The following is a 72,089-nucleotide window of genomic DNA, read 5'->3' on the forward strand; positions in this document are numbered from 1 at the left end:
GATTTGTTCCCGACGGCTGCAGACAGGCTCAGCTCATGCTAGAGCTCCATCTCACATAAAAACCATGCACCCAGCCTCCAGGATTGGTGAGGCCTGTCTATAGGAGTGGCTCACAGGTTTACATGTGTCCAGATATAGGTTTAGACATAGGTATACTATATCTAAGCAAGGGGTGTGTACACCACCTTACCCCAGCTGAGTGATCAGCCAGTTGTGTCAATTTAAGAACCAGCCAGGGGTGGCAAAAGATATGCTGCAGCCCCTGGTAGGCCTTAGTGGCTCCTGTGCCCTGTGCACCTATAGTGCATTCTACAGGGGCTGACAAGGAGTCCATTTCCAATTGGTATGTACCTAGGGTACATGGAATCCATTTTACAGAGAGAGCAGATGGCCTGGGGCCCTGATTAGCAGGGAACCAGGTCAACTAAGTCAAAAAACCAGCTAAACACAGGCAAAAAATCTGGGGTAACCATAGTCAGGTAGCCACCTTCCTACATAACCCCCCCCCAAACGAAAGGAGATAAGGCTATCCTTGGCCAGGTAAGCCTATATTGCCTGAGTGGCCATATAAGGAAGTACCTGCACTAGCATGGGTACCCCCTGTCTCATGGTCCACTAAGCAGTCCCTCACCCTTTGGGTATTAGAGGGTCTCCACCATAGGGAATCACTACCTTGGGTGTGTTTATGCAAAGTTAAAGGCTGGTTTGGATATGGAGTAGTGAAGTTAGGCTCTACTAAGTTAGGGCTTGGCTTCCTCCAATTATCTTCCACCAGGTGTGCCTTTCTTTCTTTAACTGAGTTGCACTGTGCTCTCAGGGTCAGCCTCTGGCTACCTAAAGCTGGAGGCTGGGTCCCTCTGTTTGGCTTGCTGGAGGGACAGTTCAGGTTTGGGCCCCTTGGGTCCCAGGTTTGGCTGTGCCCAACAGAATCCATCTGTGGGAGGTCCCTAACTACTTTTAAGGGGGCTCCCTCAGGAGTTTTTAAAGTTTTCACCTTACTAGGGCTACTAGTTTTGGTGCACCTAATCTTTTGATGGGGGTGCTGTATTTGACAGGGGGCCCTCTGGGTCTCACTGTCCTTCTTGTCCTCTGCAGCCCTGGGCTGGCTAAGGCAAGGTAGAGAGGGGCAGGTTACCTGCTCCAGACTGGGTCCCACCTGAGAAGGGTCCACTGACATCAGAGGTTCTGTCAGGCTAGGCCCAACCACCTCTGGGGCAGTTCCTTCATCAGGGGTAAGCTCAGTTCCCTGAGGAGGCTGATCCTGTCCTAAAGTCTGGTGAGGGGGAGATTTCTCTTCCTCCTCCATGCTCTCAGTTTGTGTGGAGTTATCCATCATTTCAGGTTTCACAACACACGTGTCAGTTTGAGTTTGGGCTGTGGCCATCACAGCCCCACCAACCTTTTCAGGAGGAGACTCAGTTTGGGTTTCTGCTGTTATCATGACAGCTTTGCTATTCTGTTCAGGAAGAGCTTTTGCTAAAGATGGGGCAGGGAGTATCTCCGCCCTACCAACCTTTTCAGGAAGGACATCTTGAATTGGGGCTGTAGCCATTACAGCCCCACTAACCTTTCCATTGGAATTTACCATCCTAGAATGGATTTCCTGTTCAACCCCAGCCCAGGCTGAGATTTCTAAATCATTACCCAGTAGACAGTCTACAGGCAAGTTTGGGGACACTGCCACTCTCTTTGGGCCAGTGACACCTCCCCAGCTGAGACTTACTACTGCCATGGGATGATTTGTTTGGATGCCATCAATGTTTATTACCTGGTATGTGGCACCAGGTAAAAGTTGCTTAGAGGGGACTATGCCATCAGCCACCATGGTGATGCTAGCCCCTGTGTCTCTAAAAGCTTCAACTCTTAAACCATTGATGATGGGTTCTTGTCTATACTTGCTCAAAGTATTTGGGCAAGCAGAGAAGTTGGCAAACCCCATGCCAGCCTCATAAACAAGATCATTGGGTGATGGGGACCTGGATAGGCCAGGGTCCACCTGATTTCCAAAAGTAAACCCACCCAGATTCCTGGGTGTGCTCCCACTTCCTGGGGGATTACTGCTGACAGTAACAGGAGGTGTTGAAGCTGGCTTTGGAGGTATATTTTCTTTATTGTTATTCTTGGGACAACAGCTGTCTGTTTTGTAATGCCCCACCTGTTTACAGGGATAACAATAGGGTTTTTTCTCAGTTGAAGAAGTGTCTTGGGACCCACCCCCATCCTTGGAGTTTTGGGGCCCTGGGGAAGTCTTTTCTTTACTTTTATCCCCACCCTTATCTTGAGGCTTGGTAGACTCCTTCTTCTGGTTACTGTCCTGATTCTTAGGCCTAATCCTGGTTCTGACCCATTTGTCTGCCTTCTTTCCCAATTCTTGGGGAGAGGTCAGATCAGAGTCTACCAGGTGCTGGTGTAAGAGCTGGTTCTGACAATTACTTAGGATCTGCTCCCTCATAATCAAATTATACAATCCTGTAAAGTCATGTACTTTGCTGCCATGTAGCCAACCCTCCAGAGCCTTAGTAGCACAATCTACAAAATCAGTCCAGTCCTGAGTCTGTGTCTTCTGGGTGTCTCTGAACTTGAACCTGTACTGTTCAGTGGTTAAGCCAAACCCATCTATCAGAACACTCTTCAGGACTTTGTAATTGTTTGCATCCTCATGTCTGACAGTGAGGAGCTTGTCCCTCCCTTTCTCTGAAAAGGAGTACCATAAGATTGCTGCCCACTGTTCCTCAGGAACCTGCTGTACCATGCAGGCTCTCTCAAGAGCAGTCATCCATTTGTGGATGTCATCCCCTTCTTTGAAGGGGGGCACAATCTTTGTCAGGTTTCTACTATCATAGGACCTGGGTTTCTCTTTAGGAATATTGCTGCCACCAGTGGCATCTAAGCCACACAATTTCTGCTCTCTTGCCAAGGCAAGTTTAGCTTGAGCCAAGGCTACCTCCTCCCTCTCTATCTGGAGTTTGACAGCCCTCATTCTGGCCCTATGCTCTAACTTTTGAGAAGCATTCATGCCTCTCTGTGATTCCCTGGAGGCACTAGAAAGATGAGAGTCTCCTGAGGGAGATCTCACTCTTCTGTTGCCTGGGGGAATCATATGTTGGGTTCTGGGGAGGTGCTGGCCCTCTCCATTCCCCAGTAGGTCCAAGTTGGCCTGGCTAAGCCTACCAACTGGAACCTGGCTACCCTGATCCTGTACTTCTAAGTCCTCAACTTCTGAGTCCTCATCCAAGTCATCATCATCCTCCTCTTCAGGGGGATCAACTGCAGGGGGGTTCCCTTCAGTTCCTGTATCTAGGGAAGCTGCTTTTGCCCTCTCTAAGTCATCCTGTTCTAGGAGTCCTATCAGGATTAGGCAGGTGGGGCTTCTGCCCCTTTTTAACCCTCTTGCTTTGCACAAGACAATCAAGTCTCTGCGGGTTAGTTTGTCATATCCAGAAGTTGCCTGGGTAGGGTCAACTGTCACAGGACTAGACCCTGAGGCCTTTCCTGTGTCGGACATGGTTACTAGTGAGGTGTAAGTGGTGCACTTACCTACACTAAGTGTTTTCCTACTGGACCTTGCTAGTGAGTTGTAGTCAGGGGTGTGCTACTCCCTTCAACCTACAACTACTAAGTTCAGTAGAACTTAATATGCTAAGCTTTTGATTTTATATGTACCTAGAGGTACTTGATGTGATCTTTCAATTTGATATAAAGATTGCAATGGTAAAACAACAGCAAGCTCAAATCCCACCGCTGCCACCAATGTGAGAAGTTGGCCTGGTAGGGGATGTTTCCAATTCTGGAACCACCTACTACCTGACCAAACAATCCCCTTATGGTGTCTGGTTGTAAGTCAACCTTATTAGACAAGCTATCCTAGGGGTAGCATGGACTAAGCAGCCTAAAGGCTTAACTTAAGAGGTCGTGTTAAGCGAGCTGTTTTACCACATACAATCCTGTAATACCAAATGAAAGGACACCACACAAGTATATATTATAAAAATATATGTGTTTATTACTAAAAACAATCCCCAGTATTCTTTATGAATAAAGGGGCACAAGCGTTAAATCAAAAGCACTGTTTAAACATACAAAGTTGCACAATTATGGATGAGGGCAGGGGGCCACTCAAACCATATACTAAACAAGTGGTATAAGAGAGGCCACTCGAACAGTGGTTAGGCCTAGGGCCTAGGGAATCGCTGGGAGCAGTCAGGACAAGCAATGCTGAAGTCGGGAATGGCCCTCGGGATTCGGGAGATGTGCGGAAAGCGCACGCATGCACCAATGTTAACCAATGGTGCGTAAAAGTCAAATAGTTAAAGTTGAAGGACACTTCCGCTGAACCTAGAGGAACAAAACTTAACACACAGACCCTAGAGGTGTGCACCAGTGTGGGAACACCGGCGGAGCAAAGTTACCTCACCCACAGGAAGTGGGTGCACAGGGTCGAAGTGGCGTCGGGTTTTGACACGCAGGCTCTTGGTGCTTGAAGCTGAAAGGGCTGCAGGCAGGGTGAAGACGAAGTGTCCGGTGGAGTCCAAGGGTGGACTCAAGTTGTAGAGTACCTGAAAGCAGAGGGGACAGAGTCTGGGTCACTCAGCAGTGACCAGGGTGGAACCAGGACGGAACCAGGCAATGTCGGGCGCAATCAGGTGGTCGTCGAGGCGCTTCTCTTCGCTGTCACGTGGGCTCTGGGGCATCTGCGACGTCCAGGAGCAGGTCACGATCTGTCCCACGCAGGCTCTCACCGTCGGTGCAGTCGGCTTCCGGTTTGGAGCAAACAAGCCTTGGTAAGAGCAATCCACGCGGGATTGGAAGATGGCGTCTCACTCGGACCAGGAAGGTCAGAGTCGGAGCTCCCTTTCAGGGGAGCTGGTGTGGATCTGGAGCAACCAGAATCACGAGTCTTCTTTTGTAGTTCGTCGGCACAGGGACCACAAGCCAGCTGGCAAGTGACCGGGCCAACGCGTTGAGCCAAATCGTGCCAAAGGGCCCCACGCAGCACTCGTCGAGTGTGGAGGGCTGAACTTCGGCTCAGGAGTAGCTCAGGGTGGGGGCTTCTCAAACCCCGGTGTACAGCTTCGAGGGTCACTCGTGGGCTGCACGGTCAGCGTCTCGTGGTCACTTCAAGATGGCGTGCCCCACGCTTCCGGTCGCCTCCACGGGTCTCAGCTTTGCAGGGACTGTGGATCGGGCTGTTAGAAGCTGGGCAGGCTTGATCTCGTCGATCTCAGTCGCTCGAGTTCCGGCGGGAACTGCAACCAAGTAGACGTCGAGGGCTGGATGGTGCCTGCTGCTGCAGGGTGGTCACTCCTTGACCACAAGGGAGATTCTTCGGGCTTCCACGTTGAGATGGAGGGCGAAGGGTCCAGAATATCGTTTCAAATGTTTCTTCCAGGAAATCTGATGTGCATTGGCACTGCTCCCACTCTTATTCGAATCTGGTGGGCGTGATTACCTGCTAGGTCCCCTCCTATGGGTGGGACCCAGGAAGTGGGTGGATACACCCCCTTCCTTTGATCCAGGCCGCCCTGGCACGAGGGCTGGAGTGCCCCAGAACCGGTTTGGCCGGATTATGCAAGGGGCAGCCTTGTGCGCCCCAGGCAGTGTCTGGTTTCTTTCAAACCTCCCTGCTACAATACACTATCTCCTGTCTGGAGGGCGGTGACACCCTCCTGTGACAGGAAACCCTTTGTCCAGGACCCCCTTGACTGGGTTTCGGTCAGCTCCAGGGGTCCAGACATTTGTCTGTGGCAGAGGCATCCATTTTGTGGATCTTAAGGCCTTTGGAGAAATCAACCGCATTAAAGTGAAGTAACATGTCTTACCCCTCTAGAGGGGTGGAATGCCATCCCCGTCGCCAGAACTGGCGAGGGGATGGTATTCCAAAGCGTATGACACCTTACACGACATGTTTTGATAAAGCCAAACCAGAGTTGCTAAATAACCGCGAGGATTATAAGGCACTTAATAGTATATGGTATGGCATTATCCTGAAACAGCTTAGGGATTTGTTCCCGACGGCTGCAGACAGGCTCAGCTCATGCTAGAGCTCCATCTCACATAAAAACCATGCACCCAGCCTCCAGGATTGGTGAGGCCTGTCTATAGGAGTGGCTCACAGGTTTACATGTGTCCAGATATAGGTTTAGACATAGGTATACTATATCTAAGCAAGGGGTGTGTACACCACCTTACCCCAGCTGAGTGATCAGCCAGTTGTGTCAATTTAAGAACCAGCCAGGGGTGGCAAAAGATATGCTGCAGCCCCTGGTAGGCCTTAGTGGCTCCTGTGCCCTGTGCACCTATAGTGCATTCTACAGGGGCTGACAAGGAGTCCATTTCCAATTGGTATGTACCTAGGGTACATGGAATCCATTTTACAGAGAGAGCAGATGGCCTGGGGCCCTGATTAGCAGGGAACCAGGTCAACTAAGTCAAAAAACCAGCTAAACACAGGCAAAAAATCTGGGGTAACCATAGTCAGGTAGCCACCTTCCTACATATCCCATGAAGGGACCAGTGCATCAAAGATATCCCATGAAGGGACAGATATCCCATGAAGGGACAGATATCCCATGAAGGGACAGATATCCCATGAAGGGACAGATATCCCATGAAGGGACAGATATCCCATGAAGGGACCGGTGCATCAAAGATATCCCATGAAGGGACAGATATCCCATGAAGGGACAGATATCCCATGAAGGGACCGGTGCATCAAAGATATCCCATGAAGGGACAGATATCCCATGAAGGGACCGGTGCATCAAAGATATCCCATGAAGGGACAGATATCCCATGAAGGGACAGATATCCCATGAAGGGACAGATATCCCATGAAGGGACCAGTGCATCAAAGATATCCCATGAAGGGACCAGTGCATCAAAGATATCCCATGAAGGGACAGATATCCCATGAAGGGACAGATATCCCATGAAGGGACAGATATCCCATGAAGGGACAGATATCCCATGAAGGGACAGATATCCCATGAAGGGACAGATATCCCATGAAGGGACAGATATCCCATGAAGGGACCGGTGCATCAAAGATATCCCATGAAGGGACAGATATCCCATGAAGGGACCAGTGCATCAAAGATATCCCATGAAGGGACAGATATCCCATGAAGGGACCGGTGCATCAAAGATATCCCATGAAGGCACAGATTTCCCATGAAGGGACAGATATCCCATGAAGGGACCAGTGCATCAAAGATATCCCATGAAGGGACCAGTGCATCAAAGATATCCCATGAAGGGACCAGTGCATCAAAGATATCCCATGAAGGGACCAGTGCATCAAAGATATCCCATGATGGGACAGATATCCCATGAAGGGACCGGTGCATCAAAGATATCCCATGAAGGGACCAGTTCATCAAAGATATCCCATGAAGGGACCAGTGCATCAAAGATATCCCATGAAGGGACCAGTGCATCAAAGATATCCCATGAAGGGACAGATATCCCATGAAGGGACCAGTGCATCAAAGATATCCCATGAAGGGACAGATATCCCATGAAGGGACCAGTGCATCAAAGATATCCCATGAAGGGACAGATTTCCGTGAAGGGACCAGTGCATCAAAGATATCCCATGTAGGGTCAGATATCCCGTGAAGGGACCAGTGCATCAAAGATATCCCATGTAGGGTCAGATATCCCATTAAGGGACCAGTGCATCACAGATATCCCATGAAGGGACAGATATCCCATGAAGGGACAGATATATGAAGGGAAGATATCCCATGAAGGGACCAGTGCATCAAAGATATCCCATGAAGGGACAGATACCCCATGAAGGGACCAGTGCATCAAAGATATCCCATGTAGGGTCAGATATCCCATTAAGGGACCAGTGCATCACAGATATCCCATGAAGGGACAGATATCCCATGAAGGGACAGATATCGCATGAAGGGACCAGTGCATCAAAGATATCCCATGAAGGGACCGGTGCATCAAAGATATCCCATGAAGGGACCAGTGCATCAAAGATATCCCATGAAGGGACCGGTGCATCAAAGATATCCCATGAACTGACAGATATCCCATGAAGGGACAGATATCCCATGAAGGGACAGATATCCCATGAAGGGACAGATATCCCATGAAGGGACAGATATCCCATGAAGGGACAGATATCCCATGAAGGGACCAGTGCATCAAAGATATCCCATGAAGGGACAGATATCCCATGAAGGGACCGGTGCATCAAAGATATCCCATGAAGGCACAGATTTCCCATGAAGGGACAGATATCCCATGAAGGGACCAGTGCATCAAAGATATCCCATGAAGGGACCAGTGCATCAAAGATATCCCATGAAGGGACCAGTGCATCAAAGATATCCCATGAAGGGACAGATATCCCATGAAGGGACCCATATCCCATGAAGGGACCGGTGCATCAAAGATATTCCATGAATGGACCAGTGCATCAAAGATATCCCATGAAGGGACAGATATCCCATGAAGGGACCGGTGCATCAAAGATATCCCATGAAGGGACAGATATCCCATGAAGGGACAGATATCCCATGAAGGGACCAGTGCATAAAAGATATCCCATGAAGGGACCAGTGCATCAAAGATATCCCATGAAGGGACAGATATCCCATGAAGGGACAGATATCCCATGAAGGGACCAGTGCATCAAAGATATCCCATGAATGGACAGATATCCCATGAAGGGACCAGTGCATCAAAGATATCCCATGAAGGGACAGATATCCCATGAAGGGAACGGTGCATCAAAAATATCCCATGAAGGGACCAGTGCATCAAAGATATCCCATGAAGGGACAGATATCCCATGAAGGGACCAGTGCATCAAAGATATCCCATGAAGGGACAGATATCCCATGAAGGGACCAGTGCATCAAAGATATCCCATGAAGGGACAGATATCCCATGAAGGGACCAGTGCATCAAAGATATCCCATGAAGGGACAGATATCCCATGAAGGGACCGGTGCATCAAAGATATCCCATGAAGGGACCAGTGCATCAAAGATATCCCATGAAGGGACCAGTGCATCAAAGATATCCCATGAAGGGACCAGTGCATCAAAGATATCCCATGAAGGGACAGATATCCCATGAAGGGACCGGTGCATCAAAGATATCCCATGAAGGGACAGATATCCCATGAAGGGACCGGTGCATCAAAGATATCCCATGAAGGGACAGATATCCCATGAAGGGACCAGTGCATCAAAGATATCCCATGAAGGGACAGATATCCCATGAAGGGACCAGTGCATCAAAGATATCCCATGAAGGGACAGATATCCCATGAAGGGACCGGTGCATCAAAGATATCCCATGAAGGGACCAGTGCATCAAAGATATCCCATGAAGGGACCAGTGCATCAAAGATATCCCATGAAGGGACCAGTGCATCAAAGATATCCCATGAAGGGACAGATATCCCATGAAGGGACCGGTGCATCAAAGATATCCCATGAAGGGACAGATATCCCATGAAGGGACAGATATCCCATGAAGGGACAGATATCCCATGAAGGGACAGATATCCCATGAAGGGACAGATATCCCATGAAGGGACCGGTGCATCAAAGATATCCCATGAAGGGACAGATATCCCATGAAGGGACCAGTGCATCAAAGATATCCCATGAAGGGACAGATATCCCATGAAGGGACCGGTGCATCAAAGATATCCCATGAAGGGACAGATTTCCCATGAAGGGACAGATATCCCATGAAGGGACCAGTGCATCAAAGATATCCCATGAAGGGACAGATATCCCATGAAGGGACCAGTGCATCAAATATATCCCATGAAGGGACCGGTGCATCAAAGATATCCGATGAAGGGACCAGTGCATCAAAGATATCCCATGAAGGGACCAGTGCATCAAAGATATCCCATGAAGGGACCAGTGCATCAAAGATATCCCATGAAGAGACAGATATCCCATGAAGGGACCAGTGCATCAAAGATATCCCATGAAGGGACCAGTGCATCAAAGATATCCCATGAAGGGACAGATATCCCATGAAGGGACCGGTGCATCAAAGATATCCCATGAAGGGACCAGTGCATCAAAGATATCCCATGAAGGGACCAGTGCATCAAAGATATCCCATGAAGGGACCAGTGCATCAAAGATATCCCATGAAGGGACAGATAACACACGAAGGGACCAGTGCATCAAAGATATCCCATGAAGGGACCAGTGCATCAAAGATATCCCCATGAAGGGACAGATATCCCATGAAGGGACCAGTGCATCAAAGATATCCCATGAAGGGACAGATATCCCAAGAAGGGACCAGTGCATCAAAGATATCCCATGAAGGGACAGATATCCCATGAAGGGACCAGTGCATCAAAGATATCCCATGAAGGGACCAGTGCATCAAAGATATCCCATGAAGGGACCAGTGCATCAAAGATTTCCCATGAAGGGACAGATATCCCATGAAGGGACAGATATCCCATGAAGGGACCGGTGCATCAAAGATGTCCCATGAAGGGACAGATATCCCATGAAGGGACAGATATCCCATGAAGGGACCGGTGCATCAAAGATATCCCATGAAGGGACCAGTGCACCAAAGATATCCCATGAAGGGACAGATATCCCATGAAGGGACCAGTGCATCAAAGATATCCCATGAAGGGACAGATATCCCATGAAGGGACCAGTGCATCAAAGATATCCCATGAAGGGACAGATATCCCATGAAGGGACAGATATCCCATGAAGGGACAGATATCCCATGAAGGGACCGGTGCATCAAAGATGTCCCATGAAGGGACAGATATCCCATGAAGGGACCAGTGCATCAAAGATATCCCATGAAGGGACCAGTTCATCAAAGATATCCCATGAAGGGACCAGTGCATCAAAGATATCCCATGAAGGGACAGATATCCCATGAAGGGACCGGTGCATCAAAGATATCCCATGAAGGGACAGGTATCCCATGAAGGGACCAGTGCATCAAAGATATCCCATGAAGGGACAGATCTCCCATGAAGGGACCAGTGCATCAAAGATATCCCATGAAGGGACCAGTGCATCAAAGATATCCCATGAAGGGACAGATATCCCATGAAGGGACCAGTGCATCAAAGATATCCCATGAAGGGACAGATATCCCATGAAGGGACCAGTGCATCAAAGATAGCCGATGAAGGGACCAGTGCATCAAAGATAGCCGATGAAGGGACCAGTGCATCAAAGATATCCCATGAAGGGACAGATATCCCATGAAGGGACCAGTGCATCAAAGATATCCCATGAAGGGACAGATATCCCATGAAGGGACCAGTGCATCAAAAATATCCCATGAAGGGACCAGTGCATCAAAGATATCCCATGAAGGGACAGATATCCCATGAAGGGACCAGTGCATCAAAGATATCCCATGAAGGGACAGATATCCCATGAAGGGACCGGTGCATCAAAGATATCCCATGAAGAACAGATATCCCATGAAGGGACAGATATCCCATGAAGGGACAGATATCCCATGAAGGGACAGATATCCCATGAAGGGACAGATATCCCATGAAGGGACAGATATCCCATGAAGGGACAGATATCCCATGAAGGGACAGATATCCCATGGAGGGACAGATATCCCATGGAGGGACAGATATCCCATGAAGGGACAGATATCCCATGAAGGGACAGATATCCCATGAAGGGACAGATATCCCATGAAGGGACAGATATCCCATGAAGGGACAGATATCCCATGAAGGGACAGATATCCCATGAAGGGACAGATATCCCATGAAGGGACAGGTGCATCAAAGATATCCCATGAAGGGACAGATATCCCATGAAGGGACCAGTGCATCAAAGATATCCCATGAAGGGACCAGTGCATCAAAGATATCCCATGAAGGGACCAGTGCATCAAAGATATCCCATGAAGGGACCAGTGCATCAAAGATATCCCATGAAGGGACCAGTACATCAAAGATATCCCATGAAGGGACAGATATCCCATGAAGGGACGGATATCCCATGAAGGGACCAGTGCATCAAAGATATCCCATGAAGGGACCAGTGCATCAAAGATATCCCATGAAGGGACAGATATCCCATGAAGGGACCAGTGCATCAAAGATATCCCATGAAGGGACAGATATCCCATGAAGGGACCAGTGCATCAAAGATATCCCATGAAGGGACAGATATCCCATGAAGGGGCAGATATCCCATGAAGGGGCAGATATCCCATGAAGGGGCCAGTGCATCAAAGATATCCCATGAAGGGACCAGTGCATCAAAGATATCCCATGAAGGGACCAGTGCATCAAAGATATCCCATGAAGGGACAGATATCCCATGAAGGGACCAGTGCATCAAAGATATCCCATGAAGGGACCAGTGCATCAAAGATATCCCATGAAGGAACAGATATCCCATGAAGGGACCAGTGCATCAAAGATATCCCATGAAGGGACCAGTGCATCAAAGATATCCCATGAAGGGACAGATATCCCATGAAGGGACCAGTACATCAAAGATATCCCATGAAGGGACAGATATCCCATGAAGGGACGGATATCCCATGAAGGGACCAGTGCATCAAAGATATCCCATGAAGGGACCAGTGCATCAAAGATATCCCATGAAGGGACAGATATCCCATGAAGGGACCAGTGCATCAAAGATATCCCATGAAGGGACCGGTGCATCAAAGATATCCCATGAAGGAACCAGGGCATCAAAGATATCCCATTTAGGGACCAGTGCATCAAAGATATCCCATGAAGGGACCAGTGCATCAAAGATATCCCATGAAGGGACCAGTGCATCAAAGATATCGCATGAAGGGACAGATATCCCATGAAGGGACTGGTGCATCAAAGATATCCCATGAAGGGACAGATATCCCATGAAGGGACCAGTGCATCAAAGATATCCCATGAAGGGACAGATATCCCATGAAGGGACCAGTGCATCAAAGATATCCCATGAAGGGACCAGTGCATCAAAGATATCCCATGAAGGGACCAGTGCATCAAAGATATCCCATGAAGGGACAGATATCCCATGAAGGGACCAGTGCATCAAAGTTATCCCATGAAGGGACAGATATCCCATGAAGGGACCAGTGCATCAAAGATATCCCATGAAGGGACCAGTGCATCAAAGATATCCCATGAAGGGACAGATATCCCATGAAGGGACCAGTGCATCAAAGATATCCCATGAAGGGACAGATATCCCATGAAGGGACAGATATCCCATGAAGGGACCAGTGCATCAAAGATATCCCATGAAGGGACAGATATCCCATGAAGGGACCAGTGCATCAAAGATATCCCATGAAGGGACCGGTGCATCAAAGATATCCCATGAAGGGACCAGTGCATCAAAGATATCCCATGAAGGGACCAGTGCATCAAAGATATCCCATGAAGGGACCAGTGCATCAAAGATATCCCATGAAGGGACAGATATCCCATGAAGGGACCAGTGCATCAAAGATATCCCATGAAGGGACCAGTGCATCAAAGATATCCCATGAAGGGACAGATATTCCATGAAGGGACCGGTGCATCAAAGATATCCCATGAAGGGACCAGTGTATCAAAGATATCCCATGAAGGGACAGATATCCCATGAAGGGACCAGTGCATCAATGATATCCCATGAAGGGAAAGATATCCCATGAAGGGACCAGTGCATCAAAGATATCCCATGAAGGGACAAATATCCCATGAAGGGACCAGTGCATCAAAGATATCCCATGAAGGGACAGATATCCCATGAAGGGACCGGTGCATCAAAGATATCCCATGAAGGGACAGATATCCCATGAAGGGACCAGTGCATCAAAGATATCCCATGAAGGGACAGATATCCCATGAAGGGACCAGTGCATCAAAGATATCCCATGAAGGGACCAGTGCATCAAAGATATCCCATGAAGGGACAGATATCCCATGAAGGGACCAGTGCATCAAAGATATCCCATGAAGGGACAGATATCCCATGAAGGGACAGATATCCCATGAAGGGACAGATATCCCATGAAGGGACAGATATCCCATGAAGGGACAGATATCCCATGAAGGGACAGATATCCCATGAAGGGACAGATATCCCATGAAGGGACAGATATCCCATGAAGGGACAGATATCCCATGAAGGGACAGATATCCCATGAAGGGACAGATATCCCATGAAGGGACAGATATCCCATGAAGGGACAGATATCCCATGAAGGGACCAGTGCATCAAAGATATCCCATGAAGGGACAGATATCCCATGAAGGGACCGGTGCATCAAAGATATCCCATGAAGGTACAGATTTCCCATGAAGGGACAGATATCCCATGAAGGGACCAGTGCATCAAAGATATCCCATGAAGGGACCAGTGCATCAAAGATATCCCATGAAGGGACCAGTGCATCAAAGATATCCCATGAAGGGACAGATATCCCATGAAGGGACCGGTGCATCAAAGATATCCCATGAAGGGACAGATATCCCATGAAGGGACCGGTGCATCAAAGATATCCCATGAAGGGACAGATATCCCATGAAGGGACCAGTGCATCAAAGATATCCCATGAAGGGACCAGTGCATCAAAGATATCCCATGAAGGGACAGATATCCCATGAAGGGACAGATATCCCATGAAGGGACAGATATCCCATGAAGGGACAGATATCCCATGAAGGGACAGATATCCCATGAAGGGACCGGTGCATCAAAGATATCCCATGAAGGGACAGATATCCCATGAAGGGACCAGTGCATCAAAGATATCCCATGAAGGGACAGATATCCCATGAAGGGACCGGTGCATCAAAGATATCCCATGAAGGGACAGATTTCCCATGAAGGGACAGATATCCCATGAAGGGACCAGTGCATCAAAGATATCCCATGAAGGGACCAGTGCATCAAAGATATCCCATGAAGGGACCAGTGCATCAAAGATATCCCATGAAGGGACCAGTGCATCAAAGATATCCCATGATGGGACAGATATCCCATGAAGGGACCGGTGCATCAAAGATATCCCATGAAGGGACCAGTTCATCAAAGATATCCCATGAAGGGACCAGTGCATCAAAGATATCCCATGAAGGGACCAGTGCATCAAAGATATCCCATGAAGGGACAGATATCCCATGAAGGGACCAGTGCATCAAAGATATCCCATGAAGGGACAGATATCCCATGAAGGGACCAGTGCATCAAAGATATCCCATGAAGGGACAGATTTCCGTGAAGGGACCAGTGCATCAAAGATATCCCATGTAGGGTCAGATATCCCGTGAAGGGACCAGTGCATCAAAGATATCCCATGTAGGGTCAGATATCCCATTAAGGGACCAGTGCATCACAGATATCCCATGAAGGGACAGATATCCCATGAAGGGACAGATATCTGAAGGGAAGATATCCCATGAAGGGACCAGTGCATCAAAGATATCCCATGAAGGGACAGATACCCCATGAAGGGACCAGTGCATCAAAGATATCCCATGTAGGGTCAGATATCCCATTAAGGGACCAGTGCATCACAGATATCCCATGAAGGGACAGATATCCCATGAAGGGACAGATATCGCATGAAGGGACCAGTGCATCAAAGATATCCCATGAAGGGACCGGTGCATCAAAGATATCCCATGAAGGGACCAGTGCATCAAAGATATCCCATGAAGGGACCGGTGCATCAAAGATATCCCATGAACTGACAGATATCCCATGAAGGTACAGATATCCCATGAAGGGACCAGTGCATCAAAGATATCCCATGAAGGGACAGATATCCCATGAAGGGACCGGTGCATCAAAGATATCCCATGAAGGGACCAGTGCATCAAAGATATCCCATGAAGGGACCAGTGCATCAAAGATATCCCATGAAGGGACCAGTGCATCAAAGATATCCCATGAAGGGACAGATATCCCATGAAGGGACCGGTGCATCAAAGATATCCCATGAAGGGACAGATATCCCATGAAGGGACCGGTGCATCAAAGATATCCCATGAAGGGACAGATATCCCATGAAGGGACAGATATCCCATGAAGGGACCAGTGCATCAAAGATATCCCATGAAGGGACCAGTGCATCAAAGATATCCCATGAAGGGACAGATATCCCATGAAGGGACAGATATCCCATGAAGGGACAGATATCCCATGAAGGGACAGATATCCCATGAAGGGACAGATATCCCATGAAGGGACAGATATCCCATGAAGGGACCGGTGCATCAAAGATATCCCATGAAGGGACAGATATCCCATGAAGGGACCAGTGCATCAAAGATATCCCATGAAGGGACAGATATCCCATGAAGGGACCGGTGCATCAAAGATATCCCATGAAGGGACAGATTTCCCATGAAGGGACAGATATCCCATGAAGGGACCAGTGCATCAAAGATATCCCATGAAGGGACAGATATCCCATGAAGGGACCAGTGCATCAAATATATCCCATGAAGGGACCGGTGCATCAAAGATATCCGATGAAGGGACCAGTGCATCAAAGATATCCCATGAAGGGACCAGTGCATCAAAGATATCCCATGAAGGGACCAGTGCATCAAAGATATCCCATGAAGGGACAGATATCCCATGAAGGGACCAGTGCATCAAAGATATCCCATGAAGGGACCAGTGCATCAAAGATATCCCATGAAGGGACAGATATCCCATGAAGGGACCGGTGCATCAAAGATATCCCATGAAGGGACCAGTGCATCAAAGATATCCCATGAAGGGACCAGTGCATCAAAGATATCCCATGAAGGGACCAGTGCATCAAAGATATCCCATGAAGGGACAGATATCCCACGAAGGGACCAGTGCATCAAAGATATCCCATGAAGGGACCAGTGCATCAAAGATATCCCATGAAGGGACAGATATCCCATGAAGGGACCAGTGCATCAAAGATATCCCATGAAGGGACAGATATCCCAAGAAGGGACCAGTGCATCAAAGATATCCCATGAAGGGACCAGTGCATCAAAGATATCCCATGAAGGGACCAGTGCATCAAAGATATCCCATGAAGGGACCAGTGCATCAAAGATATCCCATGAAGGGACAGATATCCCATGAAGGGACAGATATCCCATGAAGGGACAGATATCCCATGAAGGGACAGATATCCCATGAAGGGACAGATATCCCATGAAGGGACCGGTGCATCAAAGATGTCCCATGAAGGGACAGATATCCCATGAAGGGACAGATATCCCATGAAGGGACCGGTGCATCAAAGATATCCCATGAAGGGACCAGTGCACCAAAGATATCCCATGAAGGGACAGATATCCCATGAAGGGACCAGTGCATCAAAGATATCCCATGAAGGGACAGATATCCCATGAAGGGACCAGTGCATCAAAGATATCCCATGAAGGGACAGATATCCCATGAAGGGACAGATATCCCATGAAGGGACAGATATCCCATGAAGGGACCGGTGCATCAAAGATGTCCCATGAAGGGACAGATATCCCATGAAGGGACAGATATCCCATGAAGGGACAGATATCCCATGAAGGGACCGGTGCATCAAAGATATCCCATGAAGGGACAGGTATCCCATGAAGGGACCAGTGCATCAAAGATATCCCATGAAGGGACAGATCTCCCATGAAGGGACCAGTGCATCAAAGATATCCCATGAAGGGACCAGTGCATCAAAGATATCCCATGAAGGGACAGATATCCCATGAAGGGACCAGTGCATCAAAGATATCCCATGAAGGGACAGATATCCCATGAAGGGACCAGTGCATCAAAGATAGCCGATGAAGGGACCAGTGCATCAAAGATAGCCGATGAAGGGACCAGTGCATCAAAGATATCCCATGAAGGGACAGATATCCCATGAAGGGACCGGTGCATCAAAGATATCCCATGAAGGGACAGATATCCCATGAAGGGACCGGTGCATCAAAGATATCCCATGAAGGGACAGATATCCCATGAAGGGACCGGTGCATCAAAGATATCCCATGAAGAACAGATATCCCATGAAGGGACAGATATCCCATGAAGAACAGATATCCCATGAAGGGACAGATATCCCATGAAGAACAGATATCCCATGAAGGGACAGATATCCCATGAAGAACAGATATCCCATGAAGGGACAGATATCCCATGAAGGGACAGATATCCCATGAAGGGACCAGTGCATCAAAGATATCCCATGAAGGGACAGATATCCCATGAAGGGACCAGTGCATCAAAGATATCCCATGAAGGGACAGATATCCCATGAAGGGACCAGTGCATCAAAGATATCCCATGAAGGGACAGATATCCCATGAAGGGACCAGTGCATCAAAGATATCCCATGAAGGGACAGATATCCCATGAAGGGACCAGTGCATCAAAGATATCCCATGAAGGGACCAGTGCATCAAAGATATCCCATGAAGGGACCAGTTCATCAAAGATATCCCATGAAGGGACCAGTGCATCAAAGATATCCCATGAAGGGACCAGTGCATCAAAGATATCCCATGAAGGGACAGATATCCCATGAAGGGACAGATATCCCATGAAGGGACAGATATCCCATGAAGGGACAGATATCCCATGAAGGGACAGATATCCCATGAAGGGACAGATATCCCATGAAGGGACAGATATCCCATGAAGGGACAGATATCCCATGAAGGGACAGATATCCCATGAAGGGACAGATATCCCATGAAGGGACAGATATCCCATGAAGGGACCGGTGCATCAAAGATATCCCATGAAGGGACAGATATCCCATGAAGGGACCAGTGCATCAAAGATATCCCATGAAGGGACAGATATCCCATGAAGGGACCAGTGCATCAAAGATATCCCATGAAGGGACCAGTGCATCAAAGATATCCCATGAAGGGACAGATATCCCATGAAGGGACAGATATCCCATGAAGGGACAGATATCCCATGAAGGGACAGATATCCCATGAAGGGACAGATATCCCATGAAGGGACAGATATCCCATGAAGGGACAGATATCCCATGAAGGGACAGATATCCCATGAAGAGACCGGTGCATCAAAGATATCCCATGAAGGGACCAGTGCATCAAAGATATCCCATGAAGGGACCAGTGCATCAAAGATATCCCATGAAGGGACCAGTGCATCAAAGACATCCCATGAAGGGACCAGTGCATCAAAGACATCCCATGAAGGGACAGATATCCCATGAAGGGACCACTGCATCAAAGATATCCCATGAAGGGACCAGTGCATCAAAGATATCCCATGAAGGGACCAGTTCATCAAAGATATCCCATGAAGGGACCAGTGCATCAAAGATATCCCATGAAGGGACCAGTGCATCAAAGACATCCCATGAAGAGACCAGTGCATCAAAGATATCCCATGAAGGGACAGATATCCCATGAAGGGACCAGTGCATCAAAGATATCCCATGAAGGGACAGATATCCCATGAAGGGACCAGTGCATCAAAGATATCCCATGAAGGGACAGATATCCCATGAAGGGACAGATATCCCATGAAGGGACCAGTGCATCAAAGATATCCCATGAAGGGACCAGTGCATCAAAGATATCCCATGAAGGGACAGATATCCCATGAAGGGACCAGTGCATCAAAGATATCCCATGAAGGGACAGATATCCCATGAAGGGACAGATATCCCATGAAGGGACAGATATCCCATGAAGGGACCGGTGCATCAAAGATGTCCCATGAAGGGACCAGTGCATCAAAGATATCCCATGAAGGGACAGATATCCCATGAAGGGACCGGTGCATCAAAGATATCCCATGAAGAACAGATATCCCATGAAGGGACAGATATCCCATGAAGGGACCAGTGCATCAAAGATATCCCATGAAGGGACAGATATCCCATGAAGGGACAGATATCCCATGAAGGGACAGATATCCCATGAAGGGACAGATATCCCATGAAGGGACAGATATCCCATGAAGGGACAGATATCCCATGAAGGGACAGATATCCCATGAAGGGACCAGTGCATCAAAGATATCCCATGAAGGGACAGATATCCCATGAAGGGACCAGTGCATCAAAGATATCCCATGAAGGGACCAGTGCATCAAAGATATCCCATGAAGGGACCAGTGCATCAAAGATATCCCATGAAGGGACCAGTGCATCAAAGATATCCCATGAAGGGACAAATATCCCATGAAGGGACCAGTGCATCAAAGATATCCCATGAAGGGACAGATATCCCATGAAGGGACCGGTGCATCAAAGATATCCCATGAAGGGACAGATATCCCATGAAGGGACCAGTGCATCAAAGATATCCCATGAAGGGACAGATATCCCATGAAGGGACAGATATCCCATGAAGGGACCAGTACATCAAAGATATCCCATGAAGGGACAGATATCCCATGAAGGGACGGATATCCCATGAAGGGACCAGTGCATCAAAGATATCCCATGAAGGGACAGATATCCCATGAAGGGACAGATATCCCATGAAGGGACAGATATCCCATGAAGGGACAGATATCCCATGAAGGGACAGATATCCCATGAAGGGACAGATATCCCATGAAGGGACAGATATCCCATGAAGGGACCAGTGCATCAAAGATATCCCATGAAGGGACAGATATCCCATGAAGGGACCAGTGCATCAAAGATATCCCATGAAGGGACCAGTGCATCAAAGATATCCCATGAAGGGACCAGTGCATCAAAGATATCCCATGAAGGGACCAGTGCATCAAAGATATCCCATGAAGGGACCAGTGCATCAAAGATATCCCATGAAGGGACCAGTACATCAAAGATATCCCATGAAGGGACAGATATCCCATGAAGGGACGGATATCCCATGAAGGGACCAGTGCATCAAAGATATCCTATGAAGGGACCAGTGCATCAAAGATATCCCATGAAGGGACAGATATCCCATGAAGGGACCAGTGCATCAAAGATATCCCATGAAGGGACAGATATCCCATGAAGGGACCAGTGCATCAAAGATATCCCATGAAGGGACAGATATCCCATGAAGGGGCAGATATCCCATGAAGGGGCAGATATCCCATGAAGGGGCCAGTGCATCAAAGATATCCCATGAAGGGACCAGTGCATCAAAGATATCCCATGAAGGGACAGATATCCCATGAAGGGACCAGTGCATCAAAGATATCCCATGAAGGGACAGATATCCCATGAAGGGACCAGTGCATCAAAGATATCCCATGAAGGGACCAGTGCATCAAAGATATCCCATGAAGGAACAGATATCCCATGAAGGGACCAGTGCATCAAAGATATCCCATGAAGGGACCAGTGCATCAAAGATATCCCATGAAGGGACAGATATCCCATGAAGGGACCAGTACATCAAAGATATCCCATGAAGGGACAGATATCCCATGAAGGGACGGATATCCCATGAAGGGACCAGTGCATCAAAGATATCCCATGAAGGGACCAGTGCATCAAAGATATCCCATGAAGGGACAGATATCCCATGAAGGGACCAGTGCATCAAAGATATCCCATGAAGGGACCGGTGCATCAAAGATATCCCATGAAGGAACCAGGGCATCAAAGATATCCCATTTAGGGACCAGTGCATCAAAGATATCCCATGAAGGGACCAGTGCATCAAAGATATCCCATGAAGGGACCAGTGCATCAAAGATATCGCATGAAGGGACAGATATCCCATGAAGGGACTGGTGCATCAAAGATATCCCATGAAGGGACAGATATCCCATGAAGGGACCAGTGCATCAAAGATATCCCATGAAGGGACAGATATCCCATGAAGGGACCAGTGCATCAAAGATATCCCATGAAGGGACCAGTGCATCAAAGATATCCCATGAAGGGACCAGTGCATCAAAGATATCCCATGAAGGGACAGATATCCCATGAAGGGACCAGTGCATCAAAGATATCCCATGAAGGGACAGATATCCCATGAAGGGACCAGTGCATCAAAGATATCCCATGAAGGGACCAGTGCATCAAAGATATCCCATGAAGGGACAGATATCCCATGAAGGGACCAGTGCATCAAAGATATCCCATGAAGGGACAGATATCCCATGAAGGGACAGATATCCCATGAAGGGACCGGTGCATCAAAGATATCCCATGAAGGGACCAGTGCATCAAAGATATCCCATGAAGGGACCGGTGCATCAAAGATATCCCATGAAGGGACCAGTGCATCAAAGATATCCCATGAAGGGACCAGTGCATCAAAGATATGCCATGAAGGGACCAGTGCATCAAAGATATCCCATGAAGGGACAGATATCCCATGAAGGGACCAGTGCATCAAAGATATCCCATGAAGGGACCAGTGCATCAAAGATATCCCATGAAGGGACAGATATTCCATGAAGGGACCGGTGCATCAAAGATATCCCATGAAGGGACCAGTGTATCAAAGATATCCCATGAAGGGACAGATATCCCATGAAGGGACCGGTGAATCAAAGATATCCCATGAAGGGACCAGTGCATCAAAGATATCCCATGAAGGGACAAATATCCCATGAAGGGACCAGTGCATCAAAGATATCCCATGAAGGGACAGATATCCCATGAAGGGACCGGTGCATCAAAGATATCCCATGAAGGGACAGATATCCCATGAAGGGACCAGTGCATCAAAGATATCCCATGAAGGGACAGATATCCCATGAAGGGACCAGTGCATCAAAGATATCCCATGAAGGGACCAGTGCATCAAAGATATCCCATGAAGGGACAGATATCCCATGAAGGGACCAGTGCATCAAAGATATCCCATGAAGGGACAGATATCCCATGAAGGGACAGATATCCCATGAAGGGACAGATATCCCATGAAGGGACAGATATCCCATGAAGGGACAGATATCCCATGAAGGGACAGATATCCCATGAAGGGACAGATATCCCATGAAGGGACAGATATCCCATGAAGGGACAGATATCCCATGAAGGGACAGATATCCCATGAAGGGACAGATATCCCATGAAGGGACAGATATCCCATGAAGGGACCAGTGCATCAAAGATATCCCATGAAGGGACAGATATCCCATGAAGGGACCGGTGCATCAAAGATATCCCATGAAGGTACAGATATCCCATGAAGGGACCAGTGCATCAAAGATATCCCATGAAGGGACCAGTGCATCAAAGATATCCCATGAAGGGACAGATATCCCATGAAGGGACCAGTGCATCAAAGATATCCCATGAAGGGACAGATATCCCATGAAGGGACAGATATCCCATGAAGGGACAGATATCCCATGAAGGGACCAGTGCATCAAAGATATCCCATGAAGGGACCAGTGCATCAAAGATATCCCATGAAGGGACAGATATCCCATGAAGGGACCAGTGCATCAAAGATATCCCATGAAGGGACAGATATCATGAAGGGACAGATATCCCATGAAGGGACCAGTGCATCAAAGATATCCCATGAAGGGACAGATATCCCATGAAGGGACCAGTGCATCAAAGATATCCCATGAAGGGACCGGTGCATCAAAGATATCCCATGAAGGGACCAGTGCATCAAAGATATCCCATGAAGGGACCAGTGCATCAAAGATATCCCATGAAGGGACAGATATCCCATGAAGGGACCAGTGCATCAAAGATATCCCATGAAGGGACCAGTGCATCAAAGATATCCCATGAAGGGACAGATATCCCATGAAGGGACCGGTGCATCAAAGATATCCCATGAAGGTACAGATATCCCATGAAGGGACCAGTGCATCAAAGATATCCCATGAAGGGACCAGTGCATCAAAGATATCCCATGAAGGGACAGATATCCCATGAAGGGACAGATATCCCATGAAGGGACAGATATCCCATGAAGGGACAGATATCCCATGAAGGGACAGATATCCCATGAAGGGACAGATATCCCATGAAGGGACCGGTGCATCAAAGATATCCCATGAAGGGACCAGTGCATCAAAGATATCCCATGAAGGGACCAGTGCATCAAAGATATCCCATGAAGGGACCAGTGCATCAAAGATATCCCATGAAGGGACAGATATCCCATGAAGGGACCGGTGCATCAAAGATATCCCATGAAGGGACAGATATCCCATGAAGGGACCGGTGCATCAAAGATATCCCATGAAGGGACAGATATCCCATGAAGGGACAGATATCCCATGAAGGGACCAGTGCATCAAAGATATCCCATGAAGGGACCAGTGCATCAAAGATATCCCATGAAGGGACAGATATCCCATGAAGGGACAGATATCCCATGAAGGGACAGATATCCCATGAAGGGACAGATATCCCATGAAGGGACAGATATCCCATGAAGGGACAGATATCCCATGAAGGGACCGGTGCTTTAAAGATATCCCATGAAGGGACAGATATCCCATGAAGGGACCAGTGCATCAAAGATATCCCATGAAGGGACAGATATCCCATGAAGGGACCGGTGCATCAAAGATATCCCATGAAGGCACAGATTGCCCATGAAGGGACAGATATCCCATGAAGGGACCAGTGCATCAAAGATATCCCATGAAGGGACCAGTGCATCAAAGATATCCCATGAAGGGACCAGTGCATCAAAGATATCCCATGAAGGGACCAGTGCATCAAAGATATCCCATGATGGGACAGATATCCCATGAAGGGACCGGTGCATCAAAGATATCCCATGAAGGGACCAGTTCATCAAAGATATCCCATGAAGGGACCAGTGCATCAAAGATATCCCATGAAGGGACCAGTGCATCAAAGATATCCCATGAAGGGACAGATATCCCATGAAGGGACCAGTGCATCAAAGATATCCCATGAAGGGACAGATATCCCATGAAGGGACCAGTGCATCAAAGATATCCCATGAAGGGACAGATTTCCGTGAAGGGACCAGTGCATCAAAGATATCCCATGTAGGGTCAGATATCCCGTGAAGGGACCAGTGCATCAAAGATATCCCATGTAGGGTCAGATATCCCATTAAGGGACCAGTGCATCACAGATATCCCATGAAGGGACAGATATCCCATGAAGGGACAGATATATGAAGGGAAGATATCCCATGAAGGGACCAGTGCATCAAAGATATCCCATGAAGGGACAGATACCCCATGAAGGGACCAGTGCATCAAAGATATCCCATGTAGGGTCAGATATCCCATTAAGGGACCAGTGCATCACAGATATCCCATGAAGGGACAGATATCGCATGAAGGGACAGATATCGCATGAAGGGACCAGTGCATCAAAGATATCCCATGAAGGGACCGGTGCATCAAAGATATCCCATGAAGGGACCAGTGCATCAAAGATATCCCATGAAGGGACCGGTGCATCAAAGATATCCCATGAAGGGACAGATATCCCATGAAGGGACAGATATCCCATGAAGGGACAGATATCCCATGAAGGGACAGATATCCCATGAAGGGACAGATATCCCATGAAGGGACCAGTGCATCAAAGATATCCCATGAAGGGACAGATATCCCATGAAGGGACCATTGCATCAAAGATATCCCATGAAGGGACAGATATCCCATGAAGGGACCCATATCCCATGAAGGGACCGGTGCATCAAAGATATTCCATGAATGGACCAGTGCATCAAAGATATCCCATGAAGGGACAGATATCCCATGAAGGGACCGGTGCATCAAAGATATCCCATGAAGGGACAGATATCCCATGAAGGGACAGAAATCCCATGAAGGGACCAGTGCATAAAAGATATCCCATGAAGGGACCAGTGCATCAAAGATATCCCATGAAGGGACAGATATCCCATGAAGGGACAGATATCCCATGAAGGGACAGATATCCCATGAAGGGACCAGTGCATCAAAGATATCCCATGAATGGACAGATATCCCATGAAGGGACCAGTGCATCAAAGATATCCCATGAAGGGACAGATATCCCATGAAGGGAACGGTGCATCAAAAATATCCCATGAAGGGACCAGTGCATCAAAGATATCCCATGAAGGGACAGATATCCCATGAAGGGACCAGTGCATCAAAGATATCCCATGAAGGGACAGATATCCCATGAAGGGACCAGTGCATCAAAGATATCCCATGAAGGGACAGATATCCCATGAAGGGACCAGTGCATCAAAGATATCCCATGAAGGGACAGATATCCCATGAAGGGACCGGTGCATCAAAGATATCCCATGAAGGGACCAGTGCATCAAGGATATCCCATGAAGGGACCAGTGCATCAAGGATATCCCATGAAGGGACCAGTGCATCAAAGATATCCCATGAAGGGACCAGTGCATCAAAGATATCCCATGAAGGGACAGATATCCCATGAAGGGACCGGTGCATCAAAGATATCCCATGAAGGGACAGATATCCCATGAAGGGACCGGTGCATCAAAGATATCCCATGAAGGGACAGATATCCCATGAAGGGACAGATATCCCATGAAGGGACAGATATCCCATGAAGGGACCAGTGCATCAAAGATATCCCATGAAGGGACCAGTGCATCAAAGATATCCCATGAAGGGACAGATATCCCATGAAGGGACAGATATCCCATGAAGGGACAGATATCCCATGAAGGGACAGATATCCCATGAAGGGACCGGTGCATCAAAGATATCCCATGAAGGGACAGATATCCCATGAAGGGACCAGTGCATCAAAGATATCCCATGAAGGGACAGATATCCCATGAAGGGACCGGTGCATCAAAGATATCCCATGAAGGGACAGATTTCCCATGAAGGGACAGATATCCCATGAAGGGACCAGTGCATCAAAGATATCCCATGAAGGGACAGATATCCCATGAAGGGACCAGTGCATCAAATATATCCCATGAAGGGACCGGTGCATCAAAGATATCCGATGAAGGGACCAGTGCATCAAAGATATCCCATGAAGGGACCAGTGCATCAAAGATATCCCATGAAGGGACCAGTGCATCAAAGATATCCCATGAAGGGACCAGTGCATCAAAGATATCCCATGAAGGGACAGATATCCCATGAAGGGACCAGTGCATCAAAGATATCCCATGAAGGGACCAGTGCATCAAAGATATCCCATGAAGGGACAGATATCCCATGAAGGGACCGGTGCATCAAAGATATCCCATGAAGGGACCAGTGCATCAAAGATATCCCATGAAGGGACCAGTGCATCAAAGATATCCCATGAAGGGACCAGTGCATCAAAGATATCCCATGAAGGGACAGATATCCCACGAAGGGACCAGTGCATCAAAGATATCCCATGAAGGGACCAGTGCATCAAAGATATCCCATGAAGGGACAGATATCCCATGAAGGGACCAGTGCATCAAAGATATCCCATGAAGGGACCAGTGCATCAAAGATATCCCATGAAGGGACAGATATCCCATGAAGGGACAGATATCCCAAGAAGGGACCAGTGCATCAAAGATATCCCATGAAGGGACAGATATCCCATGAAGGGACCAGTGCATCAAAGATATCCCATGAAGGGACCAGTGCATCAAAGATATCCCATGAAGGGACCAGTGCATCAAAGATATCCCATGAAGGGACAGATATCCCATGAAGGGACAGATATCCCATGAAGGGACCGGTGCATCAAAGATGTCCCATGAAGGGACAGATATCCCATGAAGGGACAGATATCCCATGAAGGGACCGGTGCATCAAAGATGTCCCATGAAGGGACAGATATACCATGAAGGGACAGATATCCCATGAAGGGACCGGTGCATCAAAGATATCCCATGAAGGGACTAGTGCACCAAAGATATCCCATGAAGGGACAGATATCCCATGAAGGGACCAGTGCATCAAAGATATCCCATGAAGGGACAGATATCCCATGAAGGGACCAGTGCATCAAAGATATCCCATGAAGGGACAGATATCCCATGAAGGGACCAGTGCATCAAAGATATCCCATGAAGGGACCAGTGCATCAAAGATATCCCATGAAGGGACAGATATCCCATGAAGGGACCAGTGCATCAAAGATATCCCATGAAGGGACAGATATCCCATGAAGGGACCGGTGCATCAAAGATATCCCATGAAGAACAGATATCCCATGAAGGGACAGATATCCCATGAAGGGACAGATATCCCATGAAGGGACAGATATCCCATGAAGGGACAGATATCCCATGAAGGGACAGATATCCCATGAAGGGACAGATATCCCATGAAGGGACAGATATCCCATGAAGGTACAGATATCCCATGAAGGGACAGATATCCCATGAAGGGACAGATATCCCATGAAGGGACAGATATCCCATGAAGGGACAGATATCCCATGAAGGGACCAGTGCATCAAAGATATCCCATGAAGGGACAGATATCCCATGAAGGGACCAGTGCATCAAAGATATCCCATGAAGGGACAGATATCCCATGAAGGGACCAGTGCATCAAAGATATCCCATGAAGGGACCAGTGCATCAAAGATATCCCATGAAGGGACCAGTGCATCAAAGATATCCCATGAAGGGACAGATATCCCATGAAGGGACAGATATCCCATGAAGGGACAGATATCCCATGAAGGGACAGATATCCCAAGAAGGGACCAGTGCATCAAAGATATCCCATGAAGGGACAGATATCCCATGAAGGGACCAGTGCATCAAAGATATCCCATGAAGGGACCAGTGCATCAAAGATATCCCATGAAGGGACCAGTGCATCAAAGATATCCCATGAAGGGACAGATATCCCATGAAGGGACAGATATCCCATGAAGGGACCGGTGCATCAAAGATGTCCCATGAAGGGACAGATATCCCATGAAGAGACAGATATCCCATGAAGGGACCGGTGCATCAAAGATATCCCATGAAGGGACCAGTGCACCAAAGATATCCCATGAAGGGACAGATATCCCATGAAGGGACCAGTGCATCAAAGATATCCCATGAAGGGACAGATATCCCATGAAGGGACCAGTGCATCAAAGATATCCCATGAAGGGACAGATATCCCATGAAGGGACAGATATCCCATGAAGGGACAGATATCCCATGAAGGGACCGGTGCATCAAAGATGTCCCATGAAGGGACAGATATCCCATGAAGGGACAGATATCCCATGAAGGGACAGATATCCCATGAAGGGACAGGTATCCCATGAAGGGACCAGTGCATCAAAGATATCCCATGAAGGGACAGATCTCCCATGAAGGGACCAGTGCATCAAAGATATCCCATGAAGGGACCAGTGCATCAAAGATATCCCATGAAGGGACAGATATCCCATGAAGGGACCAGTGCATCAAAGATATCCCATGAAGGGACAGATATCCCATGAAGGGACCAGTGCATCAAAGATAGCCGATGAAGGGACCAGTGCATCAAAGATAGCCGATGAAGGGACCAGTGCATCAAAGATAGCCGATGAAGGGACCAGTGCATCAAAGATATCCCATGAAGGGACAGATATCCCATGAAGGGACCAGTGCATCAAAGATATCCCATGAAGGGACAGATATCCCATGAAGGGACCAGTGCATCAAAGATATCCCATGAAGGGACCAGTGCATCAAAGATATCCCATGAAGGGACCAGTGCATCAAAGATATCCCATGAAGGGACAGATATCCCATGAAGGGACCGGTGCATCAAAGATATCCCATGAAGAACAGATATCCCATGAAGGGACAGATATCCCATGAAGGGACAGATATCCCATGAAGGGACAGATATCCCATGAAGGGACAGATATCCCATGAAGGGACAGATATCCCATGAAGGGACAGATATCCCATGAAGGGACAGATATCCCATGAAGGGACAGATATCCCATGAAGGGACAGATATCCCATGAAGGGACAGATATCCCATGAAGGGACCAGTGCATCAAAGATATCCCATGAAGGGACAGGTATCCCATGAAGGGACCAGTGCATCAAAGATATCCCATGAAGGGACAGATCTCCCATGAAGGGACCAGTGCATCAAAGATATCCCATGAAGGGACCAGTGCATCAAAGATATCCCATGAAGTGACAGATATCCCATGAAGGGACCAGTGCATCAAAGATATCCCATGAAGGGACAGATATCCCATGAAGGGACCAGTGCATCAAAGATAGCCGATGAAGGGACCAGTGCATCAAAGATAGCCGATGAAGGGACCAGTGCATCAAAGATAGCCGATGAAGGGACCAGTGCATCAAAGATATCCCATGAAGGGACAGATATCCCATGAAGGGACCAGTGCATCAAAGATATCCCATGAAGGGACAGATATCCCATGAAGGGACCAGTGCATCAAAAATATCCCATGAAGGGACCAGTGCATCAAAGATATCCCATGAAGGGACAGATATCCCATGAAGGGACCAGTGCATCAAAGATATCCCATGAAGGGACCAGTGCATCAAAGATATCCCATGAAGGGACAGATATCCCATGAAGGGACAGATATCCCATGAAGGGACAGATATCCCAAGAAGGGACCAGTGCATCAAAGATATCCCATGAAGGGACAGATATCCCATGAAGGGACCAGTGCATCAAAGATATCCCATGAAGGGACCAGTGCATCAAAGATATCCCATGAAGGGACCAGTGCATCAAAGATATCCCATGAAGGGACAGATATCCCATGAAGGGACAGATATCCCATGAAGGGACCGGTGCATCAAAGATGTCCCATGAAGGGACAGATATCCCATGAAGGGACAGATATCCCATGAAGGGACCGGTGCATCAAAGATGTCCCATGAAGGGACAGATATACCATGAAGGGACAGATATCCCATGAAGGGACCGGTGCATCAAAGATATCCCATGAAGGGACCAGTGCACCAAAGATATCCCATGAAGGGACAGATATCCCATGAAGGGACCAGTGCATCAAAGATATCCCATGAAGGGACAGATATCCCATGAAGGGACCAGTGCATCAAAGATATCCCATGAAGGGACAGATATCCCATGAAGGGACCAGTGCATCAAAGATATCCCATGAAGGGACCAGTGCATCAAAGATATCCCATGAAGGGACAGATATCCCATGAAGGGACCAGTGCATCAAAGATATCCCATGAAGGGACAGATATCCCATGAAGGGACCGGTGCATCAAAGATATCCCATGAAGAACAGATATCCCATGAAGGGACAGATATCCCATGAAGGGACAGATATCCCATGAAGGGACAGATATCCCATGAAGGGACAGATATCCCATGAAGGGACAGATATCCCATGAAGGGACAGATATCCCATGAAGGGACAGATATCCCATGAAGGGACAGATATCCCATGAAGGGACAGATATCCCATGAAGGGGCAGATATCCCATGAAGGGACAGATATCCCATGAAGGGACAGATATCCCATGAAGGGACAGATATCCCATGAAGGGACCAGTGCATCAAAGATATCCCATGAAGGGACAGATATCCCATGAAGGGACCAGTGAATCAAAGATATCCCATGAAGGGACAGATATCCCATGAAGGGACCAGTGCATCAAAGATATCCCATGAAGGGACCAGTGCATCAAAGATATCCCATGAAGGGACCAGTGCATCAAAGATATCCCATGAAGGGACAGATATCCCATGAAGGGACAGATATCCCATGAAGGGACAGATATCCCATGAAGGGACAGATATCCCATGAAGGGACAGATATCCCAAGAAGGGACCAGTGCATCAAAGATATCCCATGAAGGGACAGATATCCCATGAAGGGACCAGTGCATCAAAGATATCCCATGAAGGGACCAGTGCATCAAAGATATCCCATGAAGGGACCAGTGCATCAAAGATATCCCATGAAGGGACAGATATCCCATGAAGGGACAGATATCCCATGAAGGGACCGGTGCATCAAAGATGTCCCATGAAGGGACAGATATCCCATGAAGGGACAGATATCCCATGAAGGGACCGGTGCATCAAAGATATCCCATGAAGGGACCAGTGCACCAAAGATATCCCATGAAGGGACAGATATCCCATGAAGGGACCAGTGCATCAAAGATATCCCATGAAGGGACAGATATCCCATGAAGGGACCAGTGCATCAAAGATATCCCATGAAGGGACAGATATCCCATGAAGGGACAGATATCCCATGAAGGGACAGATATCCCATGAAGGGACCGGTGCATCAAAGATGTCCCATGAAGGGACAGATATCCCATGAAGGGACAGATATCCCATGAAGGGACAGATATCCCATGAAGGGACAGGTATCCCATGAAGGGACCAGTGCATCAAAGATATCCCATGAAGGGACAGATCTCCCATGAAGGGACCAGTGCATCAAAGATATCCCATGAAGGAACCAGTGCATCAAAGATATCCCATGAAGGGACAGATATCCCATGAAGGGACCAGTGCATCAAAGATATCCCATGAAGGGACAGATATCCCATGAAGGGACCAGTGCATCAAAGATAGCCGATGAAGGGACCAGTGCATCAAAGATAGCCGATGAAGGGACCAGTGCATCAAAGATAGCCGATGAAGGGACCAGTGCATCAAAGATATCCCATGAAGGGACAGATATCCCATGAAGGGACCAGTGCATCAAAGATATCCCATGAAGGGACAGATATCCCATGAAGGGACCAGTGCATCAAAGATATCCCATGAAGGGACCAGTGCATCAAAGATATCCCATGAAGGGACCAGTGCATCAAAGATATCCCATGAAGGGACAGATATCCCATGAAGGGACCGGTGCATCAAAGATATCCCATGAAGAACAGATATCCCATGAAGGGACAGGTATCCCATGAAGGGACAGATATCCCATGAAGGGACAGATATCCCATGAAGGGACAGATATCCCATGAAGGGACAGATATCCCATGAAGGGACAGATATCCCATGAAGGGACAGATATCCCATGAAGGGACAGATATCCCATGAAGGGACAGATATCCCATGAAGGGACAGATATCCCATGAAGGGACCAGTGCATCAAAGATATCCCATGAAGGGACAGGTATCCCATGAAGGGACCAGTGCATCAAAGATATCCCATGAAGGGACAGATCTCCCATGAAGGGACCAGTGCATCAAAGATATCCCATGAAGGGACCAGTGCATCAAAGATATCCCATGAAGGGACAGATATCCCATGAAGGGACCAGTGCATCAAAGATATCCCATGAAGGGACAGATATCCCATGAAGGGACCAGTGCATCAAAGATAGCCGATGAAGGGACCAGTGCATCAAAGATAGCCGATGAAGGGACCAGTGCATCAAAGATATCCCATGAAGGGACAGATATCCCATGAAGGGACCAGTGCATCAAAAATATCCCATGAAGGGACCAGTGCATCAAAGATATCCCATGAAGGGACAGATATCCCATGAAGGGACCAGTGCATCAAAGATATCCCATGAAGGGACAGATATCCCATGAAGGGACCGGTGCATCAAAGATATCCCATGAAGAACAGATATCCCATGAAGGGACAGATATCCCATGAAGGGACAGATATCCCATGAAGGGACAGATATCCCATGAAGGGACAGATATCCCATGAAGGGACAGATATCCCATGAAGGGACAGATATCCCATGAAGGGACAGATATCCCATGAAGGGACAGATATCCCATGAAGGGACAGATATCCCATGAAGGGACAGATATCCCATGAAGGGACAGATATCCCATGAAGGGACAGATATCCCATGAAGGGACAGATATCCCATGAAGGGACCGGTGCATCAAAGATATCCCATGAAGGGACAGATATCCCATGAAGGGACCAGTGCATCAAAGATATCCCATGAAGGGACAGATATCCCATGAAGGGACCAGTGCATCAAAGATAGCCGATGAAGGGACCAGTGCATCAAAGATATCCCATGAAGGGACAGAGCATCAAAGATATCCCATGAAGGGACAGATATCCCATGAAGGGACAGATATCCCATGAAGGGACAGATATCCCATGAAGGGACAGATATCCCATGAAGAGACCGGTGCATCAAAGATATCCCATGAAGGGACCAGTGCATCAAAGATATCCCATGAAGGGACCAGTGCATCAAAGATATCCCATGAAGGGACCAGTGCATCAAAGATATACCATGAAGGGACCAGTGCATCAAAGACATCCCATGAAGGGACAGATATCCCATGAAGGGACCGGTGCATCAAAGATATCCCATGAAGAACAGATATCCCATGAAGGGACAGATATCCCATGAAGGGACCAGTGCATCAAAGATATCCCATGAAGGGACAGATATCCCATGAAGGGACAGATATCCCATGAAGGGACAGATATCCCATGAAGGGACAGATATCCCATGAAGGGACAGATATCCCATGAAGGGACAGATATCCCATGAAGGGACAGATATCCCATGAAGGGACAGATATCCCATGAAGGGACCAGTGCATCAAAGATATCCCATGAAGGGACAGATATCCCATGAAGGGACCAGTGCATCAAAGATATCCCATGAAGGGACCAGTGCATCAAAGATATCCCATGAAGGGACCAGTGCATCAAAGATATCCCATGAAGGGACCAGTGCATCAAAGATATCCCATGAAGGGACAAATATCCCATGAAGGGACCAGTGCATCAAAGATATCCCATGAAGGGACAGATATCATATGAAGGGACCGGTGCATCAAAGATATCCCATGAAGGGACAGATATCCCATGAAGGGACCAGTGCATCAAAGATATCCCATGAAGGGACAGATATCCCATGAAGGGACCAGTACATCAAAGATATCCCATGAAGGGACAGATATCCCATGAAGGGACGGATATCCCATGAAGGGACCAGTGCATCAAAGATATCCCATGAAGGGACAGATATCCCATGAAGGGACAGATATCCCATGAAGGGACCAGTGCATCAAAGATATCCCATGAAGGGACAGATATCCCATGAAGGGACCAGTGCATCAAAGATATCCCATGAAGGGACCGGTGCATCAAAGATATCCCATGAAGGGACCAGTGCATCAAAGATATCCCATGAAGGGACCAGTGCATCAAAGATATCCCATGAAGGGACCAGTGCATCAAAGATATCCCATGAAGGGACCGATATCCCATGAAGGGACCAGTGCATCAAAGATATCCCATGAAGGGACCAGTGCATCAAAGATATCCCATGAAGGGACAGATATTCCATGAAGGGACCGGTGCATCAAAGATATCCCATGAAGGGACCAGTGTATCAAAGATATCCCATGAAGGGACAGATATCCCATGAAGGGACCAGTGCATCAATGATATCCCATGAAGGGACAGATATCCCATGAAGGGACCGGTGAATCAAAGATATCCCATGAAGGGACCAGTGCATCAAAGATATCCCATGAAGGGACAAATATCCCATGAAGGGACCAGTGCATCAAAGATATCCCATGAAGGGACAGATATCCCATGAAGGGACCGGTGCATCAAAGATATCCCATGAAGGGACAGATATCCCATGAAGGGACAGATATCCCATGAAGGGACAGATATCCCATGAAGGGACAGATATCCCATGAAGGGACAGATATCCCATGAAGGGACAGATATCCCATGAAGGGACAGATATCCCATGAAGGGACAGATATCCCATGAAGGGACAGATATCCCATGAAGGGACAGATATCCCATGAAGGGACAGATATCCCATGAAGGGACAGATATCCCATGAAGGGACAGATATCCCATGAAGGGACAGATATCCCATGAAGGGACAGGTGCATCAAAGATATCCCATGAAGGGACAGATATCCCATGAAGGGACCAGTGCATCAAAGATATCCCATGAAGGGACCAGTGCATCAAAGATATCCCATGAAGGGACCAGTGCATCAAAGATATCCCATGAAGGGACCAGTGCATCAAAGATATCCCATGAAGGGACCAGTACATCAAAGATATCCCATGAAGGGACAGATATCCCATGAAGGGACGGATATCCCATGAAGGGACCAGTGCATCAAAGATATCCCATGAAGGGACCAGTGCATCAAAGATATCCCATGAAGGGACAGATATCCCATGAAGGGACCAGTGCATCAAAGATATCCCATGAAGGGACAGATATCCCATGAAGGGACCAGTGCATCAAAGATATCCCATGAAGGGACAGATATCCCATGAAGGGGCAGATATCCCATGAAGGGGCAGATATCCCATGAAGGGGCCAGTGCATCAAAGATATCCCATGAAGGGACCAGTGCATCAAAGATATCCCATGAAGGGACCAGTGCATCAAAGATATCCCATGAAGGGACAGATATCCCATGAAGGGACCAGTGCATCAAAGATATCCCATGAAGGGACCAGTGCATCAAAGATATCCCATGAAGGAACAGATATCCCATGAAGGGACCAGTGCATCAAAGATATCCCATGAAGGGACCAGTGCATCAAAGATATCCCATGAAGGGACAGATATCCCATGAAGGGACCAGTACATCAAAGATATCCCATGAAGGGACAGATATCCCATGAAGGGACGGATATCCCATGAAGGGACCAGTGCATCAAAGATATCCCATGAAGGGACCAGTGCATCAAAGATATCCCATGAAGGGACAGATATCCCATGAAGGGACCAGTGCATCAAAGATATCCCATGAAGGGACCGGTGCATCAAAGATATCCCATGAAGGAACCAGGGCATCAAAGATATCCCATTTAGGGACCAGTGCATCAAAGATATCCCATGAAGGGACCAGTGCATCAAAGATATCCCATGAAGGGACCAGTGCATCAAAGATATCGCATGAAGGGACAGATATCCCATGAAGGGACTGGTGCATCAAAGATATCCCATGAAGGGACAGATATCCCATGAAGGGACCAGTGCATCAAAGATATCCCATGAAGGGACAGATATCCCATGAAGGGACCAGTGCATCAAAGATATCCCATGAAGGGACCAGTGCATCAAAGATATCCCATGAAGGGACCAGTGCATCAAAGATATCCCATGAAGGGACAGATATCCCATGAAGGGACCAGTGCATCAAAGATATCCCATGAAGGGACAGATATCCCATGAAGGGACCAGTGCATCAAAGATATCCCATGAAGGGACCAGTGCATCAAAGATATCCCATGAAGGGACAGATATCCCATGAAGGGACCAGTGCATCAAAGATATCCCATGAAGGGACAGATATCCCATGAAGGGACAGATATCCCATGAAGGGACCAGTGCATCAAAGATATCCCATGAAGGGACAGATATCCCATGAAGGGACCAGTGCATCAAAGATATCCCATGAAGGGACCGGTGCATCAAAGATATCCCATGAAGGGACCAGTGCATCAAAGATATCCCATGAAGGGACCAGTGCATCAAAGATATCCCATGAAGGGACCAGTGCATCAAAGATATCCCATGAAGGGACAGATATCCCATGAAGGGACCAGTGCATCAAAGATATCCCATGAAGGGACCAGTGCATCAAAGATATCCCATGAAGGGACAGATATTCCATGAAGGGACCGGTGCATCAAAGATATCCCATGAAGGGACCAGTGTATCAAAGATATCCCATGAAGGGACAGATATCCCATGAAGGGACCAGTGCATCAATGATATCCCATGAAGGGACAGATATCCCATGAAGGGACCGGTGAATCAAAGATATCCCATGAAGGGACCAGTGCATCAAAGATATCCCATGAAGGGACAAATATCCCATGAAGGGACCAGTGCATCAAAGATATCCCATGAAGGGACAGATATCCCATGAAGGGACCGGTGCATCAAAGATATCCCATGAAGGGACAGATATCCCATGAAGGGACCAGTGCATCAAAGATATCCCATGAAGGGACAGATATCCCATGAAGGGACCAGTGCATCAAAGATATCCCATGAAGGGACCAGTGCATCAAAGATATCCCATGAAGGGACAGATATCCCATGAAGGGACCAGTGCATCAAAGATATCCCATGAAGGGACAGATATCCCATGAAGGGACAGATATCCCATGAAGGGACAGATATCCCATGAAGGGACAGATATCCCATGAAGGGACAGATATCCCATGAAGGGACAGATATCCCATGAAGGGACAGATATCCCATGAAGGGACAGATATCCCATGAAGGGACAGATATCCCATGAAGGGACCAGTGCATCAAAGATATCCCATGAAGGGACAGATATCCCATGAAGGGACCGGTGCATCAAAGATATCCCATGAAGGTACAGATTTCCCATGAAGGGACAGATATCCCATGAAGGGACCAGTGCATCAAAGATATCCCATGAAGGGACCAGTGCATCAAAGATATCCCATGAAGGGACAGATATCCCATGAAGGGACCGGTGCATCAAAGATATCCCATGAAGGGACAGATATCCCATGAAGGGACAGATATCCCATGAAGGGACCAGTGCATCAAAGATATCCCATGAAGGGACCAGTGCATCAAAGATATCCCATGAAGGGACAGATATCCCATGAAGGGACAGATATCCCATGAAGGGACAGATATCCCATGAAGGGACAGATATCCCATGAAGGGACAGATATCCCATGAAGGGACAGATATCCCATGAAGGGACCGGTGCATCAAAGATATCCCATGAAGGGACAGATATCCCATGAAGGGACCAGTGCATCAAAGATATCCCATGAAGGGACAGATATCCCATGAAGGGACCGGTGCATCAAAGATATCCCATGAAGGGACAGATTTCCCATGAAGGGACAGATATCCCATGAAGGGACCAGTGCATCAAAGATATCCCATGAAGGGACCAGTGCATCAAAGATATCCCATGAAGGGACCAGTGCATCAAAGATATCCCATGAAGGGACCAGTGCATCAAAGATATCCCATGATGGGACAGATATCCCATGAAGGGACCGGTGCATCAAAGATATCCCATGAAGGGACCAGTTCATCAAAGATATCCCATGAAGGGACCAGTGCATCAAAGATATCCCATGAAGGGACCAGTGCATCAAAGATATCCCATGAAGGGACAGATATCCCATGAAGGGACCAGTGCATCAAAGATATCCCATGAAGGGACAGATATCCCATGAAGGGACCAGTGCATCAAAGATATCCCATGAAGGGACAGATTTCCGTGAAGGGACCAGTGCATCAAAGATATCCCATGTAGGGTCAGATATCCCGTGAAGGGACCAGTGCATCAAAGATATCCCATGTAGGGTCAGATATCCCATTAAGGGACCAGTGCATCACAGATATCCCATGAAGGGACAGATATCCCATGAAGGGACAGATATATGAAGGGAAGATATCCCATGAAGGGACCAGTGCATCAAAGATATCCCATGAAGGGACAGATACCCCATGAAGGGACCAGTGCATCAAAGATATCCCATGTAGGGTCAGATATCCCATTAAGGGACCAGTGCATCACAGATATCCCATGAAGGGACAGATATCCCATGAAGGGACAGATATCGCATGAAGGGACCAGTGCATCAAAGATATCCCATGAAGGGACCGGTGCATCAAAGATATCCCATGAAGGGACCAGTGCATCAAAGATATCCCATGAAGGGACCGGTGCATCAAAGATATCCCATGAACTGACAGATATCCCATGAAGGTACAGATATCCCATGAAGGGACCAGTGCATCAAAGATATCCCATGAAGGGACAGATATCCCATGAAGGGACCGGTGCATCAAAGATATCCCATGAAGGGACCAGTGCATCAAAGATATCCCATGAAGGGACCAGTGCATCAAAGATATCCCATGAAGGGACCAGTGCATCAAAGATATCCCATGAAGGGACAGATATCCCATGAAGGGACCGGTGCATCAAAGATATCCCATGAAGGGACAGATATCCCATGAAGGGACCGGTGCATCAAAGATATCCCATGAAGGGACAGATATCCCATGAAGGGACAGATATCCCATGAAGGGACAGATATCCCATGAAGGGACCAGTGCATCAAAGATATCCCATGAAGGGACCAGTGCATCAAAGATATCCCATGAAGGGACAGATATCCCATGAAGGGACAGATATCCCATGAAGGGACAGATATCCCATGAAGGGACAGATATCCCATGAAGGGACAGATATCCCATGAAGGGACCGGTGCATCAAAGATATCCCATGAAGGGACAGATATCCCATGAAGGGACCAGTGCATCAAAGATATCCCATGAAGGGACAGATATCCCATGAAGGGACCGGTGCATCAAAGATATCCCATGAAGGGACAGATTTCCCATGAAGGGACAGATATCCCATGAAGGGACCAGTGCATCAAAGATATCCCATGAAGGGACAGATATCCCATGAAGGGACCAGTGCATCAAATATATCCCATGAAGGGACCGGTGCATCAAAGATATCCGATGAAGGGACCAGTGCATCAAAGATATCCCATGAAGGGACCAGTGCATCAAAGATATCCCATGAAGGGACCAGTGCATCAAAGATATCCCATGAAGGGACAGATATCCCATGAAGGGACCAGTGCATCAAAGATATCCCATGAAGGGACCAGTGCATCAAAGATATCCCATGAAGGGACAGATATCCCATGAAGGGACCGGTGCATCAAAGATATCCCATGAAGGGACCAGTGCATCAAAGATATCCCATGAAGGGACCAGTGCATCAAAGATATCCCATGAAGGGACCAGTGCATCAAAGATATCCCATGAAGGGACAGATATCCCACGAAGGGACCAGTGCATCAAAGATATCCCATGAAGGGACCAGTGCATCAAAGATATCCCATGAAGGGACAGATATCCCATGAAGGGACCAGTGCATCAAAGATATCCCATGAAGGGACAGATATCCCAAGAAGGGACCAGTGCATCAAAGATATCCCATGAAGGGACCAGTGCATCAAAGATATCCCATGAAGGGACCAGTGCATCAAAGATATCCCATGAAGGGACCAGTGCATCAAAGATATCCCATGAAGGGACAGATATCCCATGAAGGGACAGATATCCCATGAAGGGACAGATATCCCATGAAGGGACAGATATCCCATGAAGGGACAGATATCCCATGAAGGGACCGGTGCATCAAAGATGTCCCATGAAGGGACAGATATCCCATGAAGGGACAGATATCCCATGAAGGGACCGGTGCATCAAAGATATCCCATGAAGGGACCAGTGCACCAAAGATATCCCATGAAGGGACAGATATCCCATGAAGGGACCAGTGCATCAAAGATATCCCATGAAGGGACAGATATCCCATGAAGGGACCAGTGCATCAAAGATATCCCATGAAGGGACAGATATCCCATGAAGGGACAGATATCCCATGAAGGGACAGATATCCCATGAAGGGACCGGTGCATCAAAGATGTCCCATGAAGGGACAGATATCCCATGAAGGGACAGATATCCCATGAAGGGACAGATATCCCATGAAGGGACCGGTGCATCAAAGATATCCCATGAAGGGACAGGTATCCCATGAAGGGACCAGTGCATCAAAGATATCCCATGAAGGGACAGATCTCCCATGAAGGGACCAGTGCATCAAAGATATCCCATGAAGGGACCAGTGCATCAAAGATATCCCATGAAGGGACAGATATCCCATGAAGGGACCAGTGCATCAAAGATATCCCATGAAGGGACAGATATCCCATGAAGGGACCAGTGCATCAAAGATAGCCGATGAAGGGACCAGTGCATCAAAGATAGCCGATGAAGGGACCAGTGCATCAAAGATATCCCATGAAGGGACAGATATCCCATGAAGGGACCGGTGCATCAAAGATATCCCATGAAGGGACAGATATCCCATGAAGGGACCGGTGCATCAAAGATATCCCATGAAGGGACAGATATCCCATGAAGGGACCGGTGCATCAAAGATATCCCATGAAGAACAGATATCCCATGAAGGGACAGATATCCCATGAAGAACAGATATCCCATGAAGGGACAGATATCCCATGAAGAACAGATATCCCATGAAGGGACAGATATCCCATGAAGAACAGATATCCCATGAAGGGACAGATATCCCATGAAGGGACAGATATCCCATGAAGGGACCAGTGCATCAAAGATATCCCATGAAGGGACAGATATCCCATGAAGGGACCAGTGCATCAAAGATATCCCATGAAGGGACAGATATCCCATGAAGGGACCAGTGCATCAAAGATATCCCATGAAGGGACAGATATCCCATGAAGGGACCAGTGCATCAAAGATATCCCATGAAGGGACAGATATCCCATGAAGGGACCAGTGCATCAAAGATATCCCATGAAGGGACCAGTGCATCAAAGATATCCCATGAAGGGACCAGTTCATCAAAGATATCCCATGAAGGGACCAGTGCATCAAAGATATCCCATGAAGGGACCAGTGCATCAAAGATATCCCATGAAGGGACAGATATCCCATGAAGGGACAGATATCCCATGAAGGGACAGATATCCCATGAAGGGACAGATATCCCATGAAGGGACAGATATCCCATGAAGGGACAGATATCCCATGAAGGGACAGATATCCCATGAAGGGACAGATATCCCATGAAGGGACAGATATCCCATGAAGGGACAGATATCCCATGAAGGGACAGATATCCCATGAAGGGACCGGTGCATCAAAGATATCCCATGAAGGGACAGATATCCCATGAAGGGACCAGTGCATCAAAGATATCCCATGAAGGGACAGATATCCCATGAAGGGACCAGTGCATCAAAGATATCCCATGAAGGGACCAGTGCATCAAAGATATCCCATGAAGGGACAGATATCCCATGAAGGGACAGATATCCCATGAAGGGACAGATATCCCATGAAGGGACAGATATCCCATGAAGGGACAGAGATCCCATGAAGGGACAGATATCCCATGAAGGGACAGATATCCCATGAAGGGACAGATATCCCATGAAGAGACCGGTGCATCAAAGATATCCCATGAAGGGACCAGTGCATCAAAGATATCCCATGAAGGGACCAGTGCATCAAAGATATCCCATGAAGGGACCAGTGCATCAAAGACATCCCATGAAGGGACCAGTGCATCAAAGACATCCCATGAAGGGACAGATATCCCATGAAGGGACCACTGCATCAAAGATATCCCATGAAGGGACCAGTGCATCAAAGATATCCCATGAAGGGACCAGTTCATCAAAGATATCCCATGAAGGGACCAGTGCATCAAAGATATCCCATGAAGGGACCAGTGCATCAAAGACATCCCATGAAGAGACCAGTGCATCAAAGATATCCCATGAAGGGACAGATATCCCATGAAGGGACCAGTGCATCAAAGATATCCCATGAAGGGACAGATATCCCATGAAGGGACCAGTGCATCAAAGATATCCCATGAAGGGACAGATATCCCATGAAGGGACAGATATCCCATGAAGGGACCAGTGCATCAAAGATATCCCATGAAGGGACCAGTGCATCAAAGATATCCCATGAAGGGACAGATATCCCATGAAGGGACCAGTGCATCAAAGATATCCCATGAAGGGACAGATATCCCATGAAGGGACAGATATCCCATGAAGGGACAGATATCCCATGAAGGGACCGGTGCATCAAAGATGTCCCATGAAGGGACCAGTGCATCAAAGATATCCCATGAAGGGACAGATATCCCATGAAGGGACCGGTGCATCAAAGATATCCCATGAAGAACAGATATCCCATGAAGGGACAGATATCCCATGAAGGGACCAGTGCATCAAAGATATCCCATGAAGGGACAGATATCCCATGAAGGGACAGATATCCCATGAAGGGACAGATATCCCATGAAGGGACAGATATCCCATGAAGGGACAGATATCCCATGAAGGGACAGATATCCCATGAAGGGACAGATATCCCATGAAGGGACAGATATCCCATGAAGGGACAGATATCCCATGAAGGGACCAGTGCATCAAAGATATCCCATGAAGGGACAGATATCCCATGAAGGGACCAGTGCATCAAAGATATCCCATGAAGGGACCAGTGCATCAAAGATATCCCATGAAGGGACCAGTGCATCAAAGATATCCCATGAAGGGACCAGTGCATCAAAGATATCCCATGAAGGGACAAATATCCCATGAAGGGACCAGTGCATCAAAGATATCCCATGAAGGGACAGATATCCCATGAAGGGACCGGTGCATCAAAGATATCCCATGAAGGGACAGATATCCCATGAAGGGACCAGTGCATCAAAGATATCCCATGAAGGGACAGATATCCCATGAAGGGACAGATATCCCATGAAGGGACCAGTACATCAAAGATATCCCATGAAGGGACAGATATCCCATGAAGGGACGGATATCCCATGAAGGGACCAGTGCATCAAAGATATCCCATGAAGGGACAGATATCCCATGAAGGGACAGATATCCCATGAAGGGACAGATATCCCATGAAGGGACAGATATCCCATGAAGGGACAGATATCCCATGAAGGGACAGATATCCCATGAAGGGACAGATATCCCATGAAGGGACCAGTGCATCAAAGATATCCCATGAAGGGACAGATATCCCATGAAGGGACCAGTGCATCAAAGATATCCCATGAAGGGACCAGTGCATCAAAGATATCCCATGAAGGGACCAGTGCATCAAAGATATCCCATGAAGGGACCAGTGCATCAAAGATATCCCATGAAGGGACCAGTGCATCAAAGATATCCCATGAAGGGACCAGTACATCAAAGATATCCCATGAAGGGACAGATATCCCATGAAGGGACGGATATCCCATGAAGGGACCAGTGCATCAAAGATATCCTATGAAGGGACCAGTGCATCAAAGATATCCCATGAAGGGACAGATATCCCATGAAGGGACCAGTGCATCAAAGATATCCCATGAAGGGACAGATATCCCATGAAGGGACCAGTGCATCAAAGATATCCCATGAAGGGACAGATATCCCATGAAGGGGCAGATATCCCATGAAGGGGCAGATATCCCATGAAGGGGCCAGTGCATCAAAGATATCCCATGAAGGGACCAGTGCATCAAAGATATCCCATGAAGGGACAGATATCCCATGAAGGGACCAGTGCATCAAAGATATCCCATGAAGGGACAGATATCCCATGAAGGGACCAGTGCATCAAAGATATCCCATGAAGGGACCAGTGCATCAAAGATATCCCATGAAGGAACAGATATCCCATGAAGGGACCAGTGCATCAAAGATATCCCATGAAGGGACCAGTGCATCAAAGATATCCCATGAAGGGACAGATATCCCATGAAGGGACCAGTACATCAAAGATATCCCATGAAGGGACAGATATCCCATGAAGGGACGGATATCCCATGAAGGGACCAGTGCATCAAAGATATCCCATGAAGGGACCAGTGCATCAAAGATATCCCATGAAGGGACAGATATCCCATGAAGGGACCAGTGCATCAAAGATATCCCATGAAGGGACCGGTGCATCAAAGATATCCCATGAAGGAACCAGGGCATCAAAGATATCCCATTTAGGGACCAGTGCATCAAAGATATCCCATGAAGGGACCAGTGCATCAAAGATATCCCATGAAGGGACCAGTGCATCAAAGATATCGCATGAAGGGACAGATATCCCATGAAGGGACTGGTGCATCAAAGATATCCCATGAAGGGACAGATATCCCATGAAGGGACCAGTGCATCAAAGATATCCCATGAAGGGACAGATATCCCATGAAGGGACCAGTGCATCAAAGATATCCCATGAAGGGACCAGTGCATCAAAGATATCCCATGAAGGGACCAGTGCATCAAAGATATCCCATGAAGGGACAGATATCCCATGAAGGGACCAGTGCATCAAAGATATCCCATGAAGGGACAGATATCCCATGAAGGGACCAGTGCATCAAAGATATCCCATGAAGGGACCAGTGCATCAAAGATATCCCATGAAGGGACAGATATCCCATGAAGGGACCAGTGCATCAAAGATATCCCATGAAGGGACAGATATCCCATGAAGGGACAGATATCCCATGAAGGGACCGGTGCATCAAAGATATCCCATGAAGGGACCAGTGCATCAAAGATATCCCATGAAGGGACCGGTGCATCAAAGATATCCCATGAAGGGACCAGTGCATCAAAGATATCCCATGAAGGGACCAGTGCATCAAAGATATGCCATGAAGGGACCAGTGCATCAAAGATATCCCATGAAGGGACAGATATCCCATGAAGGGACCAGTGCATCAAAGATATCCCATGAAGGGACCAGTGCATCAAAGATATCCCATGAAGGGACAGATATTCCATGAAGGGACCGGTGCATCAAAGATATCCCATGAAGGGACCAGTGTATCAAAGATATCCCATGAAGGGACAGATATCCCATGAAGGGACCGGTGAATCAAAGATATCCCATGAAGGGACCAGTGCATCAAAGATATCCCATGAAGGGACAAATATCCCATGAAGGGACCAGTGCATCAAAGATATCCCATGAAGGGACAGATATCCCATGAAGGGACCGGTGCATCAAAGATATCCCATGAAGGGACAGATATCCCATGAAGGGACCAGTGCATCAAAGATATCCCATGAAGGGACAGATATCCCATGAAGGGACCAGTGCATCAAAGATATCCCATGAAGGGACCAGTGCATCAAAGATATCCCATGAAGGGACAGATATCCCATGAAGGGACCAGTGCATCAAAGATATCCCATGAAGGGACAGATATCCCATGAAGGGACAGATATCCCATGAAGGGACAGATATCCCATGAAGGGACAGATATCCCATGAAGGGACAGATATCCCATGAAGGGACAGATATCCCATGAAGGGACAGATATCCCATGAAGGGACAGATATCCCATGAAGGGACAGATATCCCATGAAGGGACAGATATCCCATGAAGGGACAGATATCCCATGAAGGGACAGATATCCCATGAAGGGACCAGTGCATCAAAGATATCCCATGAAGGGACAGATATCCCATGAAGGGACCGGTGCATCAAAGATATCCCATGAAGGTACAGATATCCCATGAAGGGACCAGTGCATCAAAGATATCCCATGAAGGGACCAGTGCATCAAAGATATCCCATGAAGGGACAGATATCCCATGAAGGGACCAGTGCATCAAAGATATCCCATGAAGGGACAGATATCCCATGAAGGGACAGATATCCCATGAAGGGACAGATATCCCATGAAGGGACCAGTGCATCAAAGATATCCCATGAAGGGACCAGTGCATCAAAGATATCCCATGAAGGGACAGATATCCCATGAAGGGACCAGTGCATCAAAGATATCCCATGAAGGGACAGATATCATGAAGGGACAGATATCCCATGAAGGGACCAGTGCATCAAAGATATCCCATGAAGGGACAGATATCCCATGAAGGGACCAGTGCATCAAAGATATCCCATGAAGGGACCGGTGCATCAAAGATATCCCATGAAGGGACCAGTGCATCAAAGATATCCCATGAAGGGACCAGTGCATCAAAGATATCCCATGAAGGGACAGATATCCCATGAAGGGACCAGTGCATCAAAGATATCCCATGAAGGGACCAGTGCATCAAAGATATCCCATGAAGGGACAGATATCCCATGAAGGGACCGGTGCATCAAAGATATCCCATGAAGGTACAGATATCCCATGAAGGGACCAGTGCATCAAAGATATCCCATGAAGGGACCAGTGCATCAAAGATATCCCATGAAGGGACAGATATCCCATGAAGGGACAGATATCCCATGAAGGGACAGATATCCCATGAAGGGACAGATATCCCATGAAGGGACAGATATCCCATGAAGGGACAGATATCCCATGAAGGGACCGGTGCATCAAAGATATCCCATGAAGGGACCAGTGCATCAAAGATATCCCATGAAGGGACCAGTGCATCAAAGATATCCCATGAAGGGACCAGTGCATCAAAGATATCCCATGAAGGGACAGATATCCCATGAAGGGACCGGTGCATCAAAGATATCCCATGAAGGGACAGATATCCCATGAAGGGACCGGTGCATCAAAGATATCCCATGAAGGGACAGATATCCCATGAAGGGACAGATATCCCATGAAGGGACCAGTGCATCAAAGATATCCCATGAAGGGACCAGTGCATCAAAGATATCCCATGAAGGGACAGATATCCCATGAAGGGACAGATATCCCATGAAGGGACAGATATCCCATGAAGGGACAGATATCCCATGAAGGGACAGATATCCCATGAAGGGACAGATATCCCATGAAGGGACCGGTGCTTTAAAGATATCCCATGAAGGGACAGATATCCCATGAAGGGACCAGTGCATCAAAGATATCCCATGAAGGGACAGATATCCCATGAAGGGACCGGTGCATCAAAGATATCCCATGAAGGCACAGATTGCCCATGAAGGGACAGATATCCCATGAAGGGACCAGTGCATCAAAGATATCCCATGAAGGGACCAGTGCATCAAAGATATCCCATGAAGGGACCAGTGCATCAAAGATATCCCATGAAGGGACCAGTGCATCAAAGATATCCCATGATGGGACAGATATCCCATGAAGGGACCGGTGCATCAAAGATATCCCATGAAGGGACCAGTTCATCAAAGATATCCCATGAAGGGACCAGTGCATCAAAGATATCCCATGAAGGGACCAGTGCATCAAAGATATCCCATGAAGGGACAGATATCCCATGAAGGGACCAGTGCATCAAAGATATCCCATGAAGGGACAGATATCCCATGAAGGGACCAGTGCATCAAAGATATCCCATGAAGGGACAGATTTCCGTGAAGGGACCAGTGCATCAAAGATATCCCATGTAGGGTCAGATATCCCGTGAAGGGACCAGTGCATCAAAGATATCCCATGTAGGGTCAGATATCCCATTAAGGGACCAGTGCATCACAGATATCCCATGAAGGGACAGATATCCCATGAAGGGACAGATATATGAAGGGAAGATATCCCATGAAGGGACCAGTGCATCAAAGATATCCCATGAAGGGACAGATACCCCATGAAGGGACCAGTGCATCAAAGATATCCCATGTAGGGTCAGATATCCCATTAAGGGACCAGTGCATCACAGATATCCCATGAAGGGACAGATATCGCATGAAGGGACAGATATCGCATGAAGGGACCAGTGCATCAAAGATATCCCATGAAGGGACCGGTGCATCAAAGATATCCCATGAAGGGACCAGTGCATCAAAGATATCCCATGAAGGGACCGGTGCATCAAAGATATCCCATGAAGGGACAGATATCCCATGAAGGGACAGATATCCCATGAAGGGACAGATATCCCATGAAGGGACAGATATCCCATGAAGGGACAGATATCCCATGAAGGGACCAGTGCATCAAAGATATCCCATGAAGGGACAGATATCCCATGAAGGGACCATTGCATCAAAGATATCCCATGAAGGGACAGATATCCCATGAAGGGACCCATATCCCATGAAGGGACCGGTGCATCAAAGATATTCCATGAATGGACCAGTGCATCAAAGATATCCCATGAAGGGACAGATATCCCATGAAGGGACCGGTGCATCAAAGATATCCCATGAAGGGACAGATATCCCATGAAGGGACAGAAATCCCATGAAGGGACCAGTGCATAAAAGATATCCCATGAAGGGACCAGTGCATCAAAGATATCCCATGAAGGGACAGATATCCCATGAAGGGACAGATATCCCATGAAGGGACAGATATCCCATGAAGGGACCAGTGCATCAAAGATATCCCATGAATGGACAGATATCCCATGAAGGGACCAGTGCATCAAAGATATCCCATGAAGGGACAGATATCCCATGAAGGGAACGGTGCATCAAAAATATCCCATGAAGGGACCAGTGCATCAAAGATATCCCATGAAGGGACAGATATCCCATGAAGGGACCAGTGCATCAAAGATATCCCATGAAGGGACAGATATCCCATGAAGGGACCAGTGCATCAAAGATATCCCATGAAGGGACAGATATCCCATGAAGGGACCAGTGCATCAAAGATATCCCATGAAGGGACAGATATCCCATGAAGGGACCGGTGCATCAAAGATATCCCATGAAGGGACCAGTGCATCAAGGATATCCCATGAAGGGACCAGTGCATCAAGGATATCCCATGAAGGGACCAGTGCATCAAAGATATCCCATGAAGGGACCAGTGCATCAAAGATATCCCATGAAGGGACAGATATCCCATGAAGGGACCGGTGCATCAAAGATATCCCATGAAGGGACAGATATCCCATGAAGGGACCGGTGCATCAAAGATATCCCATGAAGGGACAGATATCCCATGAAGGGACAGATATCCCATGAAGGGACAGATATCCCATGAAGGGACCAGTGCATCAAAGATATCCCATGAAGGGACCAGTGCATCAAAGATATCCCATGAAGGGACAGATATCCCATGAAGGGACAGATATCCCATGAAGGGACAGATATCCCATGAAGGGACAGATATCCCATGAAGGGACCGGTGCATCAAAGATATCCCATGAAGGGACAGATATCCCATGAAGGGACCAGTGCATCAAAGATATCCCATGAAGGGACAGATATCCCATGAAGGGACCGGTGCATCAAAGATATCCCATGAAGGGACAGATTTCCCATGAAGGGACAGATATCCCATGAAGGGACCAGTGCATCAAAGATATCCCATGAAGGGACAGATATCCCATGAAGGGACCAGTGCATCAAATATATCCCATGAAGGGACCGGTGCATCAAAGATATCCGATGAAGGGACCAGTGCATCAAAGATATCCCATGAAGGGACCAGTGCATCAAAGATATCCCATGAAGGGACCAGTGCATCAAAGATATCCCATGAAGGGACCAGTGCATCAAAGATATCCCATGAAGGGACAGATATCCCATGAAGGGACCAGTGCATCAAAGATATCCCATGAAGGGACCAGTGCATCAAAGATATCCCATGAAGGGACAGATATCCCATGAAGGGACCGGTGCATCAAAGATATCCCATGAAGGGACCAGTGCATCAAAGATATCCCATGAAGGGACCAGTGCATCAAAGATATCCCATGAAGGGACCAGTGCATCAAAGATATCCCATGAAGGGACAGATATCCCACGAAGGGACCAGTGCATCAAAGATATCCCATGAAGGGACCAGTGCATCAAAGATATCCCATGAAGGGACAGATATCCCATGAAGGGACCAGTGCATCAAAGATATCCCATGAAGGGACCAGTGCATCAAAGATATCCCATGAAGGGACAGATATCCCATGAAGGGACAGATATCCCAAGAAGGGACCAGTGCATCAAAGATATCCCATGAAGGGACAGATATCCCATGAAGGGACCAGTGCATCAAAGATATCCCATGAAGGGACCAGTGCATCAAAGATATCCCATGAAGGGACCAGTGCATCAAAGATATCCCATGAAGGGACAGATATCCCATGAAGGGACAGATATCCCATGAAGGGACCGGTGCATCAAAGATGTCCCATGAAGGGACAGATATCCCATGAAGGGACAGATATCCCATGAAGGGACCGGTGCATCAAAGATGTCCCATGAAGGGACAGATATACCATGAAGGGACAGATATCCCATGAAGGGACCGGTGCATCAAAGATATCCCATGAAGGGACTAGTGCACCAAAGATATCCCATGAAGGGACAGATATCCCATGAAGGGACCAGTGCATCAAAGATATCCCATGAAGGGACAGATATCCCATGAAGGGACCAGTGCATCAAAGATATCCCATGAAGGGACAGATATCCCATGAAGGGACCAGTGCATCAAAGATATCCCATGAAGGGACCAGTGCATCAAAGATATCCCATGAAGGGACAGATATCCCATGAAGGGACCAGTGCATCAAAGATATCCCATGAAGGGACAGATATCCCATGAAGGGACCGGTGCATCAAAGATATCCCATGAAGAACAGATATCCCATGAAGGGACAGATATCCCATGAAGGGACAGATATCCCATGAAGGGACAGATATCCCATGAAGGGACAGATATCCCATGAAGGGACAGATATCCCATGAAGGGACAGATATCCCATGAAGGGACAGATATCCCATGAAGGTACAGATATCCCATGAAGGGACAGATATCCCATGAAGGGACAGATATCCCATGAAGGGACAGATATCCCATGAAGGGACAGATATCCCATGAAGGGACCAGTGCATCAAAGATATCCCATGAAGGGACAGATATCCCATGAAGGGACCAGTGCATCAAAGATATCCCATGAAGGGACAGATATCCCATGAAGGGACCAGTGCATCAAAGATATCCCATGAAGGGACCAGTGCATCAAAGATATCCCATGAAGGGACCAGTGCATCAAAGATATCCCATGAAGGGACAGATATCCCATGAAGGGACAGATATCCCATGAAGGGACAGATATCCCATGAAGGGACAGATATCCCAAGAAGGGACCAGTGCATCAAAGATATCCCATGAAGGGACAGATATCCCATGAAGGGACCAGTGCATCAAAGATATCCCATGAAGGGACCAGTGCATCAAAGATATCCCATGAAGGGACCAGTGCATCAAAGATATCCCATGAAGGGACAGATATCCCATGAAGGGACAGATATCCCATGAAGGGACCGGTGCATCAAAGATGTCCCATGAAGGGACAGATATCCCATGAAGAGACAGATATCCCATGAAGGGACCGGTGCATCAAAGATATCCCATGAAGGGACCAGTGCACCAAAGATATCCCATGAAGGGACAGATATCCCATGAAGGGACCAGTGCATCAAAGATATCCCATGAAGGGACAGATATCCCATGAAGGGACCAGTGCATCAAAGATATCCCATGAAGGGACAGATATCCCATGAAGGGACAGATATCCCATGAAGGGACAGATATCCCATGAAGGGACCGGTGCATCAAAGATGTCCCATGAAGGGACAGATATCCCATGAAGGGACAGATATCCCATGAAGGGACAGATATCCCATGAAGGGACAGGTATCCCATGAAGGGACCAGTGCATCAAAGATATCCCATGAAGGGACAGATCTCCCATGAAGGGACCAGTGCATCAAAGATATCCCATGAAGGGACCAGTGCATCAAAGATATCCCATGAAGGGACAGATATCCCATGAAGGGACCAGTGCATCAAAGATATCCCATGAAGGGACAGATATCCCATGAAGGGACCAGTGCATCAAAGATAGCCGATGAAGGGACCAGTGCATCAAAGATAGCCGATGAAGGGACCAGTGCATCAAAGATAGCCGATGAAGGGACCAGTGCATCAAAGATATCCCATGAAGGGACAGATATCCCATGAAGGGACCAGTGCATCAAAGATATCCCATGAAGGGACAGATATCCCATGAAGGGACCAGTGCATCAAAGATATCCCATGAAGGGACCAGTGCATCAAAGATATCCCATGAAGGGACCAGTGCATCAAAGATATCCCATGAAGGGACAGATATCCCATGAAGGGACCGGTGCATCAAAGATATCCCATGAAGAACAGATATCCCATGAAGGGACAGATATCCCATGAAGGGACAGATATCCCATGAAGGGACAGATATCCCATGAAGGGACAGATATCCCATGAAGGGACAGATATCCCATGAAGGGACAGATATCCCATGAAGGGACAGATATCCCATGAAGGGACAGATATCCCATGAAGGGACAGATATCCCATGAAGGGACAGATATCCCATGAAGGGACCAGTGCATCAAAGATATCCCATGAAGGGACAGGTATCCCATGAAGGGACCAGTGCATCAAAGATATCCCATGAAGGGACAGATCTCCCATGAAGGGACCAGTGCATCAAAGATATCCCATGAAGGGACCAGTGCATCAAAGATATCCCATGAAGTGACAGATATCCCATGAAGGGACCAGTGCATCAAAGATATCCCATGAAGGGACAGATATCCCATGAAGGGACCAGTGCATCAAAGATAGCCGATGAAGGGACCAGTGCATCAAAGATAGCCGATGAAGGGACCAGTGCATCAAAGATAGCCGATGAAGGGACCAGTGCATCAAAGATATCCCATGAAGGGACAGATATCCCATGAAGGGACCAGTGCATCAAAGATATCCCATGAAGGGACAGATATCCCATGAAGGGACCAGTGCATCAAAAATATCCCATGAAGGGACCAGTGCATCAAAGATATCCCATGAAGGGACAGATATCCCATGAAGGGACCAGTGCATCAAAGATATCCCATGAAGGGACCAGTGCATCAAAGATATCCCATGAAGGGACAGATATCCCATGAAGGGACAGATATCCCATGAAGGGACAGATATCCCAAGAAGGGACCAGTGCATCAAAGATATCCCATGAAGGGACAGATATCCCATGAAGGGACCAGTGCATCAAAGATATCCCATGAAGGGACCAGTGCATCAAAGATATCCCATGAAGGGACCAGTGCATCAAAGATATCCCATGAAGGGACAGATATCCCATGAAGGGACAGATATCCCATGAAGGGACCGGTGCATCAAAGATGTCCCATGAAGGGACAGATATCCCATGAAGGGACAGATATCCCATGAAGGGACCGGTGCATCAAAGATGTCCCATGAAGGGACAGATATACCATGAAGGGACAGATATCCCATGAAGGGACCGGTGCATCAAAGATATCCCATGAAGGGACCAGTGCACCAAAGATATCCCATGAAGGGACAGATATCCCATGAAGGGACCAGTGCATCAAAGATATCCCATGAAGGGACAGATATCCCATGAAGGGACCAGTGCATCAAAGATATCCCATGAAGGGACAGATATCCCATGAAGGGACCAGTGCATCAAAGATATCCCATGAAGGGACCAGTGCATCAAAGATATCCCATGAAGGGACAGATATCCCATGAAGGGACCAGTGCATCAAAGATATCCCATGAAGGGACAGATATCCCATGAAGGGACCGGTGCATCAAAGATATCCCATGAAGAACAGATATCCCATGAAGGGACAGATATCCCATGAAGGGACAGATATCCCATGAAGGGACAGATATCCCATGAAGGGACAGATATCCCATGAAGGGACAGATATCCCATGAAGGGACAGATATCCCATGAAGGGACAGATATCCCATGAAGGGACAGATATCCCATGAAGGGACAGATATCCCATGAAGGGGCAGATATCCCATGAAGGGACAGATATCCCATGAAGGGACAGATATCCCATGAAGGGACAGATATCCCATGAAGGGACCAGTGCATCAAAGATATCCCATGAAGGGACAGATATCCCATGAAGGGACCAGTGAATCAAAGATATCCCATGAAGGGACAGATATCCCATGAAGGGACCAGTGCATCAAAGATATCCCATGAAGGGACCAGTGCATCAAAGATATCCCATGAAGGGACCAGTGCATCAAAGATATCCCATGAAGGGACAGATATCCCATGAAGGGACAGATATCCCATGAAGGGACAGATATCCCATGAAGGGACAGATATCCCATGAAGGGACAGATATCCCAAGAAGGGACCAGTGCATCAAAGATATCCCATGAAGGGACAGATATCCCATGAAGGGACCAGTGCATCAAAGATATCCCATGAAGGGACCAGTGCATCAAAGATATCCCATGAAGGGACCAGTGCATCAAAGATATCCCATGAAGGGACAGATATCCCATGAAGGGACAGATATCCCATGAAGGGACCGGTGCATCAAAGATGTCCCATGAAGGGACAGATATCCCATGAAGGGACAGATATCCCATGAAGGGACCGGTGCATCAAAGATATCCCATGAAGGGACCAGTGCACCAAAGATATCCCATGAAGGGACAGATATCCCATGAAGGGACCAGTGCATCAAAGATATCCCATGAAGGGACAGATATCCCATGAAGGGACCAGTGCATCAAAGATATCCCATGAAGGGACAGATATCCCATGAAGGGACAGATATCCCATGAAGGGACAGATATCCCATGAAGGGACCGGTGCATCAAAGATGTCCCATGAAGGGACAGATATCCCATGAAGGGACAGATATCCCATGAAGGGACAGATATCCCATGAAGGGACAGGTATCCCATGAAGGGACCAGTGCATCAAAGATATCCCATGAAGGGACAGATCTCCCATGAAGGGACCAGTGCATCAAAGATATCCCATGAAGGAACCAGTGCATCAAAGATATCCCATGAAGGGACAGATATCCCATGAAGGGACCAGTGCATCAAAGATATCCCATGAAGGGACAGATATCCCATGAAGGGACCAGTGCATCAAAGATAGCCGATGAAGGGACCAGTGCATCAAAGATAGCCGATGAAGGGACCAGTGCATCAAAGATAGCCGATGAAGGGACCAGTGCATCAAAGATATCCCATGAAGGGACAGATATCCCATGAAGGGACCAGTGCATCAAAGATATCCCATGAAGGGACAGATATCCCATGAAGGGACCAGTGCATCAAAGATATCCCATGAAGGGACCAGTGCATCAAAGATATCCCATGAAGGGACCAGTGCATCAAAGATATCCCATGAAGGGACAGATATCCCATGAAGGGACCGGTGCATCAAAGATATCCCATGAAGAACAGATATCCCATGAAGGGACAGGTATCCCATGAAGGGACAGATATCCCATGAAGGGACAGATATCCCATGAAGGGACAGATATCCCATGAAGGGACAGATATCCCATGAAGGGACAGATATCCCATGAAGGGACAGATATCCCATGAAGGGACAGATATCCCATGAAGGGACAGATATCCCATGAAGGGACAGATATCCCATGAAGGGACCAGTGCATCAAAGATATCCCATGAAGGGACAGGTATCCCATGAAGGGACCAGTGCATCAAAGATATCCCATGAAGGGACAGATCTCCCATGAAGGGACCAGTGCATCAAAGATATCCCATGAAGGGACCAGTGCATCAAAGATATCCCATGAAGGGACAGATATCCCATGAAGGGACCAGTGCATCAAAGATATCCCATGAAGGGACAGATATCCCATGAAGGGACCAGTGCATCAAAGATAGCCGATGAAGGGACCAGTGCATCAAAGATAGCCGATGAAGGGACCAGTGCATCAAAGATATCCCATGAAGGGACAGATATCCCATGAAGGGACCAGTGCATCAAAAATATCCCATGAAGGGACCAGTGCATCAAAGATATCCCATGAAGGGACAGATATCCCATGAAGGGACCAGTGCATCAAAGATATCCCATGAAGGGACAGATATCCCATGAAGGGACCGGTGCATCAAAGATATCCCATGAAGAACAGATATCCCATGAAGGGACAGATATCCCATGAAGGGACAGATATCCCATGAAGGGACAGATATCCCATGAAGGGACAGATATCCCATGAAGGGACAGATATCCCATGAAGGGACAGATATCCCATGAAGGGACAGATATCCCATGAAGGGACAGATATCCCATGAAGGGACAGATATCCCATGAAGGGACAGATATCCCATGAAGGGACAGATATCCCATGAAGGGACAGATATCCCATGAAGGGACAGATATCCCATGAAGGGACCGGTGCATCAAAGATATCCCATGAAGGGACAGATATCCCATGAAGGGACCAGTGCATCAAAGATATCCCATGAAGGGACAGATATCCCATGAAGGGACCAGTGCATCAAAGATAGCCGATGAAGGGACCAGTGCATCAAAGATATCCCATGAAGGGACAGAGCATCAAAGATATCCCATGAAGGGACAGATATCCCATGAAGGGACAGATATCCCATGAAGGGACAGATATCCCATGAAGGGACAGATATCCCATGAAGAGACCGGTGCATCAAAGATATCCCATGAAGGGACCAGTGCATCAAAGATATCCCATGAAGGGACCAGTGCATCAAAGATATCCCATGAAGGGACCAGTGCATCAAAGATATACCATGAAGGGACCAGTGCATCAAAGACATCCCATGAAGGGACAGATATCCCATGAAGGGACCGGTGCATCAAAGATATCCCATGAAGAACAGATATCCCATGAAGGGACAGATATCCCATGAAGGGACCAGTGCATCAAAGATATCCCATGAAGGGACAGATATCCCATGAAGGGACAGATATCCCATGAAGGGACAGATATCCCATGAAGGGACAGATATCCCATGAAGGGACAGATATCCCATGAAGGGACAGATATCCCATGAAGGGACAGATATCCCATGAAGGGACAGATATCCCATGAAGGGACCAGTGCATCAAAGATATCCCATGAAGGGACAGATATCCCATGAAGGGACCAGTGCATCAAAGATATCCCATGAAGGGACCAGTGCATCAAAGATATCCCATGAAGGGACCAGTGCATCAAAGATATCCCATGAAGGGACCAGTGCATCAAAGATATCCCATGAAGGGACAAATATCCCATGAAGGGACCAGTGCATCAAAGATATCCCATGAAGGGACAGATATCATATGAAGGGACCGGTGCATCAAAGATATCCCATGAAGGGACAGATATCCCATGAAGGGACCAGTGCATCAAAGATATCCCATGAAGGGACAGATATCCCATGAAGGGACCAGTACATCAAAGATATCCCATGAAGGGACAGATATCCCATGAAGGGACGGATATCCCATGAAGGGACCAGTGCATCAAAGATATCCCATGAAGGGACAGATATCCCATGAAGGGACAGATATCCCATGAAGGGACCAGTGCATCAAAGATATCCCATGAAGGGACAGATATCCCATGAAGGGACCAGTGCATCAAAGATATCCCATGAAGGGACCGGTGCATCAAAGATATCCCATGAAGGGACCAGTGCATCAAAGATATCCCATGAAGGGACCAGTGCATCAAAGATATCCCATGAAGGGACCAGTGCATCAAAGATATCCCATGAAGGGACCGATATCCCATGAAGGGACCAGTGCATCAAAGATATCCCATGAAGGGACCAGTGCATCAAAGATATCCCATGAAGGGACAGATATTCCATGAAGGGACCGGTGCATCAAAGATATCCCATGAAGGGACCAGTGTATCAAAGATATCCCATGAAGGGACAGATATCCCATGAAGGGACCAGTGCATCAATGATATCCCATGAAGGGACAGATATCCCATGAAGGGACCGGTGAATCAAAGATATCCCATGAAGGGACCAGTGCATCAAAGATATCCCATGAAGGGACAAATATCCCATGAAGGGACCAGTGCATCAAAGATATCCCATGAAGGGACAGATATCCCATGAAGGGACCGGTGCATCAAAGATATCCCATGAAGGGACAGATATCCCATGAAGGGACAGATATCCCATGAAGGGACAGATATCCCATGAAGGGACAGATATCCCATGAAGGGACAGATATCCCATGAAGGGACAGATATCCCATGAAGGGACAGATATCCCATGAAGGGACAGATATCCCATGAAGGGACAGATATCCCATGAAGGGACAGATATCCCATGAAGGGACAGATATCCCATGAAGGGACAGATATCCCATGAAGGGACAGATATCCCATGAAGGGACAGATATCCCATGAAGGGACAGATATCCCATGAAGGGACAGGTGCATCAAAGATATCCCATGAAGGGACAGATATCCCATGAAGGGACCAGTGCATCAAAGATATCCCATGAAGGGACCAGTGCATCAAAGATATCCCATGAAGGGACCAGTGCATCAAAGATATCCCATGAAGGGACCAGTGCATCAAAGATATCCCATGAAGGGACCAGTACATCAAAGATATCCCATGAAGGGACAGATATCCCATGAAGGGACGGATATCCCATGAAGGGACCAGTGCATCAAAGATATCCCATGAAGGGACCAGTGCATCAAAGATATCCCATGAAGGGACAGATATCCCATGAAGGGACCAGTGCATCAAAGATATCCCATGAAGGGACAGATATCCCATGAAGGGACCAGTGCATCAAAGATATCCCATGAAGGGACAGATATCCCATGAAGGGGCAGATATCCCATGAAGGGGCAGATATCCCATGAAGGGGCCAGTGCATCAAAGATATCCCATGAAGGGACCAGTGCATCAAAGATATCCCATGAAGGGACCAGTGCATCAAAGATATCCCATGAAGGGACAGATATCCCATGAAGGGACCAGTGCATCAAAGATATCCCATGAAGGGACCAGTGCATCAAAGATATCCCATGAAGGAACAGATATCCCATGAAGGGACCAGTGCATCAAAGATATCCCATGAAGGGACCAGTGCATCAAAGATATCCCATGAAGGGACAGATATCCCATGAAGGGACCAGTACATCAAAGATATCCCATGAAGGGACAGATATCCCATGAAGGGACGGATATCCCATGAAGGGACCAGTGCATCAAAGATATCCCATGAAGGGACCAGTGCATCAAAGATATCCCATGAAGGGACAGATATCCCATGAAGGGACCAGTGCATCAAAGATATCCCATGAAGGGACCGGTGCATCAAAGATATCCCATGAAGGAACCAGGGCATCAAAGATATCCCATTTAGGGACCAGTGCATCAAAGATATCCCATGAAGGGACCAGTGCATCAAAGATATCCCATGAAGGGACCAGTGCATCAAAGATATCGCATGAAGGGACAGATATCCCATGAAGGGACTGGTGCATCAAAGATATCCCATGAAGGGACAGATATCCCATGAAGGGACCAGTGCATCAAAGATATCCCATGAAGGGACAGATATCCCATGAAGGGACCAGTGCATCAAAGATATCCCATGAAGGGACCAGTGCATCAAAGATATCCCATGAAGGGACCAGTGCATCAAAGATATCCCATGAAGGGACAGATATCCCATGAAGGGACCAGTGCATCAAAGATATCCCATGAAGGGACAGATATCCCATGAAGGGACCAGTGCATCAAAGATATCCCATGAAGGGACCAGTGCATCAAAGATATCCCATGAAGGGACAGATATCCCATGAAGGGACCAGTGCATCAAAGATATCCCATGAAGGGACAGATATCCCATGAAGGGACAGATATCCCATGAAGGGACCAGTGCATCAAAGATATCCCATGAAGGGACAGATATCCCATGAAGGGACCAGTGCATCAAAGATATCCCATGAAGGGACCGGTGCATCAAAGATATCCCATGAAGGGACCAGTGCATCAAAGATATCCCATGAAGGGACCAGTGCATCAAAGATATCCCATGAAGGGACCAGTGCATCAAAGATATCCCATGAAGGGACAGATATCCCATGAAGGGACCAGTGCATCAAAGATATCCCATGAAGGGACCAGTGCATCAAAGATATCCCATGAAGGGACAGATATTCCATGAAGGGACCGGTGCATCAAAGATATCCCATGAAGGGACCAGTGTATCAAAGATATCCCATGAAGGGACAGATATCCCATGAAGGGACCAGTGCATCAATGATATCCCATGAAGGGACAGATATCCCATGAAGGGACCGGTGAATCAAAGATATCCCATGAAGGGACCAGTGCATCAAAGATATCCCATGAAGGGACAAATATCCCATGAAGGGACCAGTGCATCAAAGATATCCCATGAAGGGACAGATATCCCATGAAGGGACCGGTGCATCAAAGATATCCCATGAAGGGACAGATATCCCATGAAGGGACCAGTGCATCAAAGATATCCCATGAAGGGACAGATATCCCATGAAGGGACCAGTGCATCAAAGATATCCCATGAAGGGACCAGTGCATCAAAGATATCCCATGAAGGGACAGATATCCCATGAAGGGACCAGTGCATCAAAGATATCCCATGAAGGGACAGATATCCCATGAAGGGACAGATATCCCATGAAGGGACAGATATCCCATGAAGGGACAGATATCCCATGAAGGGACAGATATCCCATGAAGGGACAGATATCCCATGAAGGGACAGATATCCCATGAAGGGACAGATATCCCATGAAGGGACAGATATCCCATGAAGGGACCAGTGCATCAAAGATATCCCATGAAGGGACAGATATCCCATGAAGGGACCGGTGCATCAAAGATATCCCATGAAGGTACAGATTTCCCATGAAGGGACAGATATCCCATGAAGGGACCAGTGCATCAAAGATATCCCATGAAGGGACCAGTGCATCAAAGATATCCCATGAAGGGACAGATATCCCATGAAGGGACCGGTGCATCAAAGATATCCCATGAAGGGACAGATATCCCATGAAGGGACAGATATCCCATGAAGGGACCAGTGCATCAAAGATATCCCATGAAGGGACCAGTGCATCAAAGATATCCCATGAAGGGACAGATATCCCATGAAGGGACAGATATCCCATGAAGGGACAGATATCCCATGAAGGGACAGATATCCCATGAAGGGACAGATATCCCATGAAGGGACAGATATCCCATGAAGGGACAGATATCCCATGAAGGGACAGATATCCCATGAAGGGACAGATATCCCATGAAGGGACCGGTGCATCAAAGATATCCCATGAAGGGACAGATATCCCATGAAGGGACCAGTGCATCAAAGATATCCCATGAAGGGACAGATATCCCATGAAGGGACCGGTGCATCAAAGATATCCCATGAAGGGACAGATTTCCCATGAAGGGACAGATATCCCATGAAGGGACCAGTGCATCAAAGATATCCCATGAAGGGACCAGTGCATCAAAGATATCCCATGAAGGGACCAGTGCATCAAAGATATCCCATGAAGGGACCAGTGCATCAAAGATATCCCATGATGGGACAGATATCCCATGAAGGGACCGGTGCATCAAAGATATCCCATGAAGGGACCAGTTCATCAAAGATATCCCATGAAGGGACCAGTGCATCAAAGATATCCCATGAAGGGACCAGTGCATCAAAGATATCCCATGAAGGGACAGATATCCCATGAAGGGACCAGTGCATCAAAGATATCCCATGAAGGGACAGATATCCCATGAAGGGACCAGTGCATCAAAGATATCCCATGAAGGGACAGATTTCCGTGAAGGGACCAGTGCATCAAAGATATCCCATGTAGGGTCAGATATCCCGTGAAGGGACCAGTGCATCAAAGATATCCCATGTAGGGTCAGATATCCCATTAAGGGACCAGTGCATCACAGATATCCCATGAAGGGACAGATATCCCATGAAGGGACAGATATATGAAGGGAAGATATCCCATGAAGGGACCAGTGCATCAAAGATATCCCATGAAGGGACAGATACCCCATGAAGGGACCAGTGCATCAAAGATATCCCATGTAGGGTCAGATATCCCATTAAGGGACCAGTGCATCACAGATATCCCATGAAGGGACAGATATCCCATGAAGGGACAGATATCGCATGAAGGGACCAGTGCATCAAAGATATCCCATGAAGGGACCGGTGCATCAAAGATATCCCATGAAGGGACCAGTGCATCAAAGATATCCCATGAAGGGACCGGTGCATCAAAGATATCCCATGAACTGACAGATATCCCATGAAGGTACAGATATCCCATGAAGGGACCAGTGCATCAAAGATATCCCATGAAGGGACAGATATCCCATGAAGGGACCGGTGCATCAAAGATATCCCATGAAGGGACCAGTGCATCAAAGATATCCCATGAAGGGACCAGTGCATCAAAGATATCCCATGAAGGGACCAGTGCATCAAAGATATCCCATGAAGGGACAGATATCCCATGAAGGGACCGGTGCATCAAAGATATCCCATGAAGGGACAGATATCCCATGAAGGGACCGGTGCATCAAAGATATCCCATGAAGGGACAGATATCCCATGAAGGGACAGATATCCCATGAAGGGACAGATATCCCATGAAGGGACCAGTGCATCAAAGATATCCCATGAAGGGACCAGTGCATCAAAGATATCCCATGAAGGGACAGATATCCCATGAAGGGACAGATATCCCATGAAGGGACAGATATCCCATGAAGGGACAGATATCCCATGAAGGGACAGATATCCCATGAAGGGACCGGTGCATCAAAGATATCCCATGAAGGGACAGATATCCCATGAAGGGACCAGTGCATCAAAGATATCCCATGAAGGGACAGATATCCCATGAAGGGACCGGTGCATCAAAGATATCCCATGAAGGGACAGATTTCCCATGAAGGGACAGATATCCCATGAAGGGACCAGTGCATCAAAGATATCCCATGAAGGGACAGATATCCCATGAAGGGACCAGTGCATCAAATATATCCCATGAAGGGACCGGTGCATCAAAGATATCCGATGAAGGGACCAGTGCATCAAAGATATCCCATGAAGGGACCAGTGCATCAAAGATATCCCATGAAGGGACCAGTGCATCAAAGATATCCCATGAAGGGACAGATATCCCATGAAGGGACCAGTGCATCAAAGATATCCCATGAAGGGACCAGTGCATCAAAGATATCCCATGAAGGGACCGGTGCATCAAAGATATCCCATGAAGGGACCAGTGCATCAAAGATATCCCATGAAGGGACCAGTGCATCAAAGATATCCCATGAAGGGACCAGTGCATCAAAGATATCCCATGAAGGGACCAGTGCATCAAAGATATCCCATGAAGGGACAGATATCCCACGAAGGGACCAGTGCATCAAAGATATCCCATGAAGGGACCAGTGCATCAAAGATATCCCATGAAGGGACAGATATCCCATGAAGGGACCAGTGCATCAAAGATATCCCATGAAGGGACAGATATCCCAAGAAGGGACCAGTGCATCAAAGATATCCCATGAAGGGACCAGTGCATCAAAGATATCCCATGAAGGGACCAGTGCATCAAAGATATCCCATGAAGGGACCAGCGCATCAAAGATATCCCATGAAGGGACAGATATCCCATGAAGGGACAGATATCCCATGAAGGGACCGGTGCATCAAAGATGTCCCATGAAGGGACAGATATCCCATGAAGGGACAGATATCCCATGAAGGGACCGGTGCATCAAAGATATCCCATGAAGGGACCAGTGCACCAAAGATATCCCATGAAGGGACAGATATCCCATGAAGGGACCAGTGCATCAAAGATATCCCATGAAGGGACAGATATCCCATGAAGGGACCAGTGCATCAAAGATATCCCATGAAGGGACAGATATCCCATGAAGGGACAGATATCCCATGAAGGGACAGATATCCCATGAAGGGACCGGTGCATCAAAGATGTCCCATGAAGGGACAGATATCCCATGAAGGGACAGATATCCCATGAAGGGACCGGTGCATCAAAGATATCCCATGAAGGGACAGGTATCCCATGAAGGGACCAGTGCATCAAAGATATCCCATGAAGGGACAGATCTCCCATGAAGGGACCAGTGCATCAAAGATATCCCATGAAGGGACCAGTGCATCAAAGATATCCCATGAAGGGACAGATATCCCATGAAGGGACCAGTGCATCAAAGATAGCCGATGAAGGGACCAGTGCATCAAAGATAGCCGATGAAGGGACCAGTGCATCAAAGATATCCCATGAAGGGACAGATATCCCATGAAGGGACCGGTGCATCAAAGATATCCCATGAAGGGACAGATATCCCATGAAGGGACCGGTGCATCAAAGATATCCCATGAAGGGACAGATATCCCATGAAGGGACCGGTGCATCAAAGATATCCCATGAAGGGACAGATATCCCATGAAGGGACAGATATCCCATGAAGAACAGATATCCCATGAAGGGACAGATATCCCATGAAGAACAGATATCCCATGAAGGGACAGATATCCCATGAAGGGACAGATATCCCATGAAGGGACCAGTGCATCAAAGATATCCCATGAAGGGACAGATATCCCATGAAGGGACCAGTGCATCAAAGATATCCCATGAAGGGACAGATATCCCATGAAGGGACCAGTGCATCAAAGATATCCCATGAAGGGACAGATATCCCATGAAGGGACCAGTGCATCAAAGATATCCCATGAAGGGACCAGTGCATCAAAGATATCCCATGAAGGGACCAGTGCATCAAAGATATCCCATGAAGGGACAGATATCCCATGAAGGGACAGATATCCCATGAAGGGACAGATATCCCATGAAGGGACAGATATCCCATGAAGGGACAGATATCCCATGAAGGGACAGATATCCCATGAAGGGACAGATATCCCATGAAGGGACAGATATCCCATGAAGGGACAGATATCCCATGAAGGGACAGATATCCCATGAAGGGACAGATATCCCATGAAGGGACAGATATCCCATGAAGGGACAGATATCCCATGAAGGGACAGATATCCCATGAAGGGACCGGTGCATCAAAGATATCCCATGAAGGGACAGATATCCCATGAAGGGACCAGTGCATCAAAGATATCCCATGAAGGGACAGATATCCCATGAAGGGACCAGTGCATCAAAGATAGCCGATGAAGGGACCAGTGCATCAAAGATATCCCATGAAGGGACAGAGCATCAAAGATATCCCATGAAGGGACAGATATCCCATGAAGGGACAGATATCCCATGAAGGGACAGATATCCCATGAAGGGACAGATATCCCATGAAGGGACAGATATCCCATGAAGAGACCGGTGCATCAAAGATATCCCATGAAGGGACCAGTGCATCAAAGATATCCCATGAAGGGACCAGTGCATCAAAGATATCCCATGAAGGGACCAGTGCATCAAAGACATCCCATGAAGGGACCAGTGCATCAAAGACATCCCATGAAGGGACAGATATCCCATGAAGGGACCACTGCATCAAAGATATCCCATGAAGGGACCAGTGCATCAAAGATATCCCATGAAGGGACCAGTGCATCAAAGACATCCCATGAAGAGACCAGTGCATCAAAGATATCCCATGAAGGGACAGATATCCCATGAAGGGACCAGTGCATCAAAGATATCCCATGAAGGGACAGATATCCCATGAAGGGACCAGTGCATCAAAGATATCCCATGAAGGGACAGATATCCCATGAAGGGACAGATATCCCATGAAGGGACCAGTGCATCAAAGATATCCCATGAAGGGACCAGTGCATCAAAGATATCCCATGAAGGGACAGATATCCCATGAAGGGACCAGTGCATCAAAGATATCCCATGAAGGGACAGATATCCCATGAAGGGACAGATATCCCATGAAGGGACCGGTGCATCAAAGATGTCCCATGAAGGGAACAGTGCATCAAAGATATCCCATGAAGGGACAGATATCCCATGAAGGGACCGGTGCATCAAAGATATCCCATGAAGAACAGATATCCCATGAAGAACAGATATCCCATGAAGGGACAGATATCCCATGAAGGGACCAGTGCATCAAAGATATCCCATGAAGGGACAGATATCCCATGAAGGGACAGATATCCCATGAAGGGACAGATATCCCATGAAGGGACAGATATCCCATGAAGGGACAGATATCCCATGAAGGGACAGATATCCCATGAAGGGACAGATATCCCATGAAGGGACAGATATCCCATGAAGGGACAGATATCCCATGAAGGGACAGATATCCCATGAAGGGACAGATATCCCATGAAGGGACAGATATCCCATGAAGGGACAGATATCCCATGAAGGGACAGATATCCCATGAAGGGACCAGTGCATCAAAGATATCCCATGAAGGGACAGATATCCCATGAAGGGACCAGTGCATCAAAGATATCCCATGAAGGGACCAGTGCATCAAAGATATCCCATGAAGGGACCAGTGCATCAAAGATATCCCATGAAGGGACCAGTGCATCAAAGATATCCCATGAAGGGACAAATATCCCATGAAGGGACCAGTGCATCAAAGATATCCCATGAAGGGACAGATATCCCATGAAGGGACCGGTGCATCAAAGATATCCCATGAAGGGACAGATATCCCATGAAGGGACCAGTGCATCAAAGATATCCCATGAAGGGACAGATATCCCATGAAGGGACAGATATCCCATGAAGGGACCAGTACATCAAAGATATCCCATGAAGGGACAGATATCCCATGAAGGGACGGATATCCCATGAAGGGACCAGTGCATCAAAGATATCCCATGAAGGGACAGATATCCCATGAAGGGACAGATATCCCATGAAGGGACAGATATCCCATGAAGGGACAGATATCCCATGAAGGGACAGATATCCCATGAAGGGACAGATATCCCATGAAGGGACAGATATCCCATGAAGGGACAGATATCCCATGAAGGGACAGATATCCCATGAAGGGACAGATATCCCATGAAGGGACAGATATCTCATGAAGGGACAGATATCCCATGAAGGGACAGATATCCCATGAAGGGACCAGTGCATCAAAGATATCCCATGAAGGGACAGATATCCCATGAAGGGACCAGTGCATCAAAGATATCCCATGAAGGGACCAGTGCATCAAAGATATCCCATGAAGGGACCAGTGCATCAAAGATATCCCATGAAGGGACCAGTGCATCAAAGATATCCCATGAAGGGACCAGTACATCAAAGATATCCCATGAAGGGACAGATATCCCATGAAGGGACGGATATCCCATGAAGGGACCAGTGCATCAAAGATATCCCATGAAGGGACCAGTGCATCAAAGATATCCCATGAAGGGACAGATATCCCATGAAGGGACCAGTGCATCAAAGATATCCCATGAAGGGACATATATCCCATGAAGGGACCAGTGCATCAAAGATATCCCATGAAGGGACAGATATCCCATGAAGGGGCAGATATCCCATGAAGGGGCAGATATCCCATGAAGGGGCCAGTGCATCAAAGATATCCCATGAAGGGACCAGTGCATCAAAGATATCCCATGAAGGGACCAGTGCATCAAAGATATCCCATGAAGGGACAGATATCCCATGAAGGGACCAGTGCATCAAAGATATCCCATGAAGGGACAGATATCCCATGAAGGGACCAGTGCATCAAAGATATCCCATGAAGGGACCAGTGCATCAAAGATATCCCATGAAGGAACAGATATCCCATGAAGGGACCAGTGCATCAAAGATATCCCATGAAGGGACCAGTGCATCAAAGATATCCCATGAAGGGACAGATATCCCATGAAGGGACCAGTACATCAAAGATATCCCATGAAGGGACAGATATCCCATGAAGGGACGGATATCCCATGAAGGGACCAGTGCATCAAAGATATCCCATGAAGGGACCAGTGCATCAAAGATATCCCATGAAGGGACAGATATCCCATGAAGGGACCAGTGCATCAAAGATATCCCATGAAGGGACCGGTGCATCAAAGATATCCCATGAAGGAACCAGGGCATCAAAGATATCCCATTTAGGGACCAGTGCATCAAAGATATCCCATGAAGGGACCAGTGCATCAAAGATATCCCATGAAGGGACCAGTGCATCAAAGATATCGCATGAAGGGACAGATATCCCATGAAGGGACTGGTGCATCAAAGATATCCCATGAAGGGACAGATATCCCATGAAGGGACCAGTGCATCAAAGATATCACATGAAGGGACAGATATCCCATGAAGGGACCAGTGCATCAAAGATATCCCATGAAGGGACCAGTGCATCAAAGATATCCCATGAAGGGACCAGTGCATCAAAGATATCCCATGAAGGGACAGATATCCCATGAAGGGACCAGTGCATCAAAGATATCCCATGAAGGGACAGATATCCCATGAAGGGACCAGTGCATCAAAGATATCCCATGAAGGGACCAGTGCATCAAAGATATCCCATGAAGGGACAGATATCCCATGAAGGGACCAGTGCATCAAAGATATCCCATGAAGGGACAGATATCCCATGAAGGGACAGATATCCCATGAAGGGACCAGTGCATCAAAGATATCCCATGAAGGGACAGATATCCCATGAAGGGACCAGTGCATCAAAGATATCCCATGAAGGGACCGGTGCATCAAAGATATCCCATGAAGGGACCAGTGCATCAAAGATATCCCATGAAGGGACCAGTGCATCAAAGATATCCCATGAAGGGACCAGTGCATCAAAGATATCCCATGAAGGGACAGATATCCCATGAAGGGACCAGTGCATCAAAGATATCCCATGAAGGGACCAGTGCATCAAAGATATCCCATGAAGGGACAGATATTCCATGAAGGGACCGGTGCATCAAAGATATCCCATGAAGGGACCAGTGTATCAAAGATATCACATGAAGGGACAGATATCCCATGAAGGGACCAGTGCATCAATGATATCCCATGAAGGGACAGATATCCCATGAAGGGACCGGTGAATCAAAGATATCCCATGAAGGGACCAGTGCATCAAAGATATCCCATGAAGGGACAGATATCCCATGAAGGGACCAGTGCATCAAAGATATCCCATGAAGGGACAAATATCCCATGAAGGGACCAGTGCATCAAAGATATCCCATGAAGGGACAGATATCCCATGAAGGGACCGGTGCATCAAAGATATCCCATGAAGGGACAGATATCCCATGAAGGGACCAGTGCATCAAAGATATCCCATGAAGGGACAGATATCCCATGAAGGGACCAGTGCATCAAAGATATCCCATGAAGGGACCAGTGCATCAAAGATATCCCATGAAGGGACAGATATCCCATGAAGGGACCAGTGCATCAAAGATATCCCATGAAGGGACAGATATCCCATGAAGGGACAGATATCCCATGAAGGGACAGATATCCCATGAAGGGACAGATATCCCATGAAGGGACAGATATCCCATGAAGGGACAGATATCCCATGAAGGGACAGATATCCCATGAAGGGACAGATATCCCATGAAGGGACAGATATCCCATGAAGGGACCAGTGCATCAAAGATATCCCATGAAGGGACAGATATCCCATGAAGGGACCGGTGCATCAAAGATATCCCATGAAGGTACAGATATCCCATGAAGGGACCAGTGCATCAAAGATATCCCATGAAGGGACCAGTGCATCAAAGATATCCCATGAAGGGACAGATATCCCATGAAGGGACCAGTGCATCAAAGATATCCCATGAAGGGACAGATATCCCATGAAGGGACAGATATCCCATGAAGGGACCAGTGCATCAAAGATATCCCATGAAGGGACCAGTGCATCAAAGATATCCCATGAAGGGACAGATATCCCATGAAGGGACCAGTGCATCAAAGATATCCCATGAAGGGACAGATATCCCATGAAGGGACAGATATCCCATGAAGGGACCAGTGCATCAAAGATATCCCATGAAGGGACAGATATCCCATGAAGGGACCAGTGCATCAAAGATATCCCATGAAGGGACCGGTGCATCAAAGATATCCCATGAAGGGACCAGTGCATCAAAGATATCCCATGAAGGGACCAGTGCATCAAAGATATCCCATGAAGGGACCAGTGCATCAAAGATATCCCATGAAGGGACAGATATCCCATGAAGGGACCAGTGCATCAAAGATATCCCATGAAGGGACCAGTGCATCAAAGATATCCCATGAAGGGACAGATATCCCATGAAGGGACCGGTGCATCAAAGATATCCCATGAAGGTACAGATATCCCATGAAGGGACCAGTGCATCAAAGATATCCCATGAAGGGACCAGTGCATCAAAGATATCCCATGAAGGGACAGATATCCCATGAAGGGACAGATATCCCATGAAGGGACAGATATCCCATGAAGGGACAGATATCCCATGAAGGGACCGGTGCATCAAAGATATCCCATGAAGGGACCAGTGCATCAAAGATATCCCATGAAGGGACCAGTGCATCAAAGATATCCCATGAAGGGACCAGTGCATCAAAGATATCCCATGAAGGGACAGATATCCCATGAAGGGACCGGTGCATCAAAGATATCCCATGAAGGGACAGATATCCCATGAAGGGACAGATATCCCATGAAGGGACAGATATCCCATGAAGGGACCAGTGCATCAAAGATATCCCATGAAGGGACCAGTGCATCAAAGATATCCCATGAAGGGACAGATATCCCATGAAGGGACAGATATCCCATGAAGGGACAGATATCCCATGAAGGGACAGATATCCCATGAAGGGACAGATATCCCATGAAGGGACAGATATCCCATGAAGGGACCGGTGCATCAAAGATATCCCATG

This window comes from Lissotriton helveticus, chromosome 8, assembly GCF_964261635.1.
Source record: "Lissotriton helveticus chromosome 8, aLisHel1.1, whole genome shotgun sequence".
Taxonomy (NCBI): Eukaryota; Metazoa; Chordata; class Amphibia; order Caudata; family Salamandridae; genus Lissotriton; species Lissotriton helveticus.